The 72,089-nt window shown below is 36.4% G+C and overlaps 3 protein-coding genes across 4 annotated transcripts; 1 reads left to right on the top strand and 2 right to left on the bottom strand.

The window, feature by feature from the left end:
• The first annotated feature begins 8,113 nt into the window (after positions 1 to 8,113).
• Positions 8,114 to 9,883, top strand: LOC136218031 (mogroside IE synthase-like). Its single transcript, XM_066004756.1, has 2 exons — positions 8,114 to 8,780; positions 8,862 to 9,883. The coding sequence occupies exons 1-2, from the start codon at positions 8,160 to 8,162 to the stop codon at positions 9,579 to 9,581; spliced, it is 1,341 nt and encodes a 446-aa protein (XP_065860828.1). The 5' UTR covers positions 8,114 to 8,159; the 3' UTR covers positions 9,582 to 9,883.
• A 28-nt stretch (positions 9,884 to 9,911) lies between these two features.
• LOC136218030 (uncharacterized) lies at positions 9,912 to 21,038 on the bottom strand. Its single transcript, XM_066004755.1, has 15 exons — positions 20,740 to 21,038; positions 19,485 to 20,138; positions 19,068 to 19,380; positions 15,838 to 15,984; positions 15,653 to 15,741; positions 15,468 to 15,560; positions 14,867 to 14,993; positions 14,664 to 14,728; positions 14,370 to 14,544; positions 12,978 to 13,172; positions 12,620 to 12,667; positions 12,246 to 12,392; positions 12,048 to 12,130; positions 10,946 to 11,061; positions 9,912 to 10,207 (listed from the first exon to the last, which is right to left on the bottom strand). The coding sequence occupies exons 2-15, from the start codon at positions 20,069 to 20,071 to the stop codon at positions 10,137 to 10,139; spliced, it is 2,256 nt and encodes a 751-aa protein (XP_065860827.1). The 5' UTR covers positions 20,072 to 20,138; positions 20,740 to 21,038; the 3' UTR covers positions 9,912 to 10,136.
• A 5,042-nt stretch (positions 21,039 to 26,080) lies between these two features.
• Positions 26,081 to 32,500, bottom strand: LOC136218032 (integrin-linked protein kinase 1-like). Of its 2 annotated transcripts, XM_066004757.1 has the most exons (12): positions 31,657 to 32,499; positions 31,438 to 31,512; positions 31,209 to 31,313; positions 30,173 to 30,258; positions 29,117 to 29,237; positions 28,272 to 28,354; positions 28,022 to 28,084; positions 27,789 to 27,907; positions 27,463 to 27,548; positions 27,163 to 27,287; positions 26,609 to 26,740; positions 26,081 to 26,477 (listed from the first exon to the last, which is right to left on the bottom strand). In XM_066004757.1, the coding sequence occupies exons 1-12, from the start codon at positions 32,077 to 32,079 to the stop codon at positions 26,471 to 26,473; spliced, it is 1,425 nt and encodes a 474-aa protein (XP_065860829.1). In that variant the 5' UTR covers positions 32,080 to 32,499; the 3' UTR covers positions 26,081 to 26,470. The 2 variants fall into 2 exon arrangements, with proteins under 2 accessions (XP_065860829.1, XP_065860830.1); XM_066004758.1 differs by lacking the exon at positions 26,081 to 26,477 and having other exon boundaries at positions 26,605 to 26,740; positions 31,657 to 32,500.
• Between the last annotated feature and the right edge of the window lie 39,589 nt (positions 32,501 to 72,089).

The following is a 72,089-nucleotide window of genomic DNA, read 5'->3' on the forward strand; positions in this document are numbered from 1 at the left end:
TGATAAGTATAAGGCTGACTCAAGCGACAGCAAATACAGAAAGGACAGCTCAAAGCCCATTACATGCTTTGAGTGCCACCAAGATGGCCATATTAAGTCAAACTGCCCCACGCTGAGGAAAGACAAGAAAAGTGGGAAGAAGGCAATGGTGGCTACTTGGAGTAACAGTGATGAATCTTCATCAACAGAAACTGAGGCCACCGAGTCAGCGAAGATATGCTTCATGACTGACGAACTTGCTGAGCCATGCATTTCTGAGCATGCTGACCAATCTGATAAGTCAGACAATGAAGAGCAATCCAATGAGGTAGTCTCACTCTCTCAACTCAGAAATGAAATGGGTAATGCCCTGAGTGATCTTTACACACTTGTCAAAAAGTGTAACAAAAAGATTAAAACACTCAGCCGGCGCTGTGATGAGGTGGAAGAGGTCAAACTGAGTGACCTCAGATACCTTCTTCAAGACAACTCAGTTTTTCATGAAAATATGAAAACCATTCATGAGTCTGTAGTTGAAGTCCAGTCAGTTTCCAAGAAACTGAGGAAGGATGTCACAACCATTCAGAACCAACTAAAGGTTCCAAACAAAAATAATTTTCCTCTGAGAACTAAGTATCAAGGTACTCAGTACCAAGGTACTCAGCAGAGACGAAATCCCCAACGAAGAGTCCAGTGTGACTTTTGTGGGAAGTTAGGACACACCACTAAGGTGTGCTGGCACGCTCAGCACTGGGGTGCTGACAAGTCAGTAAAGAGTCCTAAACAGAAAGTCAGTTGTGACTTCTGTGGAAAAAGTGGCCACACTATTAATATATGTCGCCATAAAATAAAATATGATGCTTTACCTGTTGAACCTAACAAGTCAGGACCCAAAAAGAATTGGGTACCTAAAGGAAACTGATTACAATGCAGGTAAGCCTGAGATGTGCCGAGAAGTCAAAAATGTGGTATATTAACAGCGCATGCTCAAGGCATATGACGGGTGATGAAACTCAATTCATCACGTTCGAACGTAAACGAGGAGGAAGCGTAAGTTTTGGAGACAACAAGAAGGGTAAGATAGTAGGCTCAGGAACCATCGGAGGTAATCCTATAAGTGAATCTGTCTCCCTAGTCAGCGGACTCAAATATAACTTACTCAGCGTAGCTCAGCTATGTGACAATGGGAGAAAAGTTATATTTGATGCTACTGGATGTAAAATATACGAGGGTAAAACTAATGAGTTAATTTTAACTGCCCCTCGGATAGATAATGTCTTTATGCTAGACTTAGAGAAAAAGTTTTCAAAAACTGTGTGTTTAGTAACAAAGGCAGAAAATTCCTGGCTATGGCACAGGAGACTTGGTCATGTAAGCATGGACCTCCTGGCCAAACTAGCAAGAAAGCAATTGGTTGAGGGACTGCCTGAACTTAAATTCCAAAAAGATCAATTATGCCACGCTTGCCAAGCTGGAAAACAAACCAAACAATCTTTTCACAGTAAAAACATTGTCTCAACTAAACGTCCGTTAGAATTACTACACTTGGATCTCTTTGGTCCAGTCCAGCCGCTGAGTCTGGGTGGAAGAAGATTTTCCTTGGTCATTGTAGATGATTTCTCTCGGTATACGTGGGTTATCTTGCTGACCAGCAAGGATGAGACCTTTGAGACATTTTCAAATTTGGTTAGAAAAATTGAAAATGAAAAAGACCTAAAATTAGCTCATATCCGTAGTGATAACGGTGGAGAATTCAAAAACCAAAAGTTTGTTGAATTCTGTGAAGCCAGCGGCATTGACCACAATTTTTCTGCTCCTAGAACACCTCAGCAAAATGGGGTTGTAGAAAGGAAGAATAGAACTCTGGTTGAAATAGCCAGGACAATGCTGGATGAGCATAGGCTTCCAAAGTATTTTTGGGGTGAGGCTGTTAACACAGCATGCTACATTCTTAATAGGGCTCTAGTTAGACCTATACTCAAGAAAAACCCCTATGAACTTTGGAAAGGACGAAAGCCCAATATTGGATACTTTCGTGCCTTTGGCTGTAGATGTTTTATTTTAAATACCAAAGATAGCTTAGCAAAGTTTGATTCAAAAGCTGATGAAGCTATCTTTCTGGGCTACTCAACAAACAGCAAAGCATACAGAGTTTTTAATAAGCGAACTCAAGTTTTAGAAGAGTCAATACATGTAGAGTTCGATGAAACTGACCCTGCAGGTAGATACCAGCCGCTGACCGAAGATGATCCAAACTCAGTAACCATCGCTGACTCAGAACCAGCTACTGAGTCATTCACGAAAAGGCTGACCAAGAGTAAGAGTGAACCTAAGATTACTTTTACTGACCCATCTACTTCTGCAGAGATTGTTGAAACAGGAACAGCACAAGACATGAATCTACCCAAAGAAATAAGGATTCCTAAAGGGCACTCCGAAAGTGCAATCCTTGATTCTGCTGGGAATACCCTGATGACGAGGAATCAACTCAGGAAATACCTCAGCAATGTTGCTTTCGTCTCAGTACAAGAACCGAAGAATTTCGCTGAAGCTGAGTACGATGAATTCTGGATGAACGCAATGCAAGAGGAGCTCGATCAATTTCGAAGAAATGATGTATGGGAGTTAGTGCCTCATCCAAAGAGTCAAAAGACCATCGGAACAAGATGGGTCTTCAGGAACAAGATGGACGAACAAGGAAACGTAGTCAGGAACAAAGCAAGGCTTGTAGCTCAGGGCTACAGTCAGCAAGAAGGTATAGACTACGGTGAGACCTTTGCCCCAGTGGCAAGGCTGGAGGCAATTAGAATATTATGTGCATATGCATCTTACATGAATTTTAAATTATTCCAAATGGATGTCAAAAGTGCATTTCTTAATGGAGTTATAAACGAGGAGGTTTATGTAAATCAACCTCCAGGTTTTGAGGACCCTAAGTTCCCAAACCATGTTTACAAACTCAAAAAGGCTCTGTACGGCCTCAAGCAAGCACCACGTGCTTGGTACGAGAGGCTGACCAGTTTCCTGCTGACTAGAAATTACGTCAGGGGCAAAGCTGATACAACCTTATTCATTAAGAAAAAGGGTAAAGATACCCTGCTGGCCCAAATTTATGTTGATGATATAATATTTGGTGCAACTAACGAATCAATGTGCAAGGAGTTTAGCAAACAAATGCAGACTGAGTTTGAAATGTCTATGATGGGAGAACTCAACTTCTTCCTCGGTCTTCAAATTAAACAAGGAAACAATGGCATCTTCATCAGTCAAGCAAAATATGCCAAGGAGATCTTAAAGAAATATGACTTGGAAAATTGCAAGCCAATATCCACTCCTATGGGCACTGACACTGTCCTCTGCGCTGATGAGAATGGTAAGCCAGTAGACAGCAAGTTATACCGAGGTATGATTGGCTCTTTACTTTACTTAACAGCAAGTAGACCGGACATTCAGTTCTCAGTATGTTATTGTGCTAGATATCAAGCTAACCCTAAGGAATCCCATTACATAGTTGTAAAAAGGATCCTTAGATATTTGCAAAGCTCAGTAAATGCAGGTCTGTGGTATCCAAATACTCATGACTTTACACTCATCGGATACACTGACGCTGACTATGGACGAGACAAGCTGGAAAGAAAAAGCACCTCTGGAGGATGCCAATTCCTAGGAAGCTGTCTTGTATCTTGGTTCAGCAAGAAGCAGGCGTCAGTAGCCCTGTCCACAACTGAAGCTGAGTACATTGCTGCTGGAAGCTGTGTTGCTCAGGTCCTTTGGATTAAGCAACAGCTTGAAGATTATGGTGTTCAAACAAAGACAATTGAAGTCAAATGCGACAACAAAAGTGCAATTGACCTCTCAAAGAACCCAGTTCAACACAGCAGGATGAAACATGTCAGCATAAGACATCACTTCATCAGAGATCATGTACTCAAGAAAGAAATCAAGCTGACTTATGTGCCAATAGACGAGCAGCTTGCTGATATCTTTACAAAGCCTCTAGCACGAGAGCAATTTAGCATACTGAGAGAAGCAATTGGTATGTTTAATCCTCTTCAGTAAATTTATGTGCATAAATGATTATTGAATGCTGAATGAATTACATGCTGAATGATTTATTGTTTGCTGAGTATGTCATTGAAACTGACTGAATATACAATACTGAGTAATCTTGCACACTGAGTAAATTAGTTTTCGAACTTGAACTAAAAATCATCCTTAAATAATGCACTAACCACTCAGAATATCAAACGCTTGACATTCTAAATACTGAGTGATTAATCTGTTAGCATAAATGCCAAGCACGCGTATAACCTAGGATGACGTATTCGCCGTAATGTGTCATAAATGCCACGATCCTTGTCGGTACATAATCCCAAGGCAAAACTGACACATGGATTTGGTTAAGATCCACACCGTTCAACTTGTCTATAAATTATGGGCATTTTCCCATTTTTTACTCTTTACGCTTAACAAATTCTTAAGGCTAAGAAATTACTCAAATTTCTCTCTCTCAAATACATCTATTCTCTCCATCTTAAAAGAATGACTAAGCTATCCTTCAACGTCTCCGGTGCCGGCCACCAAAAGTCCAGCTCCGATGAACCTTCACGAAACCCCTCTACACCGAGCAAGGGTAAAACTGGCCAAACCTCTGGCCAAAGGAAAGCTGTTAAGATCAGGACCTACTCAAAGGTCTTCGACAATGTACGTGAATGGAAGGTAGAACCCTCTAGATGGGTTTCGGAGCACTTTGTACAGAACGAACAGCCATTTGCTGAGTGGATTTCCAAGAATGAATGGACTGGGCTGTTCTCGGTCAGGGATGAGACATATCCTGACCTAGTGAGGGAATTTTACCACAACCTCAAGGTTGCCAGTGACTCCGCCGACTACCTGAGCACTGAAGTAAAAGGGAAAACCATCTTCATCAACCCTCTGTACATAGGAAATCTCCTCCAGCTCAAAACTGAGGGAGTAAGGCTGAGAAAGTCAGGAGATCAGGACAAGACCGACTACGTCCATACCTTCTGCAAACCTGAGGGTCACTCAGGAGAGATCTCAGCATCTTCAATGGGACAGCATCAGAAGATGGCTCACTACCTGCTGAGCTATTTCATTTACCAAAAGATCAACTGCACTACATCAGCAACCAACTTTGAACAGTGCTTCATATGGCACATGCTGACGTACACCCCCATCAACATGCCAGTTTTCTTAGTTGCTGGGTTCCTACGCAGCACGGGTACAATGAGGTTGGGATCAATCATCACCAGGATCCTCATCGACCACAAGATTGACCTCGAAGGTGAGGAATCTTTTAGAGGAACTGAAATCACAGCTGCCTCGCTAAGGGCACTTAAATTTGGACAGCCCTTGAAGAAAGGAAAAGCTGCTGCTGCTGCTGGCCAAGCTGATCAGACTGAGGAGACTATTGCTGAGCCTAAGAAAGGGCGAAGAACTAAGGCCCCAGTTTCTCGCAAGAGAAAATCTGCTGAGGCACCTAATGCTGTGTCTCCAGCAAAGAGGCAGAGGTCAGCTGGAAAGTCAGCTGAGAAGAAGAAGCAGAAGTCTCAGCTGATGGGGTTGCCATTTTTGATGGCGTGAACGAAAGTGCTGACAAACTAAAAGAGCTTTCACAAGAACTTTCTCGTGCTGTCTTAACCGATGCGTTCAAGCTCCCTGACGTTGACAAAACGGGGGAGAAAGCGCAAGCTGCCAGAGCTTAGCATGAGCGACGTCAGTACGAGCGAAGTCAGTCATAGGGCAAGAAAAAGAAATAGATAGACTAGCATGCTTAACCCATTTTGTCTAGTTTACTTCTTTTGTCTATATACTTGCTGACTTCTCTCAATATATATATCATACTTTATTTCCTGATTTCAATACTGAGTTATGATATATGCTTTTATAGTACTGAGTTACTTTGTATCTTCATCAGCCATACTTAACACTTATAATATTTATTGACTAAATGATATGCTGATAACATGTTTGACATCATACTATGATCTTATGAAACATTCTGATAAAGAACTCATTGAACAATAATTTGCTCAGCGCGCTCTGTATATCTAAAACTTCCGCTTAACACTGAGTAAATAGAATATGTAACATAGCTGACCTACACCTAAAAACTGACCTTAGACTCACTCATTTAAATTCTTAAATGATGCAATTAAAACTAAGTCAGTAGTGCAACCCTTACGGGGGAGTTTGCTGAATGATATAAGGTCAACTATCATGGGGGAGCTCATACTGAATGCCTTGCTGAATAGTTTTGCCAACATCAAAATGGGGGAGTTTGTTGAAATACCTTTCCACATAATTTTGATTTGACAAAATTGTTTAAATATAAATTATAACACATATCCTAAACACACTAAGTTTAAATGCTTTGATTTATTCTACTAATGTGTTTGTTCAATGTTGAGTATAAATGTTATAAGTCATAAGGATTGGAAGGCCCAAGCCCAATACGGAAACCAAGGCCCAAGTTAAACAACTCAGTACACTCGGCCCGCGTATGTCAAGACGCTGCCGTTTTTGTTCAAAACGCAACTCAGCAATCGGAAGGATCTAGAAGACCTTCGGGAACAACTTCAAGATGAAGCCGCTGAGTAGTCTCGACAAAGCGTACAAGACAGCAGCTGGCAAAGGAAAACTTCCAGACAAAGTGTTTCCTCTTTTGGCAAAGTTCAGACGACACAGTATGCTGTCCAGTTGACTTTACCATAAAAGGAGAGACCATCTGCTGTGCTGACCGAGGACAGAAGATACACGATTATGATTGGCCGAGAGCTCTGTGCAAGTCAGGATGACAACGACATATAGCCGTTTCCCTCCAACGGTTATTTCGAAATTCGAAATGACCGAATGACCAGACGTCTCTATAAATAGTGCCATCACAAGCTTCACAACACACAGAACTTGATCAAGCCATTACGCTGTCCAAATCTCTACAAGTTCTGCAAGCAAGAAGCAAAGCAAAATTCTTACACTACATTTTCATATCTGTGTAAAAGTCTAGAGTGGTTGTTTTTCAATCATCTATGGTGTTCTAGCAATTGTTGTTTAGGACAAAAATCTTTATCATTTCTAGAAGTAGAAAGGAGAGGCTGAGTACTCGGTTTTAAGTACTCAGCGGAGAGATTAGGATTGAGTAGAAGTATAGAGCAAGGTACTCTTGTCATACTCAATTGCTGATATTGTAAAAGGTTTGAGGCTCTACCTTTAAAGAGCTCAGTAGAGGATTTGAAATCTCGGAAGTGTTCCGGGGACAGGACGTAGGCTTAGAAGAAGCCGAACCTGGATAAATCTGCTGAGTGAAGTATTTCTAAACCTTAACTCCTAATTTATATTGCTTGCTATAAATAATCAAAACTGACCAAGTAAAGAGGTCAAGTTGAGTTGTGCGCGTTGAACGTCTGAGTTCAGGAATAGACTCCAAGTGCTATCTCCTGACTCAAGCTGAGGAACTGACCTAGTCACCTGTTGACTAAGCCAGTATCTTGCTGTTTACTCAGCGCCGCTGTTCAAACCTTTTTCTTTAGAAAAAGAAGTCTGCCTAAATTGCGAAAAAAGTTTAAATAGTTCCTAACCCCCCTTGGAACTATACTTGCAACTAAACAAGGGACCAACAGTAGAGCGCTTGATGCGCCGGTTAGGAGGACCGAAGAGTGGCAAATGGATGTAGTGGTGAGGGATAGGGGAAGACCTAAGCAAACTTGGAGGAGAGTGATATGAGTTTACTGGGAATTGAGGAAAATATGGTAGTGAATAGGACGGAGTGGAGGGAGCGAATTTGTGTCGCTGACACGACTTGATTTCACGGTTTTATATGATGGTTCATGTTAGCTGACCCCGAATCATTTCGGGACTAAGGCTTTGTTGTTGTTGTACATTATACATAATAAAAAAAATTAAAAATGTAAATTTCGAACACATGAAATAAACAATACTATTGTATGAAAAAAAAAAAAAATCGTTAACTTAACATATTGAAGTAAAAGATTAATGGCTAAACCCACTCATTATTGTTATTGTTGTCATAATGGTTTTTGTCATGATTTGGCTCAGCTAAAACAAGCATAGCTATAATAATTGGAATGGGAATTGAGGTGTATATAAGGTCACTATACCGACAGCTTTTCAATATCTATCCAGATAGATAAGAGAGTGAAATGGAGAATTTAGAAAGAACAATGAACAAGAGTGATGTAATAGCAATTCCATTTCCTGTCCAAGGCCACATTAATCCACTTCTCCAATTCTGCAAACGCTTAGCATTCAAAGGACTCAAAATCACACTACTCATCTTCTCCAACAAACCCATCTATCAAACAAACTCTAATTCCTCACTGAATATACACACCATTTTTCATAATCTTGACCATAACTCTCCCCACTACCTTCAACTCATCCAAGCTCTGGTGTCAAAGGAATTGACACAACTCCTGGCTAAGCAGCAAACTCATGTAAGTTGTCTTGTATATGATTCAGTCATGCCTTGGGCTCTAGACATAGCTAGACAGTTTGGGATAGCTGGAGCTTCATTTTTCACTCAACCATGTGCAGTTTGTACAGTCTATTATCATGTCCACCAAGCCTACCTCAAGCTTCCTGTAGAGGATCAGACTGTTTTACTCCCGGGGTTGCCGCTTTTACGAGCTTCTGAACTCCCTTCATATGTCTATGACATCCTAAGTTATCCATCCCTCACAACCTTAGCGGTCAATCAGTTCTCTAACTTCAAAGATGTTGATTGGATTTTCTTTAACAGCTTCACTGCCCTGGAGGAAGAGGTACCAACACTTGACACCCTTTACAAACTGAAATAGCTACTTAGCCAGCCAATTATATGAATTGTAAATTTTCTACATCAGGTAATCAACTGGCTGACGAGCCAAGGTATGAAGATCACACTGATAGGACCGACAACTCCGTCTCTTAAACAGGTAGAGGATAACAGTGAATATGGAGTCAGCCTTTTTAGACCTGAAGTTGACAGTTGCATCAAGTGGCTAGACTCGAAGGAAAATGGATCCGTAGTTTATGTATCATTTGGAAGCTTGGCTGCTCTGAGGGAAGAGCAGATGGAAGAAATAGCTTGGGGTCTAAAGGGGAGCAACAGCTACTTCTTGTGGGTAGTAAGAGAAGAAGAAAGGGAAAAGTTGCCCAGGAACTTTGTGGAAGAGACAGCAGAGAAAGGATTGATAGTGAGTTGGTGCCGTCAGTTGGATGTTCTGGCTCACAAGTCTATTGGGTGCTTCATCACACATTGCGGGTGGAACTCAACTACAGAGGCAATTAGCTTGGGTGTGCCATTGATAGCAATTCCACAGTGGGCAGATCAGACAACCAATGCTAAGTTCATTGCTGATGTTTGGCAGATAGGGATCAGCGCAAAAACTGATGAAAAGGGTTTGGTAACAAAACAAGAAGTAGAGCTTTGTATAAATGAAATCATGGTAGGAGAAAAAAGAAGTCACATCAGAAAGAATTCAGAGAAATGGAAGAAATTGGCAATTGAAGCAGCGGTTAAAGGTGGAAGTTCTGATAAAAACATAGACAAGTTTATTACTGCAATACGCAGTTCCAGTTAGAGCAACTAAAACCCCTATAAAAGTTACCAAATAAAAACAGCTAGAAATCAGATTTGTACTCAAGATGTAACATGATATTATGGCATTAAACTTGGATTTGCAATAAAGGTGAAGGTCAAAAGATGTGACCAAGAGATTCAGGAAGTAATAACAAAACTTCAAGAGATGTGCCCTATATATTTTCTTTCAATAGCAGTAAATTCAACTAGATTCAAAAAGATTGTATGGGACAAAATTTCCATAATTACATTATATGTAAGTAGAAAGTTCGAGACAATGGCTTCAGTGTCATTGTCTGTATACATATTTTTTTTCTTGCCTATCAGAATTAATTTTTACAGCACCAGTAAAAACTGGTGCGTTATCAGTAGAATGCTAAGAGAACCTAAAGTTGAATCTATGACACTATAATAACCAAGTACTGAGACCAACATCCCAAAATTTGACAATTGGAACTCATTGGAAGAATACTTGCCAAACCATACTTCCTGTCAATCACTGATTAGGTATATATTAAATGAATGGAAGTTAAATCAGGGATCTTTAACGTTTCCCTTACTCGGCTGTATTGGTATCTTCTATCCGACTGCCCAGTCGGACAATGTCTTCAACAAGAATCTTCCCATCTGTTCATTGACATTGGGTAGAAAAATATAATGACTCATCAATCAGTGGGTTTGACAGAACAAGTATCATAAAAATAATAATAATAATAATAAACACCCAAGAAACTTGTAGTGCCAGATTATGCAAAGATTGCAAGTGTTTCAAACCCTTTGCCCTGTCAATTTCTACTTTACTTTTCCATAATCAATTATCTTTCACCATCTCATGAAAATTTTCTAGACATAATAATTAACCAGTTATTTAAATATATATATATATATATATATATATATAAAGAATGGCACTCAATACCATATCCTTTTCCGTGGAAGAAACTGACAAAATTTGCTGGTGATGGAGAAATTCTGGACCATACTTCAGTTGGGCCATAGGAATTGAAAGTTTATGTACGTAATGCAACAGGACAAAGGCAAAGATGGGAATTGATAGGATATTCTGCTATTACAGCTAGGCAGTTTGCTATGTATAGGGGTAAAAGGTAGTTATGGTCTAGTGTAGGCTGGACACTTTCTATTGCTCTGATCCTCTATTTCTGTTTCATATTTTGTTTATTCTTATCAGAAACATAGTGGCAAACTCATTAGGGAGTAACAAACTGTGGCTGTGACACAAATCACAATGAAAGACTGAAAAATTACCTTCAGAATGCAAGTGTATTCAATTCATGCCCACATATAAACATTAGCAATACATGATTAGACTTGAGTGAGAGAGAGAGCATAGACTAATTAGCTGACCTCCATCTTTGGAAAGATTGCTGATGAGTTCTTGAACACCATCCTTGCCTAACGTATCCTTCAAGTAAATAGCAGCAGCAGCAACTTCTTCAGGTGTAACTTTGCCATCATAATCCCTGCCAGCAATGAACATAAATTAATGTAAATTTGCAGATCCAGTTGCATGAAGAAAAGGGCTACAAGGGTGTATTAACCCCTGAACTTATAGTCAAACAACATAACATATAAAAATTTGCACATAACAGGCATGGCCACTTTGCATCAGTGACCTTTCAATAACAAGATCTGCAAGAATTTGGCTACAGGAATTTGGCTGCAAGAATTTCAATAACAGGCATGGCCACTACGCACATGCAAAAACATATTTATATACAAAAATAAAATAAAAATGAAACCTACAATAGTAGTACTTCTAAACATGCAAAGAGAGTCTTGTTTCTGAGGGAAGAAAAGAAAGTCTTATTTCTGAGCAAGGATTTAGTTTTGCGATGCACAGAAAAGTTAATTTTAAGAACCTACAAGAGAGGTTTAGGAGTTTCTTGAGCGTGCATTAAAACAGTATGTCTTACAGAACAAAGTAGAATTTCAGATGGTTTAAGGCTTAGCAAATAATGCCACTAGGTAATGTAAAAGAACAAAATTTAGAAAAAAAATAGAAAAGCTTCAAGGATCAACTTGACTATCAAGAAACGGACAACAACCAATGATAAAAGCTTTAGACAAGCAGCAACAGTCATTGCTAGTACAAACATACTATAAAGGCAAGCTTCAGCCATTTCAATTTTTATTTCCAAAGCCTATAACACTGTATCAAATTGCATAGCCACAATCTAGTTATGTAACAGGGCTATACACAATCGATTTTTTTGAAACACTGAAATCAATAGCAAAATGTCTCAGGGTACAAAGAGTAACCTTAAGTTCTAAAACTAGAAAAAGTATCTCTTCCAATTGATGGTTAATTATAGACCACGATACATATATAGAGAATATGTATGTGCATATCTTTTACTTCAGTAAATGATATGGAAGCATGGCAAAGTAGTACTAGAATAACAGAAGGACAATCAGAAAAGTATTATCTATGAATAGAATGATCCACCTGTCTAGTATTCGCCAGCGATCACCAATTTCAGCATCAACATGATCAATTTCCTTCTCAAGATTTTGGAGCATTGCATCAACCTGGAGTACAATCAGCGACCCATAGTATAGCAGGTAAGTGCCCAATTTGCAAATGGGAGCTTAAAGGTAAGGGAATGTTCAAGCTGAGATGGGAATAGTATATTCTAATTGTTACCCTTTCTATTAGAGCCGAAGAAACATCATTATGATCATCTACTTCAGAAGCACGATCACTGTCCTCTCGGGCAGCTCTATATGCTTTAATGGCCTCTTGTTCACCATCTGTGCCTTCCTTCTCTACCATGCTATTGTAAAGCTCTATCTGAAAACATACTTCTCCATTAGATGCCTAACAAGCTTTTCAAGACTAAAGGTACTACCTATTCCCTAAAAAACAGTTCAGATGACTTCCTGAGCAAATTAACAGTCAGTCTTAGTTTCGAAAAAAAAAAAAACAGTCAGTCTTAGCACATATGAAGGGACATTTCCTTATGGTAAGAAAAATAGAATAAAATCTGCACAGAATTGATAATTCAAGCTTCATGATACCTCCTTATTGACAAGGCTTAAAAACGCTTCACGTTCCCTGCTGACCGACTGCAAGATGCAGTAAAAAAAATAAGAATCAACTTATAGAGAATATCAAAACTATTGTTTTTAAAATTGCACAATCAACAAAGCCCCTTTATTTCTTCTTCTTTTTTTTTTTTTCTTTTTTGGTTCTACAAAACAACCTCTAACCAGAAAAACTTATTGGCTTTCGTTTGTAAACCATGGGAAGCAGGGTTTATACCACCGAAATCCCAGGTAATCAGCATGGTCAAGGAATGAAAGGCTTTGCCCAAAGCAGCCTTCAAAAATTAACAAAAAAAAATTACCATTAAAAACTTAAAATTCCAGTACTTACAGATGCTGAAGCTAAAACTGCAAGTGCACGACTAAGTTCACAGAGCTGCTCTTGTTTATCTAATGTTCTTGCTCTAGCTAGTTCTTGTGCCTCATGTGCTCCTGGTGTGGTCATCTCTTTCAATGCCACATCCTCTTCACTGCTTTTAGATTCCTTCATCTTGGCAAGCTCTTCTTCCTCTTTCTCTTCTTCCTCCTAAAAATTATCAATTTCAAACTGACTTAGCAAACGAAAAATGACAAAGTTCCTTCTGAAAGAGAGAAGTGTGTAGGTAGGGATGCAACTGGGACGGGGAATACCCGTACCCGTCGGGGCCCCGCCCCTACGGGGCGGGGATTCCCCGCCCCGTTTTTTGGCAGGGACGGGGACCAATATGGTCCCCGTAGGCGGGTACGGGAAATGGTATCCCCGCCCCGCGGGGATCCCCGTACCCGTCCCCGTAAAGCCCCGATGGGTAATCCCCGTTTATATATAAATAAATTAAAAAATAGTTCATCTTGCAGTGCCTTAAATTTATGTGCATCCCTTAAATTTAATAGTTCATCTTGCAGTGCCTTCTATTGAGTGTTCATTCCAAGAAGTTTTCTACTTAGTTTTGTTGATTAAGAAACAGGAAAAGAGGAAATGAAATTATTAGTATTCTTTATGATTGGTTTTGCAGATGTTAAGGATGAGAAATGGATTGAGCTTGCATCCAATGTGCTGACCAGAAGTTATTTAGCCTTTGTAATTTGGTCTTTGATGAAGGTAGTGAACTATTAAATACCAATGCAGCAACAAGAGCATTTCCTGAGCACGATGAAAACTCTAATGCCTGCCAGAATACTGGGATATTTTTAGGGGACAGTATTGCATAGAACTGCTCATATATTGCACATCTATTTTCTTTTGGATATGCTCTGTTAGACATCATCATTTATTAATTTTGTTTCATACTTTAAGCATTATTCAGATTGTTAAGCAAAGGATATAGAGTGGGCAATTTTGTACCAAATGGGTAAACAGGGATTCCCCGTACCCGCGGTTTTCCCGTGGGGCGGGGACGGGGACAGTTTTTGTCCCCGTTTAGCTGGTGGGGACGGGGAATCCCCGTTTAGGCGGGGACGGGGATGGGAAACCAAATCCCCGCCCCGCCCCGTTTACATCCCTATGTGTAGGTCACAACTTGATGCAAAAGGTTTCAAATTTCTTATTTAACTAAATTAAGGTTATATTGACATAATGAAATCATCACCGGTTTGTCTCACACTAATGCAACAAGATAAAAACAAAAATGTCTAACATAGACCAAAACAATCTTGAAAACTCATCACAAAGTGTATTCTCTTAAATTAAGAGAGCGGTTAAAAAGGATATCACGTTTCCAAGAACAAGAATAAAAACAATAATAACCTTGATAAGCTCTTCCTGCATCTCAAGGTACTCCAATTTCCTCCTCCTTTCAGAAATAGAATCTTCCGATGGTAAAGATGTAACACCAACAGTATCTACAACCTCATCAGGCAGAGAAGACAGTGTTGCTTGAACAGCTTCCTCTGGTTTCAACTTACCAGACACAGTAAAGGCCCTGCATAAGGTTTCAAACCAGAAGATTCACATGCAATTGAAATTTAGCATATACATGTGATGCATTTATCTGGCAGAAAAAGGAGTAAAAAAAAGGATAACTAGGGTGCTCCAGATTACCTTGAAAGGATCAAAAGAGAAGATGGAACAGAGTGATTGAGAGAGAGATCCAGCCAGTCACGAAGCTGCAGTTAAGATTCAGGAAGCTGACAAATTAACATATTGAACTTCATATTAACCAGTAATAGATCAACATTAGTAGACACCAACGTGGAAATTCATCTACAGAAGCAAAAATATACACAAAAGGCTAATCTGAGAACCTGCTGCCGCATTTCTTCAACAGATAACAAACCAAGCATGCCACGTTCCCTACAATCTTCCCGAAGCTCAGCCTCTGAAAGAGACTCCACACCCTCTGCTTGAATTAACTTATCATCATTCTTGATACTGAAAGCAAAATAGGGGAATGAATAATAGCCAATTACATGATTCCGCCCCACAAAAAATAGAGATTAGGAATTTCGTGTAAGCCTCAATTCTGATGTCTGTTGTGGTCAAATTATTTAACAAAATAGAAAGAAATCAGATCAGTGGGGAAAAGAAAAAGGAAACAAGCCTAGACAATAAGGTACCCTCACAAATGAGAAGCAGATCATACCACTTAATTGAGTGGAATTCATTCAATTATACAAATTAATTAATATTCTTTTCATCACATTGAAGACCAAGCCATTCCAAGAACCAATTAGAAATCCCACTATACTATGGAAGCGGTATGATGAAAGAAATTTGGGAGCTCTCTCCAAACAAAGATTATAGTGGGAAGTTTTATACATCCAAACGTGAAATGCCATCCCTACCATCTTAACCATACAGAATTCAAAATATCATTATGCATGCCAGATGAAAAGGCAATCTCACCTTTGGAGTCTCTTACGAAGCATAAAACGCAAGTACGCATCTGTTCCAAATTGACTTATACCCATATACTTGCACATGCTGACTAACCTAGACCTGGAAAAAAAAAATGTTGCTTAACAGACATAATAGTATTAAGAAAAGCAGTCTGCCTTTGGACAGAAAATCAAGCACAAACCTACACCAACCTGCCAATGTTATCCAAAGTTAGTTCATCATTGAACAGCTTAGCAAAGCCCAAAATCTCTTCATTAGAGACTCCAGCGCCTCTTCTAACCTGCACAAGTATTGCATCTCACATGGAGAGAAATAAAAACAAAAGTAAAAAAGATTCAGCAAATTAAAATATAAGAGTTTGAAAGCTAATTCTAACCCTGTTCAAAAACCCATCAAGGTCCTCAGCAGTTTTCTTCATTTCTCCACTCCGCGTGTTCTGGACTTCCTTGGCCATTTCTTTCACTGTATCTTGAAGGAACTTAGCATATTCTATTCTTGCATTCAACCTCCTTTTCAGTGCTTCCTACTTATTGAACAATTCACACGAAACAACAATTTATATCAACAGAGCCAAGCCAACAAAGAAAACTCCGAGCCACACGATGTATTGTGCATATTGAACACATTAACAAACAATTGAAACCAAACCAAGCAAATTTCTACATGTTTCAGCCTTGACTTGGAATTTCCAGCCCGAAGTGAGCTTGAACATGCCTTAGCTTATGTTACCAGGCTAAAAACCAACTGAAGTCGTTATTACAGGAGTGAAATACTGCCCAAAACGATTAATAAATAAATAAATAAATATAAGGCTAAAACACAAATTTCGCACCATCATACAATTAATATCCAACTCAGTAGCAAAATCCAGAAAAATAAGGAGTACAAACTTCAAGTTCCAAGTAAGAATATTTGTATTAGAAAAAATTAATGAATCAGACAAATCTGATAAATTGTGTTCAAGAATCATCTCAAGTTCATTCTTGCCTAAACAATTCTTTTTCAGATTGGATTGTTAAGCGAAAAGGTAGATATCAAACTTGAGATTATTTACCAAAATTGTCCTCACTTAAAAGATGATTTTTTTCTTTAGCACCAGTTTAAGCATACATTGTCATCAGAGACAAGCATGCATAGATAGCATTGTCCACACACCTTTTTTTTTTTAAAAATAAATGATGTCCCTGCATTGGAGGTTCCATGCACAAGGCTATATAAGAGTCATTTTTTTATGCAAGCCAGCTATAAAACAACTTGATTTTATTTTATTTTAAATAAACAACTTGATTTCATTACTGCATTGAAGTCATATAAGAAAATTTTCAGACTCAAACAAATCTATAATGTACAATATATTAATAGATAGATAGACAATTATTTGAACAGACAAGACAAGAGTAAACTCGATCATTTTAATAAATTTTACAATATTAGACTGAAGAATGCAAAATTTCATTATTTAACATAGACTGTAACCCTCTGACCTATTCCAATCATAATGTATTCTGTTCAAATACAAAGAGCATTAGTATATTACTATAATACAACAACAACAACAAAGCCTTAGTCCCGAAATGATTCGGGGTCGGCTAACATGAACCATCATATAAAACCGTGAAATCAAGTCGTGTCAGCGACACAAATTCGCTCCCTCCACTTCGTCCTATCCACTACCATATTTTCCTCAAGTCCCAGTAAACTCATATCACTCTCGATCACCCTCCTCCAAGTTTGCTTAGGTCTTCCCCTACCCCTCACCACTACATCCCTTTGCCACTCTTCGGTTCTCCTAACCGGCGCATCAAGCGCTCTACGTCTCACATGGCCAAACCACCTTAGTCGGTTTTCTCTCATTTTATTCTCAATAGATGTGACCCCTACTTTTGTCCTAATTATTTCATTACTCACCCGATCCTTTCTCGTATGACCATACATCCATCTCAACATACGCATCTCCGCCACAGACATCTTATGGATGTGGCAGTGTTTCACTGCCCAACACTCCATACCATATAACAATGCTGGTCTGATTGCCGTGCGGTAGAATTTTCCCTTCAATCTATTAGGCATGCCGGAGTCACAGAGGAAACCCGTAGCACTCTTCCACTTCGACCAACCAGCTTTAATCCTATGAGCAACATCTCCATCTACTTCTCCATCCGTTTGGATAATAGATCCTAAATACCGGAAGCAATCCGAGGCCTGAACAACTCTCCCATCTAGGGTGATTGTCCCTGCCTCCCTACTCCTATGGCCGCTAAACTTACACTTTACTTCGGCTCAACTTAAAGCCTCTAGATTCTAGAGTTTGTCTCCATAGTTCCAACTTCCTCTCCACTCCTTCTTTCGTCTCATCAACCAACACAATATCATCTGCAAACAACATGCACCATGGTATACCATCTTGAAGTGAACTTGTTAGTTCATCCATAACGATGGCAAAAAGAAATGGGCTTAGTGCGGAACCCACTCCAATCGTAATAGGAAACTCTTCAGACTTCCCAACACTAGTACGTACACTCGTGCATGCTCCCTCATACATGTCCTTTATGATGTCAATATATTTCCGCGAAATGCCTTTCCTTATCAAGGCCCACCAAAGTACTTCCCTTGGTACCTTATCATATGCTTTCTCCAAGTCAATGAAAACCATATGCAAGTCTTTCTTCTTATTTCGATATTGCTCTATTAATTGTCTCATTAGATGGATGGCTTCCATAGTTGATCTTCCCGGCATAAAGCCAAACTGGTTTTCCGAGATCTTCACCGTCCTCCTTAGCCTTTGTTCGATCACTCGCTCCCAAAGTTTCATAGTGTGACTCATTAATTTGATTCCCCGATAGTTGGCACAATTTTGGACATCGCCTTTGTTCCTATACAAAGGGATTAAGATACTTTTCCTCCATTCTGATGGCATCTTATTATTTCTCCAAATTTTGTTGAAGAACGTCGTCAACCATTCGATTCCTCTTTCTCCCAAACATCTCCAAATCTCAATAGGGATGCCATCAGGTCCTACTGCTTTCTTCAACTTCATCTTACTTAATGCCATTTTGACTTGATAAATTTATTTATGTAAATCATATTATCTAATAAAAAATATAAAATGCATAATATTGTAGGTCCAATACAAAATTGGACATAAAAACACAAATTTATTAATATTGGAATGCTACTAGTCAGTTTAAATACACACACACAACACACATAATATGCACCTAAACGTTAGAACATTAATTAATATAGTAATAAAATTTATTTCTTTATTTTTTAAAAAATAAAAAATCAATTCAATCACATAATAGAATTTTGGAGAATGGATGGGAAAATATATATATATATATATGTTGAACAGATAAAAACATAATTGCACTTAATACAAGATTAAAACTATAATTTCTAACCTTAATTTCCATATATGTTGGATACTTTGCAAGATTAGAGTTATAAATTAACATACGATTATGATAACATACTTTAATAGGTCAAGAAAACAAATGTTATGCAATGCATAAAATTACTAATAAAAGATAATTCATGATTACACAAATTAAGAACAAAAGCAACTCATGTCAAACAAAAAAAGCAACTACAATCAAAATGTACCTGCTCTTTCATTTTATCTTGAAATGTAGATGGCAACATGTTGGGGAACAATTTCAGGAATACTGGTAGCAGAAATTCCATGAATGGTACAATTAGAAAAACTGCAACAGGGACTAGCCTAAAAATGTCTGCCGTGGTTCGAGTTAGCTGTTGCCTCTCTCTTCTGGACAGACTCTTCCCACCTGCAAGTTTTAATAGCATTCTTGAACTGATCCTCACATCAGCCCACAGAAGTTTAAAACCTAACCAGTAATGTTTTAATGTTGAGACAAATTCATGCTTCCAGTGAGCAAGTTTCTTGGCCCAGTCCTCCCTGGAGAAAAAAAAAAATAGGTTGTAAATAAGCAATTCATGGGAAAGCATTGCGCTTGAAGCTTGTTATTATAACCAGAGCAGTGTAAATGTAAAGTTTTTAACTTGCTCATAGAAGCTACAGCCCTCAAAGCAGGACCAATCCCCAGAAGCATGGTCCATGTTTTTCGCAAAATGGATTTTGCAACATTTTGAGATTCATGCAACCGTTTGGCTTTTGCTTTAGCTTTTGCAGTACTTAAACCTTCAACAGCTTGATCACATTCTTCAGGAGATGCTTCTTTTCTCTTTTTAGCAACAATTTCTGCTTTGTCCTCATCATCACCGCCCAAGTCAGGTTGCCTAGCTGTAGCTGTGGATGCATAGTGCACATGAAATGGCACAAACCTCGTTGGATTGACAAACTCGGATCGAGCATGTCTGAGACCCAAACCTGCAGTGCTGTAAAATCTGTTCGCAATCTGACCTACACCTGAAGAGCCAAGTAATTCTGCTCTAGCCACTAAATTTTTTTCTGGTTCCTTCCAATTATTAAAATCTGAGGAGAATTGTTTTGTGGCATAGCTATAGCTGTCTAGATACAAATACTGAGCTCCATGCCCAAGACAACGAAAGGTCTGAATTGAACGAGTGGAGGCACTCAGATAATCGGAAATGAATCTTTTCCGTCTCAAGATTGCCCTGGAAGCCATTTTTCAGATATTTCCCTCCTCACAAGGAGATTGGCATTGACACTTCCTAAACACCTGCCCCAAAATGCTGGCAAAGAGGAGATTCACCAAAGAATTCATCAAAAACAGAAAAAAAAAATATACAGATACAAGGAACAAAACAATGGAATGGACTGTAGCTACTGAATATTTCATATAGAACCATTTTTATTTCATTATGTCGATTTCTGTATTCAAACAACACCAAGCAAATACGCAGTTTCGCCATATGTTGTTACTAACTAATTTCTCAAAATACACAATAGATACAGACAGCGTTACACCTCGCTTGATCAAATGCAGCAAGAAAATCGAAAATCAAAAATCAAAAGCAACTGCAATAGCTTCAACTCAAGGCAGATTCTTGTGAAAACAGAATTAAAGAAAAATATAGAAGCAATGAAACAACAATAAGAAAATACCATATCAGCACTAATTCGACAAAATTAGATGGGGGAAGAAAAGAAAAAGGCGAGAAAATCATATAATGACGAACAAAAAACGGACCAAGAGAGCCAGCAAATGTAAAATGACAACAAAGAAAATCTAAAACAGCAGAACTGAATTATGGATTGAAGTTAAATGGAATTGAAATGACATACTAAGAAATTGAAACCAAAAATAATAAGAAATTGAAATGACATACTTACAGTTCTAACCAGAACTGAACAATGGATTGAAGTTAAATGGAATTGGGAGATGTAAAGAATGGAATTCTTGACCGGCAGTCTACTTGGAGAAAAGAAAGAAAATACAAATGGCAATGGGTTTTAGAAGGGGACGGGGAAGAACAGGGTTTATCTGTAGTAAAGCGCGTGATAATACTCTGTTATAGACCGTCCGATAAACATAGAATTCCTCTGCTATGGAGCCCTGATGATGATGATGTGTTATAAACCGTCGTTCAGCAAATATTGTGCTATTATGGTTCTGCAAGTAGTTGCATCACCAAATTTGTGGGGTTTAAACCACTATTTACTTATTTATTTAGCCTCTCACTTTAAAGAAAAAGGTAAATAAACAATAAATAAATAAATAAATAAATATATATATTTATTTATTTATTTATTTATTTATTTATGGTTTGTCCAACTTACAAACAAAGGTGTGAAGTTTGGAGTTCAACAAATCTGCAAGTAGTCAACCAATAAATGGTTTAGGTAATTTGTAAAAACGTTCTTTTATGTGGAGTAATTTACAAATCATTTTTTTTTAATTACTACAATCCGATCCCTTTTGTAGTAAATAGTCACAATAACAATGTTTTAAAGAGTGCATGAGTTTGCAAAATGCACAAACCATATATCACTATTTGTAAACTTTTAAACTACGTGATTATCTTTTTCAAATCGATCGAACCACATGATTTATTTTTATATTTTCTTTCGAAAAATTTACATTTCTCTTTTGATAAATTATTTTGTGATATTGATCTTGACCTACTAAAAACATTTATGACCACTTAACTGTTATTTTATGACATTGACTCGTGATGTTAGAAATTATTTGGTCCAATTTAGAAAGAAATTTAGACAAAAAAAAAAAAAAAAAAACCCTTACAGATTCTAGTTAATTCAGGTAGCACTCATAATTTCATTAACATTACTATTCAATAAGAGCTTAGGGTTTACAGCAGGCTAGTGGACAAGAAGTAGTTTGCTCTATGTTTGTGAAAACTTCAATTAGGTGGTTCAAGGTTAACATTTCCTAGTTATGTCCTTAAAGGGTTGTCAAATGGTCTTAGGTGTGGAATGTTAATTACACTAGACATCACATGTAACTTTAATTCCTTGAGTATGACCTTTAAATTGGGAACTATTGAGCATTGTTTGTATGACTATCTAATACTTCAGTCACGGTCATAATAGAAAGTAATATGTTTAGAATGTTGGATTATGGTTATCAGGGCCGGTCCTGAGAATTTAGTCCTATACAAAATAAGTAATAAGAGCTTTTTAATAATAAAAAATTTATACATAATAAAATAGGTCTTTTAAATTTTTTTATCAATGGGTTTCGAAAAGAAACAAGCTCTCTTATATAATTTTATCACTATTTATATTTATAAAAATTAAATTTTATATATACATATAAAGGCTAAATTTTTTTTTTGGCCCCCTCCAATCCTGAGCCCTAGGCTGGTGCACCCCGGGCCTATGCCCAGGGCCGGCCCTGATGGTTATACTACATACCTCAAATTCAATTGGTTGCACCTCTAATTGCATACAAAACAAAACCTCATAGTGAGCTAGAACATTTGTTGGAGCAATTTGATATAACAAGATCGCAACTCTTTCCCCCTTAAAGAACACATGATCATAGAATTTCATTGTTAGAATGAACCTCCCTAGTTAATGTTAGACCATATAATTCATCTTTGCAAAAAGATATAATTGAGAAGATGGTATGAGAACTATTAGGGAATGGTACTATTCAACACAGTGTGAGTCCATATTACTTTCCAGTGGTCTTAGTTAAGAAAAAAAAGGCAATACTTGGAGGATGTGTATTAACTATATAGAGCTAATAGCAATAATGTTAAGGATAGATTTCATATCCTTAATATTGAGGAATTACTAGATGACTTGTACATTGCATCTGTTTTTACCAAAATAGACCTTACTTTAGGGTATTACCAAATCAGCATGCACCCTCTAGACATACACAAAACTACTTTTAGGACATATGGGGCATTATGAATTTATTGTGATGCCTTTTTTGTCTCACTAATGCTCCCTCAAAGTTTGTGTCTTTTTACGACCCATCACAAGAGATAAAACAAAGAAAAAACAGAACCAAGCAAAACGAAACAAGCAAAAATCAAAGGAAAACTTACTATGAAGAAAAAAGAATGTTGGAATCAAAGAAGCCTATCACTCTCAAAAATCGGAATGGCGAAAAGATAGAAATATATGAGCCTGGGAATAAAAAAGCCTTCCTACTCTCAAAGATTGAAATAGCAAAAAGACAGAAGTATAAGGGTTTAGGAATCAAAGAAGCCAATTGCTCTCAAAGATCAAAATGGCAAAAAGGCAGAGTATGAGGATCTATTAGGGGTGCACATGGTCGGTTAACCAGTCCATTAACAAAAATCATTAACCAGTCCATTTAATTCGGTTAACCATATTTCGGTTAATATAAATTTCGGTCGGTTAACCTATATTTCGGTCGGTTAACCATTAGTGACTTTTCGTAGCAAAAATCACTTTACATCTATAATTGTTCACTTTAAAGTAATATATAATTATTTAAATATTAAATAAAAATATGTAACTTCAAACTTAATCAACAAAATGGCCAAAATAAATAAGTTTTATGTTATTTTGATATTTTTCACTTCCAAATAAAATATAAATAGATTGATAATTAAATTTCTACATATATTTATACTAGTTTTATATGTATTAATACACAATCGGTTTATTTTTCGGTTTCGGTTAACCATCGGTTTTTAAATAAAAACCCGTAAACTAGTCCATCGGTTACGGTTAATCTATTTTTCGGTTTGGTTTCGGTTTCGGAAACCGGTTTTTCGGTTTTCCGGTTAGTTTTGTGCAGCCCTAGGATCTATGAACCAAAGAAGCCTCTTGCTCTCACAAGTAGAAAATGATGAAAAGATGGAAATAATGGAGAAAAAATATACATTCATAAAAACGGAAGAGGTGGAAATGACATTAGGAGACTTGAATGAAAGTAGAAGAAGTGGAAACGACAATGAGAAAATCGATAAAAGCAAGAAAATGAGAAGAGTAAATGTTGAGGTAAATTACATACGTGGTGTACAATCTTTACCAATTTTCACATTTTAGTGTATAACTTTTAATTTTGCACACTAAAAGTATACAACCTTCTGTTGACTTCGCACTAAAGTGTACAGCAGGTAAAAATGATCGGTCAACCCTATTAACCACTTGGTTAAAATGACACCTCATCAATTTTCACTACTTAAAAATTAAATGTGGTTCCTATATATTATTAAATTACTTTTATACCTTTAATAAAAAAAAAACAATTATCCGATTCTATCTTTTCAAATTTTTTACTTTTATTACTTTTATTCTCTCCTACTAATATCTCTCTCTCCTAAAACCTCTTTCTCTCCTCAATCTCTTTGACTGCCATGGAAGTTCAATCCAACCTAGCTTCAAAATCAATTCTGGCTACCATAAAACAAACAAGCCCTAATTTCAAAATCAATTCCATCTTTTGTTCAACATAAGTTGAATCCAACTTAAGATCAAGTCTCAGCATCTCCATGTATTGCTGCTTTCCCCTGCCTCCGCCGTCGCTAAGATTGCTCCCTCTTCTTCTTGTTCTTCGTGTTCAAGTCTCAAAAAATGAGTGCGGTTATGAAAACAGTGAAATTAAATAATGAAATGATAAAAAAACCCCAAAATACCCTTTATCTTCATGAAGTGATTTTGAATCTGATGGGAGAAAGTGAAGTTATTTCCAATTTTGCGCCGAACACGGAAAACTTTCGGTACCATTTGGGTCCTCGACATTTTGAAGGTCACATTCAAGGAAAACATGAAGAAGAAAATACCCATTTTGATACCTATTAATTAATAAGGAACTTGAAATGTTTATGGCTTTGAGAGAATTAAAAACCTAAATTGAAGAAATCTTTGGTTTGGGAAGCTTGAAAAGATATGGTTTCATTTGGGTGGAAGAGAGAGAGAGAAAGAAGAATGATTAAAGAGAGAGAAATGTATGAGAAAGAAGACCAAAGGTAAAAGAGAGAATTGATTAATGGTAAAAAATATTTAAATGGAATCAAAGTAATTATTAATTTGTAGGTCCCACAATTAATTATTTAGGAGTTGAAAAGTGATGATGTGGCAGTTTCACTAGCGCTGATCGGTCACAATTACCGGTTGTACACTTTAATGGAAGGTCACCTGAAGATTGTATATTTTAGTGTGCAAAATTTAAAATTGTACATTAAAGTGTAAAAATAGGTAAAAGTTGTACACCATGTATGTAATTTACCCATAAATGTTGCTAATCATTAAGAGCAACCATCATTCTAGAGAAAATACGGCCTACATAGATCCTCAGACCAGTTAAAAGGAAGACACGTTGGCAAGACGTATTGAGAAGAGCAGCCAAATTCTGAAGATTGTGTAAAATGACACATGTCCAAATAAATAAAAAAGATCCGGGACAAAGCAACTTAAGAGCCAAAAAGGTCCTTTTTTGCATCCCTCGTGTGGGGAATTTAATCCTGAAAGAATTTAGAAGTTAAAAGGGAGCATATGATATCATACATCATACGTGACATCATCACAACCCTGTACGCTATTACACCATGTGTGATGAAATAGGCTTTCAAATACACCAGGTGTGATGAAATAGGCTTTCAAAACCCTTAGAAGCTTCTGTTTTCCTATAAGAGAATGTTCGAGAATAACTAGAACTCTACATGGAAAAGGATTTTTCCTAAGACAAGACTCTTAACAGGAGAAGGAAATCCTAAGTCCGAAAGAATTTCTAGTTAACGAATGATTCAGGTTAAACCCTATACATAGACATGTATAGTTACAAATTATGGTACGTTAACTATTATCTCACAACTAGTTCATACTCTTCAACAATTCCTAAGCACTTGACTGACTTACATATCAGAGCGGATTCGACGGACTCTAGCCCTCTCCGACTTTGGTTCTATTTTACAAGTCAGCATGGAAAGAATTCAACAATTATACGGTTCAGATACATGGTTATCAAAGTATTTAATTTTTTTTTTTAGAAAGAGAGAGTATTTAATTTTGTTGATGTTATTATTAGTTAGAAAAGGACACGTGTGATTATCATCAAGATCTCAATAATAGTGCTCTCGATAATCAATGGTTCAATCATTGAGATTCTGATTTTGTTCTATTTTTAGGATATCTTTGTTAAAAGGGATTGGATAACTGAACAGTACAAACCTACTAGAATAAATAAATTCCAAAAAAAAAACTGGCAATGACAAAAATGAAAGGCTCTTCAATTATATTGGGAGTAAACAATTGACAAATTCTTAACTGTCATCAACTGTTTCCCCCATTTGAAGTAGTAATAAATTAAGAGTATCCCACATTGCATATTAATAGTACATTCCACCTATTCTCTTTCCATTTGCTATATACATGTGGAAATGAACTATACAAAAAAAAAAAAAAAAAGGCACAAGCTTGTGCACATTAATCGAGAAAAGGAACAAAAAACAAGGGATAATAAAACTCATTTTCATTTTCTTTTCAACTATTCATCCCCCAAAATAGATTTCTTTTGTTAGGAAGGTGCACGTGCGTGAAGCTCTAAATCTGCTACGCCTATGGAGATTTTCCTCCTATCTTTCTCCTATATTCATCATTCAAATGGCAATGCCTCCTCTTATAGCCTGCACAAGATCATATACAAGCTCTACTAATTCCGACCAATATTTTTGACACAAAATTCAAACTTCTTCACAAAATATAAAACGAATCAAATTGAAACTGCAATGAACAAAGTTTTGGGGAAAATGCCTACCAGGGAAGCTTAAAGGTGTCTTTCCACCATCCTTGTTTAGCACATTGCGCCACGATTCTGTCCAATCTTACGATGATCTCTGAGAAGGTTGGCCTACCAACAGCATCTGGATTCCAACATTCATCAATCAACCTGCATGTGGATCAAGGATTGCGTGCCTTAGTTCTTCTCGCTTTACTCAGTTTCATTAAGAAAAAAAAAGTACCAAAAGAATAACTATATGATTTAAGAAATCTAATAAATAGACGGCCATAAAACTAATACATTCTTCTAAGAAGGACATGTGTTGTCAAAAAACCACCAATGTCATTGACTCTATAAAATATATAACAAACTAGTTGTGATGCTCACCACCCTATTTCTAGTTAAGGAGCAGCAACAAACTCAAAAATAAAAAACAAACACAAACAATATCTGACATAAACCGGAGAAATAATAATACTAGAAACATTACTAGCCTCTGCAATACAAAACAATTTTGTAATCCTACAAACATCTATCCAATCTGATGGAAAAAAAGATTCGTACTGAAATGCTGATTGACTCAAACTTACTCTTTTAGATCTGGAGGGTAGCTTCTTAATTTGGACTTAAAATGCGGTCTCTTTTGTTCCACACACATCATATTCATGGCATCTTCAGGAGACTTCAGATGGAAAGGCTGTATTCCTTCAACCATCTAGGGTGAAACCAAAAAACAAATGCTTAACACTAAAAAGAAAGTATAATGTCTGCAGAATAGATCAGGACACAATATATTACTCCAAGTTAGAATTTGTTAAGCCAATTTAACTTGGTACATCTGAACCCTGTCACTAATCCCGTATAAAAGATATTTTAGAAAAGAAATTTACCTCATATAGAATAACACCAAAAGAGTATATGTCCACAGTCCTATCAAATATTTCACCTTTAAAAACTTCGGGTGCCAAATATATATCTACAAATCAATAAAGCAACACTATTACTTCTATTCAAGTCAAGAAAATAAGTGATTTTCTCTTCTTTTTTAAATAACAACTCAATATGCTTAAGTTTGGATGCGTAGAAGGTTTCCTAACTAATCAAAACTGCAGTAAGTATGTTAGATGTGCTTTTAAATTTATAAATATTTTGATGTTATGGTCCAAGGTACAAGAAAAATCCAGTAAAATTATAGATAGAACTAGCAAGAACTTACTTAAAGGGTCGATGAGAGCACCAGGTACAACTTTGGCTTTGTCATGCGAGATCTTTGACAACTTTATCAAACCAAACCCAGAAACCTTCAACTGACCACCACTATCCAGCAAAATATTTCTGGCACCTTACAAAAATTTCAAAAATTAAAGAACCGTACACCAAATAGGTAACATCAAAGTTGATTTGCAATAGATTTTGCTTTTCATTAATTTCTGCATCTCTTTGCCTTACTTTGGCTTTAAATCGCAATGGATGATTGGATCTGGTTTGCATTCATGGAGATAGTTCATGCCCCTGATAAAAAAGATATGAAGCTATCTTAAAAATTGCAACCTGGAAAATTATACGAGATAAAACGGACTGAACAATTTTATGGCATCCTTAGTTGTTCTGTGTGCGGGTTGCGTACATTACCTAGATTAATCTGAATTCAATAATTCAGAAAAGCATCATTTATTTTATTCCAAAAAGTTGCACGCACCTAGCAATATCAATAGAAAATCTCAAGGCTTTTGATGGAGATAGACGCCTCCCCTTCTTCTGAAGATAATATCCCAAGTCACCCTGAAATATGCAAATTTTACATTTAAATTTCTGGTTTGAAATCCACTGAACCAAAGTAATATACTGTTCTTCCTACAGAATTATCCCTCACATGAAGGTTCCAAAAGTACACAACTCCTAACATAAAAACAGCCATTAAAAAGAATTCCTGATTTAATTACAGATATTAAAATTGGAATACCAAACATATCTCTTATGCCATTGGTTTCTTAAGAACATGTTCCATTGTGGTGATTGATTCCAGCAAATTGCAACACCCAACTTAGTTCTATACTATTACTCAGATGAAGACACCAGAAGTTATAGTACGAGAATGCTTCAATTTTCATAACGAATTATCAAATAGAGTTTAAGAATTCAAATTTATAGGACTATACAACGCAATTATGAAATAAAAAACATACATCTCAAAAATATAATACAAGAATTACATTTCTACTGAGGTTACCAAAAAATATTGATTTGGTTCACTTTTGGATGACATCAAGTTTTATAACGGTTCTGAATTCCATTTTCCATTAACGTTAAGTAACTATATGCACATCAATGTCAGAAATCATGTACTAAGTTTGATAGGGATATATTGGCTGTTTAGTGCTTTCAATTTGGAGCATTTAGTTCTTTACAGTATTATAGTCATATCTGTTATTTTCTCTTTTTTCCTGGAAAACCTGGGCATGCAATGAGATTACCTTCTATATTGCTAGCAATACACGACATTATAGAACAATAATGTGTTGAAAGATAGTGCATGTGTCTTACTTTTGGATGATACTCTGAAACAATCATCATGGGTACATTTTGGGTAACGGCTCCAACAAACTGAACCACATTCGGATGCCTGACCTTCTCTAATAAGGTTAGCTCATGTTTGAAAGAATTTCTGTCATATAAGAATAAAAAAGTAAATTAAAAAAAGATGGAAAAGAAGAAAATATAAGAGACAAGTAGGAGACAGATGGAGAATAATGAGATCAGATATATAATGTTGGAATCATGAACAATGAATTCTACAACTTTAAACAGAATATCTGAATTAAGAGGCTGCATAGAAACTCTGGGAAGAGCAACATTGAATAAGGCAGCAACATAGATAAATTGAAATGATTTCAACTGCTGACAAGTCATCTGGAAATATTTTCTTTAGAGATATAAATATAAAAACTGAGCTCCATTTCTCTAAGAATGTAACCCGGTAAATCCACATCTACCAGTAAGCATAATCATTAGGATCAATAAGTAGTAGAATCTTTAGAAAAGCCAAAAAAATAACTCGGTGTGCTAGTTAAGCTGAAAAAAAGAGTCTAGAATGAATTTCCCACTACGTTGTAAAGAAAGAAGTACAAATAAAACTCCAAAATTGTGAAAATATAGATAATCAAGTTGTTGATCATGTGGAGCAACTAAGGAACACAACACTGGGCATCATTTAGTGGATATATAAATATGTGGATTGTGAAAAGGAAAAAATTATGCGGATGTTTAATAGAATACTAGCACACAAATGATGATAATGATAAATATGCTAATAACGGAAGAAATTAACAAAATTGAATCATGACATCTACATACATGAAACAGAGCCTAGAATGAAGGCCTTTCAACAGAACAAAAATGATTCATAGGTCTGCTTTTGACAAAAATAAGATATAAATGCGTTGGGATCTGAACAACTAGGATCTAGGCAAAACAACAAAAGAAGTAGAAAGACTCAGATAAACTTAACTAATTTCAGAAATGACAAGCTCACATGGTTATTCAAACCTAATAAAAATTATTGCGGATAATTTTATTTTTTTTCAATTTTTTGCTACATACATGCTTTCTGGGTCTGCATAGGTATCCTTATCAAGAATCTTCACGGTCACCTTGGTGCCATTCCATTTGGCCACTTGATATGAACCCTGCTATGGAAAATATCCATTAATAAATAATAATTCTGATAGGGTAGCATGAAAAATAACAAAGCCAATACCAGCTACAACAAATTCCATTTATGATGTGTTCTTGGGACTTAAGAATTGTTCTAAAATGGCTGAAACACCAGATAGCTTCCATTCTCCTATGCTAACAAAATAGATCGTGGCTTTAAGAAAACAAAATAATAAGTACTAAGTTGATTGGTTTTACTCTAACTGTAACAATTAAAGCACAGCCAGGAAATAAAATGGTCAAATGCATAATAAAAAATGACAAGGAACAGCAGGCAATATGAAAAAGATTAGCAGTAGAAAACTGCAGAATTTTAAGAAAATGTGATCCCGCATTTCCATAAAAATTAATTACAAAACTGGGAATCCTAGAACAAGTTTCTAAAGCACAGCTTAATCCTAGAAGTTCATGCTGCACGGCTAGTATAAGTTTCAAAGAAAAGAAAGAATACCACAGATTCAGTGGAAAATAAGTACACAGTAACTCTTTTCCAAAAAGTATACAATAACTATAAATTTGAACGTATAGCAGAATGGACTAGTCACTGTAATCTCAATTTTACCAAGCCTAACAGCAAAAAACTAGATATCCTTTAAATCAGTATAAAGCTATTGAGAGCCAATTTTCAAGAGCCCAAGATGGCGTGTGAAAATATATAGCATATCAAAGCTAATGTTAAACAGAAAAAAGAGTAATGTCTGACGGAGGAAAGACGAACAAACAACCCTCATCTGTAACTACGAGTCCTGGAAACAAAAAGTCGTATTCATTACAATGTCATTGTTCTAGAAGCTTTCTGCCTCCCGGAAAGAGCATTAGCTAATAGATCAAAAATAAAGACAACTTGATATTATTCTATTATGAATTGAAGCGAAAGGATGTGTCAGTGAAATCAAAATTGAGGGGAATATTAGGAGCCTGCCTTTGAGATGCCGTCGCATTTTCGAACTTGCAGCTCCAATGGATTAAGCTCATATTCTGGGACTTCTCGAGGATTCGTAACAACCATTGGAGTCTTCCTGGTTTTCTAAAATAACGGAAAAAAAGTACGTAAATTTCAACAATCTTCTTGCCTTCAACCAAAAAGGGAAAGAGTCAAGAAAGCAATTAATGCTACAAACGAAGAAAGACAAGAAAATTTCATTATGTACCGGTACTCTTGCTCCTCGCGCCTTCAAAATATTGTAAACTTCTATATTTCCGTAGTACTTAGCGTCAGCACATGCCTGATCAAAAGAGGCATGGAGTTATGAATTGCAGGAATTGGCTCTTGATTTATGTATGGAAATGGATCTCAGTTAATTATTAGGAAGAAAAAGACAGAAAGGAATCAATAATTTCCTCGTATTTCAAAAGGGAAAGTAAATTACCGTACTTCCCCAGCGATCACGAGCATCCATATTAGCTCTTCTACTCAACAATAATTTGACGACGTCCACGTGCCCTTCACAAGCTGCAATATGCAACGCAGTCCTTCCATCCAAATCAATACTATTAACATCAATTCCTTCATTTAACAAATCATCAACGCCTTTAACTTCGCCAGTACTCGCCATAAACAAAAGCTGCATCGTGCAATCAAGATTATCCGGCACCATGGATTGTTCCCCCTGTATGGGGCTCCTCCGAATAGGATCGAGCGAAGATTGCCTGCCGAAGCTGAATCTGAGATTATTCCTCCTTGGATCGAGAGATGACTGCCTTGAGAATTGCTTGCTCAAGGTTCTCCTCAACGAACCTGTGGAGAATTGGCGAGAAATTCCTCGCTTCAACTGCGACGTGATTCCGTCCATTTCCCTTGTTTAGCTTATAAAAAAATATTAAAAATTCTTGTTAATGTTACGATCGATCTTCTTCCTTTCTGCTGGAGGAAGCACCGAATTGTCGTTTTTGTTTAGAATTGTGGTGCATTAGACGGAGAAATCTATTGTTGAATGAGAGTAATTTTGATAACAAAGATTCTCCAATCTCTCTCCCTCCACCTTGGCTCGAGGGATCGAGAGGCTACAGAGTGGAAAACTGAGCTCTCGATTTCGAGCGATGGAAAGAGAGAAGGAGGGAAAGGAAAGGGAAAGAAAAGAGAAAACGGAGATACAAAAATAGAAAGAGAATGAATGGATGGATGGGTTTTTAGATCCGAGCGAATCGCATGCCAAAAAATGGTGAGACACAAACTGAAAGACAGGAATGCGAGAAAAAGCCGTTATGTTTTAAATTTTATTTTTGTTTTTTATTTTCTATACGGTTCGCTATTCTGCAGTAGATGAATGAGTTTATTTCTGAAGAGTCAAAGTCAACTAAATAATACAAATGCAAGTTGTCAAAAAAAAAATAATAATAATACAAATGCAAGTTGTATTTTTATAAATTAACATTAAACACTTGCTAGTTGCTACACTGTCTGTAGTATAAGATATTTACGGATTTCCATCCATTATATACCTCAAATTTAGCAATTAATTAAGTTTGGACTTAAGTATAAAATTTCTAAGCTAATTAGAGTTGAATTTAATTTCTGGTACATATATAAACTTTTAATTGATAGAGTTGCTAAAAGATAGTAGCTTTTTTTCTCAAAAAAAAAAAAAATTATGCAGTAACAAAAAAACATGCAATGTCAAACCCATTAAAATCTTACACAATCTCAACTAACATATGGTATGAAAGGGATTTTTTTTTTTTTATTGAATCAAACATAAAATAAGATTATTTTTTTTTTTGGGTTAAGGTGCAAAAATACCCCTAACGTTTTGGATCAGGAGCAATTTTACCCTTAACGTCTAAAATAGTGCAATTTTACCCCTAACGTTGGAAACCAAGAGCAATTTCACCCCTAACGTTGATAAATTTGGTCAATTTCAGACAGTATTATAAAACACAGATATTTTTGTTCATTATTCTGCACCAATTGCATAACAATTCGTTCTAAAAAAAGATTTCATGTTTTTTATAATTTAATAATAGAATTTGAGATTAATATTTATAAATTCGGTGGATTTTTTGAATTTTTTTTGTCTAATCCGTACAAAAAGATAGTATATTTTTTTTTTCACATCTCAACGAATGTTTGTGATTTGTTACTGATAAAATAACACACGTATGAATTGTAGATAACAAGATTCATGACCGAGAAGACAGTTTGATGAATTATTTCTTAAATTGACCCAATTTATTAACGTTAGGGGTAAAATTGCTCTTATCTTCCAACGTTAGGGGTAAAATTGCACCATTTTAGACGTTAGGGGTAAAATTGCTTCTAGCCCAAAACGTTAGGGGTATTTTTGCACCTTAACCCTTTTTTTTTACTAAAATGCAAGATATAAATAATTTATTAGTTTTTTATTTTTACATATTATATTAGTCGGTTTTTATGTTTTTAAAAGTAATTAAATAATTTTTATTTTAAAAAAATAATTAAATAATTTTTAAATTTTTTATTTGTTTAACTATTGATTCTTTTGTTAGATTCAATAATCAAACTGGACTAAATAATTTTTTTAATAAAATTAAATAAACTTTAAAATAATATATTTTTATAATAATAAATCATTTATTTTTTATTTTAAATTTTTATTTTTATTTTATTTCCTATATAATCTAATCTATAATTGATTTATTAACTTTTATATAATTATAGAAATTTTAGTCTATCGACATAGAAGTTATTTCACTAAAAAATAAATAAAAACTATATCGACCAAGTTGTCTGCGCGGCTTCTAGTCAATTCTCGACCAAGTTGTTTCATGATTGGCTCGGACCAGATCTGTTAAAGCCGGATTGGTGCCGTATGGTTTGGAAACAGTATATTTTACCATCGCACTCTTTAATTTGTTGGAAGGAGATTATGGGAGCCTTACCAACTCATGACAGGCTGATAAGGAAAGGTTGTCAAATTGTTTCGAGATGTTGTTTCTGTGCGGAGGATTCTGAAACCGCTGAGCACCTTTTCATCACTTGCAGGTACTCAGTCCAGTTCTGGAGAGGAGTGGGCAACCTGTTTGGTCGAACGGTTTACACTGACGGTACTGTGACGGATCTGATACTAGAGACGGCTTAACAGAAGTTTAGTCCGCAAATCTCTGCGCTGTGGAACTCTGCAATCGTTAATGGTGTTTGGGTTCTTTTGTATACACGGAACCAAATCATCTTTGAGGGAGAAAAGCCAAACATCACGTTAGTTTTCCGTCGGCTTTGGAGCCTGGTTCGTGAGTTGGGAGGGTTGTCGAATGGCTCAATGTGGAACTCCACAGTTGAATGCAAAATCCTAAACGAGCTTGGTCTCAAGAGGAACCCTCACCGCGCGCAGAGAATTATACCGGTTCGTTGGCACGACCCTCCTTCGGGGTGGTGGAAAGTTAACACCGACGCGTTAGTAGCCGGTTCTCCAATTACAGCCGGTTGCGGGGGAGTTTTCAGAACCCAGCACGGGGACTTTGCTGGAGCCTTTGCTTTTCAATTGGACTGTCACCACTCCTATATTGTGGAACTGTCTGCTGCAATTACTGCTATTAACATGGCTTTTGCGCGAGGTTGGAACAATCTCTGGGTGGAGAGCGACTCGAGCTATGTGGTGCAAACTTTAAAATCTCAGTCTTTAATGGTGTCGTGGATGCTCAAGCAAGATTGACTGCAATACCTATAAAATATGGCTTCCATGACGATCGCTTTTTCCCATATATGTTGTAGACATTCTTGCAAATTATGGTAGACTTTCGGCTAAAGATGAATGGTGGAACGAGCTTCCTCACTTTTGCAATTCGGCTTTCCTTAGCAATTTAGGAGGCCGCACTGTTTTTCGCTTTCGATAAACGTTCTAGTTTTCATTCTTGTACTTTTATTCTTTATTCTTTTAATAAATTGGGCTTCGGAGTTGAAGCGGTGGACAGGGATGCCAACATAGTTGGGATGTCTGTGCAAAGCTCTTTCGTTGTTCCTGCTCTTTAATAAAAATAAATAAAAACTATATCGAAAGTTATAAAAATCAGCATTTAACTATATAACATTGTATTCTTCAAAAAAAAATTACTAACATTGTAAACATTAACTTCTTTTTTATCTTTAATAAATTTTATAAATAAAAATTAAAAAATACAATAGTTATTGATATTCATATTAATGTTTAAGTATTAATTTGAAAATATTATATTAAATAAAAAGTGAGAATAAAATTTAAGAGAATAAATAACAAGAATATTTTCACAAGTATAAATATTGATGTATATATATTATAAATTGTTTTATAAATATATTGATTAAATTTAAAAACTAAAAAGATACTTTTTTATTTATATAGTTAATTACAATTTATTACTTTTGCATGTAAGAATGTACTAGAAGGATTAAAAAATTTAATTAAGACCAAACTTAATAATTTTAAAATATATTTGTGAACTAATAAATTGTTTTTTTTTTTTTTGAACCAATAAATTGTTTAATCATACATCTAAAATATCAAATCGAAAAAGATATTTCCAAAGTATCAACAAAGTATCAAAAAATACAAGATTACACCCATGAGACAAAATAAATCAAACACTTCAATTTCTAAAAGAATAATCCAGTGCCACGTTGATCAGCATGTTTATTTTCATACAATTGGCTGTATATTTTCAATTTCAATCCACGCTAAGGTTTTGAATTATGTGAAATATTTTAAAACTTTTTATATTTATATATTGAGTATTTCTGATTTTTATTTTAAATTATCTTATACATTTTTATTTTGTTACCATACTATTTTAAAATGTTGAACTTGTATATCATCTATTGTTTAAATGAACTGCATGCATCTTTCAAGTAAACAAAAATTATTGAACTTTTGATAAACTTTTTTAATGATTTTAAAAGGCAAAAGGCATTTTGTGGCTATTAATCTTTTGTCTTTTGGTTCAATAAATCATTAGTTTTTTATTTTTACATATCACAATTACGTATCCTTTCCAATCAATGGTGAATACATGATTGTTGGTTTGGGGGGCAATTTTACACGTGGTGTGTAATTTTTTTTTTTCTAAATTGAACTTGTTTAAATTTTTTTCGTATATATACGTGTTATAATCAGAGTGGTCATGAACTAATTTTTAAGTAAAGTAAAACTTTTCAAAATTAAGATAAATTGTGTTTAAGATTTTTAACATGTAAAAAAATTGTGTCTAATAAAAAAGTTGGATTTAGAGACAGCCTAATAGGGTAAAAAAATTAGAAATTTTGATTTAAAAATGGTCTAACATGAAAAAAAAAATTAGTAATTTGGATTCAAAGAGGGTATAATAGACCAAAAAATTAGAATTTTGGATTTAAAAATAAAAATTGGAATTTTGGATTTAGAGATGGTCTAACAAGACTTGATTTTGGGGTGTTAATGCAACACTCGATTATTATTTCTTGAAAACAGGGAGCCGAATAAGCAGAGACTTAAACCTTTGTTTCTGGTTCAGAGGACGGACCGAGTGAGAGAGATGAAGCAGACTTCTTCGACCTTCTATTGAGTGAGAGAGTTAATTAGAAAGCATATTTGGGGAATTTGAAATTCAGGAATTTAGGGCCATGTATTCCTAAACCATGTCGAAAGCTAAAGAAGCATCTTTGTATTGAGCGGTAGAAAGACTAAATAAGATATTTGTTTTAATTTTTATTTATTTCTAATTAACAAAACGACGTCGTTCAACTTAAATGGAACGATGTTGTTTTGTTAAGTAGGGATCGGAAAAAAAACTCAATTACTTTGCATCATCTTCAACCATTCGACAACAGCTTGCAGGAACCCTAAAAAAACCTTCAACAGCCGCAACAATGGAGGATTGATGGGGGCAAACTCAAAAATTATATATTGAGTTTTACACATTTGTAGATCTTAGTGGGGGCAAGTGCTCCCATTGCCTCCACTGTGGATCCGTCCCTAGAGACAGGGGGTCGAAACTACTCGTGGTCATGGTGGTTTCTGTGACCGGAGGGGCCCGAACTCCCTCATGTCTCTGCCCTATCTCCAATGTTCAAGTTAGTAAGTTACTTAAAGAAAGTAGTGATACTTGAAAGCAAAGTGTTTGGTGAATAGCTACGTACCTTATGATATCTCAAGATGAGCTATTTATAGACAGCCGAAATATACATGTTAATGAATAACCTTTCCACATAAAGTAAATGATTGATTTATGTATCACGAACTTTTATTTTTCATATTTTACGGCGCAACGCCAATATAAGTGTCCAATTAATTAATTATGCTTCATGTCTTAGGCATAAGATGGTAAGCCCTTATTCTATACTATATATCACAATGCATTTAAATTTTAATTATATTTGAGGAGGATAAATTTTGCAGGTATTCATAGCCACTTATAATTAAATTAAAATGGAAAATGTTTGAAAACTTAAAATGGAAAATGTTTGAAAACTTTTTTGGAATTTTTTTCGGAAAACTTATATATAAGCCTTAAGGTGAAAAAAAGTTTTCCTCAAAAAGGTGAAAAAAAGTTGAGTAAAAATATTTGAATGATAAAATCATTTACGTGTAAGCTTCCAATTGGGTCAAAATATAATATTTATATACGAAAATTAGGCCATGCAACCAACGCCAGTAGTGCATATGATATAATAAATATGGACAACTGGAAATTTAAGAGGATATGATAGTGCCCCACGCATCAGCAAGGCAATTGCCACACTTCATTTATCATATATGGATGAATATTTAACAATAATAGTGGAGTATAAAAAGTACTAATAGCAAACCGACATAATTAAATATATTAGTAAATTTATTATAGCAAGACCGACATAATTATAATTACTGTTCTTGTTAGTAAAAAATTGTTGTATAATTTATTTAATGCATGACTTGATTCAATAATACTGATTAAGTTAATTAATTCACAGCTTAAACTTATCTGTTTAGAAGTACAAAATAAGCAAGTAGTACTATTTATTTAGTCTCAACTCAAGAGCAAAAAAAAAAGTAGTTTGTATTTGTATGCATGAATAAATAAATATACAGACCTTTAAAAAAAAATATATATATAGGTCGTTTTAAACATTTTTGTGGCCCTGTGCTAAATGAAAAAAAATGGACCATATTCATTAAAAAAAAATTAATACTTTCATATAATAATAATGTTTCTACAAAATGAAACACCAAAATACTTTTAACTTGATTTTTAGCATTATAAATATAATTAAATTAGATAATATATAATAACAATAAAAAAAATTAGGCCCTTCAAACTCTTAGAGCGTTAAATTTCTAGATAAATTAACATTCACTTAATTTTTCACATAATAATTAATAGCAATAATTTATTTGGATTTGTATAATAAAATAATTGGACTCCCCTTAAATATGAAGCCATGTGCGAAAGAGCTTCTTGTACACCCTTCTCCTACTCCCCTGTATATATATATATAGACAACACGTAGACTAAAGTTTTGCATTCCACTCTACCATTACAATATATTTTTTTTAAATACAAACCACTACCCTTATTTATTTGCAAGTATTACTATTATATGCCGCACTAGTATACAGTGGCTCTTCCCGTTTTCAGGAAAACAAATATTTTGTATTTTTGTATTTTTTTCCTATTCCGGATAAGATTTACAGTATAAGCAGTAATCAATCTAATCATTAATAATTAATTAGTGGATTATGCTGTATTGTTTTAATTAAGGGTCAATGTCTAATTATTTGAAAGAACTATTAATAAGCTCATTTGTGCGAACCAGTTTTAGATCAATGTTCGTATGCACTTTAATGACCAAATAAATTTGGTCATTCACCATTAGAAATGAGTTTATTAAATCTAAACTTTAGAATGCTTTGAAACTCCACTTTATGATTCTAATAAGCTTAGATTTAACGGTGAATGACCAAATTCTACATGATCATTAAGGTGTATGTAATCAAAACCGGTAATTGTATATGCTACTGTTTCAACCATATTTTAATTTGGACCAATTTCATAATTAATATACTTAATTTGGCCCAAATTGGTAAAATTAATGGGATTGGAGGCAATTGGGAAATTTGACTATTTAATTTGGCTTGGATTCGGAATTATCTCACCAATTGTGTATTTCTCGTCAAAATATGCGAGAAATTAGAAGTATTTGACTGATTTGATAATTTACCAATTATTCTGGCTGAATTGAGTAATTAGCTAATTAAACCAATGATGGAGCTGCAACAAATTCGTGGAAGTTGACATAAGAGATAATGAGGAGATAATGAAGCTGAAACATGAGTTAGTGGGGAGAGCAGTTATGGAACTTCCTTGATGGACAGTTACAAATCTTCCTTACAAAAACGTAGATTTTCCTTGCTGAAACGTGAAACTTTCTTGTTGGGCAGTTTCCAACATATTTTTTTTTACAAGAAAAATAGTTAGTGGAGGAAAGCAGTTACAGAACTTATTGGAACTTCCTTGCTGAAACGTGGAACTTGTTGGTCCAGTGTAACATAGTATGATTAGTTCCAAGGGGGGGTTAGGAACTAATGTAACTTTTTCGCTTAATAATGTTGACTTAATTAAATGTTTGACAATTTAACTCAACTTTAGGTCAGCAAGGCTAAGTGAGATGTGAGACAGCTTTAATCAGATACTGACTAGAGCTGTTTCGATTGTGAGTTGAGAAGTAACACTTTAGGTCAGCTTCCAACTCGGCACTCTGATTACTCAGTGTTGGCTTATACAATTTATTTTCTGAGCAATTTAAGCAAGCAACACATACATACATATATATATATATATATATATATATATCAAGAGAAAGGATTAGAGATTACTCAGCAGACTTATCCTGGTTCGGCCTCACCGCCTACGTCCAGTCCCCAAAATCCCTCCGGGCTTTTTCAATCCACTACTGAGCTCTTTAAAGGTAGAGCACAAACCGTTTACAATAGCAACTAAGTATGCAAGAGTACCGTCCTCTATTCGTCTACTCAATCCTATCAGCCACTGAACACTATAACCGAGTATTCAGATTTTCTCTACCACTGAGTACTATAACCGAGTACTCAGCTTCACTTTTCTAACCTTTACAATTGACACAAAATTGTTCTCACAAAATGAAGAACACTTTAGATGAATACAATTCACTCTAGACTTTTACACAATGATTGGAATTGGGTGTAAGAACTTGCTTTTTCTATTCAGACAGCTTCTCTTTTGGATTTTTGACTTAATGAAGATTCTGATTGTCTGTTTTTCTCGTATGTGTTCGGCAATGATCCAAGTGATGAACTTGTCCATTTATAGTGAATTCTGAAGCTTCAATGATTTGAAAATCCGACATAGCCGTTGAGAAGAGCAGTCTTCTTCGTCATCATGTGGTCAGCTTTCAGAATCGCAGGCCAATCCTGTCTTCTGATTTGCGCAGGAGGCAGGCTTTCTAGTTTCATCTTCTTGCGCCAGGTTCGTCTTCTAGCGCCAGGTTTGTCTTCTTGTCAAACGCCAGATGGTCCATACGTCTCGAAAAGGTCCTTGAAACGGATTTTCAAGGCTTCTGTAATGTGTCAGACTTTGTCTCACAAGTTGACGGATAATTGGACGCTGACTTGATTATCACTCAGCTTGACTTAGCGGCGTTCTTGAATCTTGCTCATCTTGACTTCGTAGCTTCGCCTTCAAGCTTTCCTGAAGAAGACATTTCTTTCGTAAGGCTGAGTTGCATTTTACTCAGCTCTGCTGTGTGACTTGCTCATGCTGACTTTGTTCTGTCTTTCTTTTAGAGACTTTAAGTTCATGTTCTTGTTAGTTAATATACTCAACATTGAACAAAGACATTAGTACAATTAAATCAAAGCACTTAAATTTAATTGTTTTAATCATGGGATTATCTTAAATAATTTTGTCAAATCAAAATCATGTGGAAAGGTGTTTCAACAAACTCCCCCATTTTGATGTTGGCAAAAGTATTTAATTAATGAACTCAGTGTTGAGCATCCCTCATGATTTTTGACCTTTTTATTCTTCTGAGATTACTCCCCCGTAAGGGTTGCATCTGTTGACTTAGTTCAACTCTAAACCTTCTAAGATCTAATTGAGTGAATCTAAGACTTAAGTCATTGACTTAGTTCGATTCTAAACCTTCTAAGATTTAATCGAAAAGAGCCTAAGGTCAGCTTTCGAAGAAGGTCAATACTTGGAACATTTAGACATTTACTCAGTTTTGATACTCAGTTTCATTCGGTATTAGAGTTGGGTTCTGGTACCAGAGTTAGATTTAAATATCAGAGCTGGGTATACTGAGTGTATTTTACCTTGATAAATTTTTATGTTCACAAGTTTTAAGTTATTGTTCAATGAGTTTGAATGAGACAGATCAGCATATAAACACAGCAAGTAAGCATCGCATATATAAAGACAGTTTGGATAAAAGATGCTTATATATTGAATTACCCAGCTCAACAAGAACATGCCATAAAACATAAGTTACAAGCAAAGGCTATAGACTATTGCTAGTTCTATTTCTTGATATTGGCTTGAACTTGATTTGACTTAGGTTTGGTTTCGGCTATTCGTTGTTGCTGAGTGTGGGTGCTCGGGACAACAGAAGTTGAGCCAGGAGGCTTCTGCTGAGTTCCGGTAGTTGGCTGTTTAGCTTTACCTTTCTCCCCCGGCTTCTGCTGAGTTCCAGCAGCTTGCTTAGCTTGATCTTTCTCCCCCATTTTGCCAGCATCATTTGATTGAAAGGGAGGAGCAAGGAACTGCCCTTGTTGAACAGCACAAGTCAGTATGGATGAATAGTGTTGCATATGACCCGTACTCTCCCTAAGACCTTTAAAGACTTGCACACCATCGGCCATACTCGAAGCAGGGATTTTAATGTTTGCGCTAAGCATACTGAGTAGATACTCAAGAGATTTCCCAATCCAAGTAATAGAGTTTGTCATACGTGCATAGGATTGATGGTACATCCTGAGCATCGCAGTATCATACGACTGACATTGAGCATTGATGTGCCGGACATGCGCAAGTGTTGACCTGGTGCAGTGCAAAATGTCATTAGTCTTTACTTGGTCAGTATCTATTTCTTCTTTGCTCAAGTTGAGTAGGCGAATGGCTTCACCAATCTGTTCAATGGAGCACTGAGAAGAGGAGGAGATAAGTTCACGAGCCCTAGTTAGCTCGGCAGTCAGCTGGGTAAAATGCTGAGTGACCTCAGCAGAAGTTGCGGATGATGAGGTCGCAGCAGTTAGGGCATTGATTTTCCCTTCCATTGAGTTCATATGATTGACCATCATCAGCTGAAGTTCGGCCAGCTTGACCATGAATTCCTGTTTGGGCTGTTGAGAGACTAGAGAAGTCATGACACTCATCAGCTCCTTGAGACTTTTGAGTTCGGTCAGAAGTTGCGTGACGGAGGAAAATTGAGTTGGCTCAGCAGGAATGGACCCAGTAGCATCGGCTTGAAACTGTTGAATCTCTTGAAGTAGAGTTTGAGCAGAGTGGATGATTCATCGTCCTGACTCAGACGCATCCAGATAAGTATAAGAGTCATCAGTGTTGTGCTCAGAGGCCGTTTTCTGGTTAACAACATGTGGTGGAGAATTTTGGTGCTGTCTAGAAGTAGAAGTGCCAACTTTGTCAGTAGCTGCACTTTTATTGGTAAGGTCAGCATCAGGAGCTGACTGATTGATGAGCTGCTCAGTGAAGGATGGAAGTGGTTGCTCGGCAGTCTTATTTACCTGCTCAGGGTCAGTCTGAAGTTGAGTAGAACTTTGAGGTGGAGGCAACTCAACACTGTCTTTAGCAGGTGGAGTTTCCTTTGCTAACTCTTTATGTTGAGCAGTAGGAACTTCGAGCACTTGTTCAGTGGAAGGTTGAGCAGAGGTGTCGGTAGAAATAGGACCCTTAGTGGCTTGTTCCTCAACTTGAGAAATAGAGGCTTGTTTTTCCTTTACTTGGTCCGGAGTTGACTCAGTGATGGTGGCGAAGAATTGGAACTGGAGCCCAGTCAAGTCTGTGATTGGGTCCCTTAGTGGTGATTCATCCAACAGATCGATGATGTTGGGTTTCTGAGCTTTGCGTTTGAAATGCTTGTCCGCACTGCCCTTTTGAGTTTTGGTTGGAGGAGACGGGTCAGCGGCAGGAGAGTCTGGTGACTCAGAAGTGAAGTTGAGTCCTAAGTCAACGTAAAGGTTCTCTTCAACCTTGTCCTTTACTGGAGACTTAACTCCTTGCTCATCATTCTGCTCAGTAGCAGCTGTTTTACTCGGCTCAGTAGAATGTACCTTGTCAGCTCGAGCTAGTTCCTCAGTACAACCTTGTTCTTCCTCCTGATCACAAGGTGTCTTTTCCAGGTCGATCTCCTGAGCTCGCAGAAAGTGAGATTCTTTGGGAATGACGAAGTCAATGGGGTTGGCTTCCAACGGTGTCATCCCAGAGGTCTTCTTTCTCTTTAGGGGTTGCTCAAGAGTCTCCTCACTTTCCTCAGGATCAGCTCTCTTCTGTTTCTTCTCAGCTGACTCTGGCTTTTCTTGCGCTGGCTCAACAGGAGCAGCTTTCTTTCCACCAACTACCACCCTGATTTTCTTGGCAGTCTTATTAATATCCCTAGCCAGTGGGGTTGAGGATTGGTCAGCTTTTCTTTTTCTTTCCTGCCTAGTTCGCTCAGCAGGTGTTGTGTCAATCACAACTTTCTTTCCTTTCTTTGACAACTCAGCAGTTGTCTCTTCAACCACATCTTCCTCAGCAGGAGCTTCTTCGACCAAGGGTCCCTTACCCTTCTTAGGTTTGATGGGAAGGCTGTGAGCTAAGCCAAATAGAATCGCTGAGGTGATCTCGGTTCCCTCGATGTCAATTTCTCCTTTGAAGCTGACCTGATGATCCTGAAGAATTTTGGTGATGAGAGAACCCATCCGAAGGATCCCGGTGCTGTGTAGAAAAGCCCCAATAAGAATGACGGGCATATTGAGCGGCTTGTAGTTCAGCATGTGCCAAATGAAGCACTGCTCAAAGTTGGAAGCTAAGGAGGAGGAGTTGACCTTAGGAAACAAGAAATTGGTCAGGATATAGTGGGCTTGTTTCTGAGGCTGACCCATACTAGTACTGGCAATCTCTCCTTTGTGGTTCTTGGGTTTACAGAACTCAACAACGTATTTAACCCGCTTATAATCATTCGTGCATCGCAACTCAGCACCTTCTGCTTTAAGCTTTAGCAGGATAGCAAGGTAAGAGGGGGTGATGGTGATTTCCTTATTCTTGACCCTGGTGACCAAATAGTCATCATCGTCCTCAGCGACCGTTAGATTTGCGTAGAACTCCTTCACCAGTTACAGGTAAGTAGTTGTAGGTAGAGAAAAGAGGTCGGTCCACCCATTCTTAGAAATCCAGTCACAGAAGGGTTTTTCTTCATTGATGAAGCTCCCGGAAAACCATCGGGAATGATACACGTTTAGGCCTTTTATGCTATTGAAGACTTGGAAAAACTTCCTTTCTTTAGTGTTGAGCGATTTCCGCAAGTGCACGGTATACGCTTGTAGTAATAAAAGATATCGAACCCACAGGGAACGCTTTTTAACTAAAAACTTATTTAATTCAGTTTTATTCACGTCTTTAGGTTTAACAAAAGAAAATCGTTTAATTGATTGTATTGGTTCGGATAAATTAGGATTAGATAGAAGTATTATATCGAGTTTAGAGAACAGTTCTGTCTTGGGATTTTGATTACAAGACAGATACTACCGTAATTGGAATAAATAATAGGTATAAAAATTATTTTCATAAAGCAAAGAAAGCAACTTTAACTTTGTAAAGATTATAGACATGTAATAATATAAGGATTTATTCAATTAAATGGCTTTGAACCGTAGAAATCCCCCTGATGTTGAGGTGATTCCTACCTTAATCAAACTAGTATTTTATGTCTGATAAGCCGCGATCAGCGATCATGTCATCCATAAAAACTGAATCCGTCAAGTGTTCAACAAAGTTCTTATATAAATAAGATGGAATAGAACGTTTTAATAAAAACACCAGTTTATCATTTTGAAAATCATTTTGTCAGAACAATATCAAAATAATCAACAGTAAGAATATATTGAATAAATAGGTATATCATTAATGAAATGTGAATTTTCACAAGTTAACAGAGAAGTAGAAACTTGGATAGCATTGCAACGAAAACTTTGAGATCCGGGTCGTCAATCTTTCTCTCAAACTCCGTAGGTGCGTCAAACCTCATGCGCTTCAGCCGTCAATTCTTCTCGCTGGATCTTCGGAATAGAGACTGATCTCGTCCACTACCAGAATGAAAACTAAACTAATACTGTTTTTATAACTAATCTAATAACAATTCGTGTACAACACGATTGTTTACAGAAATGTAATCTAACTTTCTGACTCATTTCTGAGTCAGAAACTCAACATAACAACTTTCTTCTCTAATTTCTCTAACTTTTTCCAACCTTGATTTCTTGAAATGGATCACTTATTTATAGTTGTTGAAGGGTTGTAAATGACGGTTCGTGTCCGCTGGTGAAGGGTTGCTTTTATCCGAACGAACAGACGCGTTTTTCCGATTTAAACATGTGTTTTGTGTGCAGAAGGGTTCGCTGTCGCGACTGAGATTCTGAAAATCTCAGTCGCGACAGGGGGTACAGGGGCGAGTGAAAACTTCGTTTTTCTCCCGAGCTGGCCTCCGCAAGTCGCGACTGAGATTCTCAAAATCTCAGTCGCGACAGAGAGATGTTTCCCTGTCTCTCGATTGATTTTCGTCCTCCTTGAGCGTTCTTCTGACTGATATGCATTTTTGGTACGTTTTTTAGGTTTTTCCTCCATTTTAGCTCTGTTTTAGCTTCGTTTTCGCTCCTATTTGGATTTAACCAAATAATTAAGTACCTTGCATCAAAGAAGTAAATAAAGACGTAAAAGTATTCCAAATGAATATAATTAGCACGATTTCAATGTAAATTTAATGTATTTATGTATGATATTTTAGGTATATTTTGGGATTAACAAATTCCCACACTTAAGCTTTTGCTAGTCCCGAGCAAAATTTCACTGAATTTATTCTTTAATCAATCTCTTTATAAATAAAACATATATCCATATATTGCTCTTTGAATTAGTTAAACCAAAAGATAAACTTTTCATGGTAAATTTATACGCAAAGTATCAAACTAGCTAGTGTAAAAGAGATATATTACTCGTCTTGTATTTCAATTTTTATATTGAAGTATTCGGGATGGTGTAAGCACGCATGTTTACGAATCTTTCGTCTCAAGGTATTTCTAAGCACAAAATTTCCTTTCCCAAACCTAAACTATTACAAATATAGATTTATTAAGGACTTAGGTTTAATATATTTGCTTAGTTACGCCCAAGATAAGGGTGGTCTCGATCGTAACTTTATACGCATTTTATTTGCTTTCGTGTTCGTTTAAGAGGTACCGACCATGCCATGGGTGGACGCAATCGTTACTTAAAACTTTAAACACGTTTAATTTTGCTTTAATTTCTAACGTTCCTTTCATACCTCGACCGTGATAAGAGTGGTCGCAATCGTGGCCAAAAGTAAACGGTACTTTATGTTCTTCCCTTTCATACCTCGATTGTGATAAGGTTGGTCTCAATCGTGGCCAAAAGTTAAGAATACGAGTTATAAAATAAAAATTATAAATTGGGAAAGAAAAATAGCACATTCATCCTATATTGACTTGAAATTCAACATGTATTATGGCTAAAGTTTCCTTAAAAACTTCAATTGGTTTTTAATGTAAGACGAAAAATCATATCGAGCTAAAAAGCTAAAGTTGTTAGTTTGATTTATGCCTATAAACCTAATTGAAAATTGAAAATAAGATTTATATTTATCATGAATTCATGATATAAAGTAGAGATTTGAAACTAAAGAAATTTTACTTATATACATTTACTCGAGACGTTTTTGATAAAATCGTATCGGAGATTTGTAAAAATATTTGTAAAAAATATTGCCCGTATAGAAATATTATTTCTATCAATAATGATAACCTTAAAATATGCTTAACATTATTTTGAAAGTTAAAGTGTTTGAAAACATATGAAATATATACTTAACGAAAAAAATTTACGTTTATGAAAAATTGCCATTATTTTTAAAAGTGTTGCATTTATTATAAAAATGTTGCATTTGGTTTTGAAAATGTTGCATATTATACTTTACTTAAAATGAATAACAACATGCATTTATACTTAAATATAGCATTCATTCTCATTCGTTGCATTTATTCGTACTTAAAAAATAAAATGAATATGAAATATCTCCTCCCACACTTAATTTGGACCATGTACTCATTGGTGCAAAAAGCGATAAAACACGAAAAATAGTACGAAATAAACCATACGAATTAGAAATGAAAAATATAGTACAATAACATTCAAACATAATAATAATAAAGAAAATTGTACCAAACATAATTTTAAATATTGTACCAAATTGAACAAGACATAATAAGAAGAATGGAAATGAGTTAAAGATAGAAAAGATAAAACCTATCAAGGTGAAGATGGTGGAGAAGGCGTGGTCTCAACTCCTTGGCGTCGGAAGAAAGAGAGCAACCGGCGACGAGTAGATTTGTGCTCACGACTCAACGTAGTGATCCTTGAACTCATTTCAGTATTGTTGGCAACGACTTCATCTAACCGCAAATTCATGTGACGGTTATGCTCGTTCATTTGTGTCAAAACATGTTGCCATCCAACTTGTTCATCAACATTCGGTATTACATTTGCTTGCTCGTTGGCATTAACATTCTCCTCCTCTTCGTCATCAAACTCCTCTTCATCTTCCTCATCATCATCTTGGGCACCTAAACCTTGAGAACCCGAGGCTTCACTACTCATGGTAGCAAAAACACGTCTTGTGCGATCTGCATAAGATATAAAGGTGGGGGGTCCCATTTTCTTCAATAAATTGGCCCTTTGAAGTGCCGTGAGATCCAAGAAAGGTAAACCAACATGAGGCATATTTTGATAATCCGCTAATTCACCTCGAGCACCCAAAACAATGCAGGTAATTAAATTACCCATAGGCACTTGCTTATTACGGGACTTGGAAGCTCGAACTAAATTAGTAAATATCATCTCGATACTATTAATGGTCAAACCTTTAAAAATAGCATCTAACACAACCAAATCACGAACTTGCACTTTTGAACTCTCAACCCGACCAAATAAGGAGAATGATAAAAACTTGTGAAAGAAGAAGATACAATCATCCTTAAGTAGCTTACTAGATATATTCTTTGGATTAAAAACATCTAAACCGGTTAAAGATTTCCAAACCGTGTGTGAATTAAAAGGCTTTGGCTTGGAATAAAAATTCCGAGTAGGAAAACCAAACCAACGGTTCATGGCCGCATACCCAACCTCAAAACGAACTCCATCATTCCGAAAAGAGATAACTCCTTTCTTTTTGTCATAGGTTAAAGTAACCAAAAACTCAATAATATGCGATTTAAGACTATGAAAACGCATACTAGCAAATCGTTTCCAACCAAGAACGGTAAGAAATTCATCAATACGCTCGGTAAAAGAAAGTGTGTTTACCGTGTCGGTGTCAAGAAAAAGCATGTCGACGAAATCTATTTGGACATTAGAAAATCGGCGATATTTGCGTCCTTCGCCCTCCGTCGCAATATCGAATGGTGGCCTTAGCTTTGTTAGCAACGGTCTTTTGTCTAGGCATTTTGGTGAATGGGGTAAAGAAAATATGAAAGGATGAAAGGAAGAGTAAAAGATAATGGTGGTGAATTAGGGAAGAAGAAGATGAATAGGGTAAAGATTTATGGGGAAGATGAGTGAATCTTGGTATTGGGAAGAGAAAAGATGATTGATTGGTGTAAAAAGAGGTGATTTAAATAGGTGTAAGTAATAGGTATTGATTAGGATAGATGAATAGGTAAGTAATTAGTGTAGGAATAGGAAAAGAACCAAAATTTCGCCCAAATCCCGTGACTGTAAGGCGCAAGTCGCGACTAAGATTTTCAAAATCTCAGTCACGACAGCAAGTATGTAGGGGGTCAAATTTTTTGCTGAAAGTGGTCCTCTTGCTGTCTCAACTGAGCATTCAGAATCTCAACTGAGATTCTGGAATTTCTGGGTAAAAATGGGACTGTTTTTTACAATTTTAACATGACGAACCCAATTCCTCTTATAATTAAGTGACATTAATGTGAATATTAATTCCTGAAACTGAGATAAATAAAACGGAAACATTAAATTAAAGCAAAACCAAGGGTTGTTCTTTAAATAAAAGAAATAAACTAAAGAATTAATGCACCTTTATTTATTATAATCTAAAATAGAAACAATACCATATTATATATTACATAAAAAACATCTTACTCATATAAACACAAAAATATAAACACTCATATATATAATAAAACAAAACAGAAACTCAAATTATATCCCTAAGTAGTTGACAAACGACGTGCGTTGGCCCTGTTAATTTTCGTTTGAATGAAGATTTGCCTCTCTGGTGCAGAAAGGAATGTTGGACCAGAACGAAAAACTCGTTTGACAAGCCCCTCGTTCTCCAAGAACTCGTAGTCTAGAATAGGGAATGGTTCTGTATCAGTCCAAGGGACAGAAATTGTTCCCTTGGCTCCTAATATGATTCCACAAATGATGTTGGCGAACCCAATCTTCTGTTTCTTCGAACGGGAAGCGGCAACTAACCCCTCCATTAGAATCTTCGAGGAGTTCACTGAGTTGCCTTGGAAAATGTCGCCCAACACATAGAGATCAGTATCTTTCACAACATTGCTACTGACTCGACCAAAAAGGCTATGACAGAGGAATTTGTGTAGATATAGCATGGAATTAGAATTGATGGATTTGTTGAAGGCAAGACGTGGATTGAATCGCCAAAATCCTGTTAACATCCTCCATATATCTCTAGAAGTCATATCTCTGCCAGGATGATATGGAGTGGTGTCCCGTGGTGGAAAACCAAACCAAGTATGAAGTTCAGGATATCCAAAAGTGAATATCTTCCCTTCACAACGAAAACTGAGACGAACACGCCTCTTATTGACGAAACGAATAGTAGACAAAAACTCTAATACCCAGTTTCCAATAATAGGAAACTTCATTGATGCAAACTTGGCCCATCCTAAGTTTGTCAGATAGCGATTCATGTCATCGCTTATCCCGAGTTCTTCGTTCAGGAACTCATATACAACATTCCACAAAACTGTGCATATCTAAACTATAAATAACGTTTCCCCTCATCATGATTGTAAATTGGAAACCATGCTCCATAGCGTGAAGAAATGTCAACACGCTTGCTATGAGCAGAAGTGTGTTTTCGAATATTTTTCAAAGACTTAGTCATGTCTGTGAGAGAGAAGAAAATGATGTCTGTAGGATTGAGAATTTCAGAAAGAAATTCAGGAAGATGAAATGAAATGGAATAAGTCTGATCCTACAGGAATATATAAGACATTTAAGTGAAAGGTTGTGTCTGTTAAAAAGAAAAGATGCAAAAAGTGATACCTCTTCGAATCAACTGACAGAAATTTTAAAAATCAGATGGCTGTAATCCCTTACAGTTATTTCAATTGTAAAAAGACAGAAAATCTCAACCGAGATTTTCGGAATCTCAACTGAGATTTCCAAATCCTGAAACATGGAAAATCTCAACTGAGATTTTTGCATTTTGTAATTCCTCAAGATCACTTAACACTTAATGAAATCATTTTCAAAACATGACTAGATTAAAATTTTAATGTTGACAAACTTAGTTGTACACAAAATAAAAATGAAAATAGAAACAAAAATAAAAATATATAAATTAAAAAGAAAAATAAAAATCATGAACATAAGATAAGATAAGAAAAACTAAAGATTAAAAATATGAAAACTAAATAAATTAATTTTCATAGAACAAAAGATATCTTATTGAAAATTATGCGTGTCATGGTCGAGAAATTAGAATATCGATCGCGACACATCTTGCCCATTGGCAAGGAATGCTTTGCATTGGTCCTCCCTAGTTCTATAGAGAATTTTAAAATCTCAATTGAGAATTAAAAATTCTCAGTAAGTTCAGAATTTTATAAAAACGTCAAATAAAAATCACTGTAGAGATTTGTTTAAAAATCTCTATACAATCAGAAACTTAAATTATGTGTGATTTTAATTCAATTGAGATTTCTTTAAATCTAAAGATACCTTCCTCATAAATTACAAATATTTAAGATACATAGCATATTTTCAATATCTTTCAACGAAATTTTTTTATTTCTAATCTAATCATTATTACTAAACTAAAAATGAATATATAACTTTAACTAAAAATGAAAATGTAAAGATTAAAATACAAAAACTAAAAAGAACTAAAAAAAATGTGATAAACCTTAAGAATTCTCAAGGAGAATCAAAATTATGGACAAAATTAATTACCTGGACCGATTTAAAATAATGGTCCTGTCCATTCTAACTTACCTGGGAATAGATGTGTGTTTTTTTTTTTTTTACTTTTTCTCAATTTAAGGATCTACTGATTTGCGGTTGAATGCCCAAACTTCTAGTTTTGTGCACGAACTGGAACTACGCACATGAACCGAAACTTTCAAAACTATATTAAAAGTATACAATTCCTTCCTGGCGGATAAGGTAATTTCATTGACTGTATTCCCCATTCCTACTTTCTGATATATCTGTCTGAGAAGAGTTAATCGGCCGTTTCTTAGAGAGATAAATGTAGGTGTTTAAGGAAATGATATGATAAAAGAAGAAATTATTTAGATGTAATGTAGGATTTGAATAATTTGTTTACAAAGAGAAATGATGTTTTGGTGAAGGGATAGTGTATAGAAAAGAGGTAAATATGTTTTGGAAAGAGGTAAATTTTCTGGAAAAATCATCTGTCACGTCTGACATCCTGTTTCATAATATTTTCTTTTCCTTCTGATGTATCTGTCGGCCAAATTTCTTTTCTGTAGACTCCTTCTGTGAATTTATATTGATGATCAAATCTCCAGTTTATCTTTTGAGAAAACTTGAATTTTTTTATCTGCAAACATCTAATTGCAAACGTTAAATAACAACGAGGATTTAGTCCTAGTGACCATCCTAAAAAAAACAAAAAAAAACTATAAAGATAAATAAATATATTGTTATAAACCAAGATTCGGAATAAAACACGAAAAATATAAATTTTTGTTAAAAATTTGGCGTTCCCCGACAACGGCGCCAAAAACTTGTTGAGCAATTTCTGCAAGTGCACGGTATACGCTTGTAGTAATAAAAGATATCGAACCCACAGGGAACGCTTTTTAACTAAAAACTTATTTAATTCAGTTTTATTCACGTCTTTAGGTTTAACAAAAAGAAAATCGTTTAATTGATTGTATTGGTTCGGATAAATTAGGATTAGATAGAAGTATTATATCGAGTTTAGAGAACAGTTCTGTCTTGGGATTTTGATTACAAGACAGATACTACCGTAATTGGAATAAATAATAGGTATAAAACTTATTTTCATAAAGCAAAGAAAGCAACTTTAACTTTGTAAAGATTATAGACATGTAATAATATAAGGATTTATTCAATTAAATGGCTTTGAACCGTAGAAATCCCCCTGATGTTGAGGTGATTCCTACCTTAATCAAACTAGTATTTTATGTCTGATAAGCCGCGATCAGCGATCATGTCATCCATAAAAACTGAATCTGTCAAGTGTTCAACAAAGTTCTTATATAAATAAGATGGAATAGAACGTTTTAATAAAAACACCAGTTTATCATTTTGAAAATCATTTTGTCAGAACAATATCAAAATAATCAACAGTAAGAATATATTGAATAAATAGGTATATCATTAATGAAATGTGAATTTTCACAAGTTAACAGAGAAGTAGAAACTTGGATAGCATTGCAACGAAAACTTTGAGATCCGGGTCGTCAATCTTTCTCTCAAACTCCGTAGGTGCGTCAAACCTCATGCGCTTCAGCCGTCAATTCTTCTCGCTGGATCTTCGGAATAGAGACTGATCTCGTCCACTACCAGAATGAAAACTAAACTAATACTATTTTTATAACTAATCTAAGAACAATTCGTGTACAACACGATTGTTTACAGAAATGTAATCTAACTTTCTGACTCATTTCTGAGTCAGAAACTCAACATAACAACTTTCTTCTCTAATTTCTCTAACTTTTTCCAACCTTGATTTCTTGAAATGGATCACTTATTTATAGTTGTTGAAGGGTTGTAAATGACGGGTCGTGTCCGCTGGTGAAGGGTTGCTTTTATCCGAACGAACAGACGCATTTTTCCGATTTAAACATGTGTTTTGTGTGCAGAAGGGTTCGCTGTCGCGACTGAGATTCTGAAAATCTCAGTCGCGACATGGGGTACAGGGGCGAGTGAAAACTTCATTTTTCTCCCGAGCTGGCCTCCGCAAGTCGCGACTGAGATTCTCAAAATCTCAGTCGCGACAGAGAGATGTTTCCCTGTCTCTCGACTGCTTTTCGTCCTCCTTGAGCGTTCTTCTGACTGATATGCATTCTTGGTATGTTTTTTAGGTTTTTCCTCCATTTTAGCTCTGTTTTAGCTTCGTTTTCGCTCCTATTTGGATTTAACCAAATAATTAAGTACCTTGCATCAAAGAAATAAATAAAGACGTAAAAGTATTCCAAATGAATATAATTAGCACGATTTCAATGTAAATTTAATGTATTTATGTATGATATTTTAGGTATATTTTAGGCTTAACATTTAGGTTTCTTGTTTTTCTTCTTCTTCTTCGAAGGAGTCGTTTGGTCAGTGTGAGGGTTTTCACCGAGGATGCTGACCTCGGGCATAGCTTGGTCATGCTGACCATGCAACTGTTCTTGAGACTCTGAAGGCATCTCGTTATATTCCTGCTCAACAAGAGAGGCTGGGTTAATGTCTGAGCGGTTGTCATCATAGTTTTCGCTGGAGTTGTTCTGGGAATCGCTCGACATGATGTTCTTGAGGATTTGAGAAATGTAGAAGATTAGGGAATTAAGAGAGAGAGAGAGAGAGAGAGAGAGATCGAGTGCGATAAGATTCAAGCGTAAAGAGAAGTTAGTGGGAATTCATCCACTATTTATAGTCGGAGCGCATCGATCTGATAGGTCAGAATGGCGGTTTGGTTTTGAATCGTTTAACGACTTTAAATTCTGACATTTATGACAAGTTCGGCGCATGGGTTTCTAATCATTATGCTTATGTCATCCTAGGTAGCTACTTAAATACGCATGCAAGCATTAACTACGCAAGTTGTTCTACTCTGCATCTAGGATACTAAACGTTTGGTGTTCTGAATGCTCAATTTAGCGTAGAAGGGATACATAGTATATGGAGTAACTCAGCATTTAGCAATCATTCAATGTATATAGCAACTCAGCATACAGTGATTTTATAGCATTTAGTTTTGCTCAGCATATGATAGTTACTCAACATGTAATGATCACTCGGCATATTATAATCACTCAATATTCATTTAGCTCAGATATTTATTGGAGAGGATTAGACATACCGATAGCTTCCCTTAGTATGCTGAACTGTTCACGAGCCAATGGCTTCGTGAAGATATCTGCAAGCTGTTCACCTGTTGGAACATAGGTCAGCTTGATCTCACCCTTGAGTACATGATCTCTGATGAAGTGATGCCTTATGCTGACATGCTTCATCCTGCTGTGTTGGATTGGATTTTTAGATAAGTCAATGACACTTTTGTTGTCACATTTGACTTCAATCGTTTTGGTTTCAACTCCATAATCATCCAGCTATTGCTTGATCCATAGGATTTGTGCAACACAGCTTCCAGCAGCAATGTACTCAGCTTCAGTTGTTGACAGGGCAACTGATGACTGCTTCTTACTGAACCAAGACACTAGACAGCTTCCAAGGAATTGACATCCTCCTGAAGTGCTTTTCTGCTCAAGCTTGTCTCGTCTATAGTCAGTGTCAGTGTATCCAATGAGTGTGAAATCATTTGTGTTTGGATACCATAAACCTACATTCACTGAGCTTTGCAAATATCTAAGGATTCTTTTTACAGCTATGTAATGAGATTCCTTAGGGTCAGCTTGATATCTTGCGCAGTAACATACTGAGTACTGAATATCTGGCCTACTTGCCGTTAGATAGAGTAGAGAACCGATCATACCTCGATACAATTTGCTATCTACTGACTTACCTTTTTCATCAGCACAGAGCACCGTGTCAGTACCCATTGGGGTAGATATTGGCTTACTATTTTCCATATCAAATTTCTTCAATATCTCCTTAGCATACTTAGTTTGACTAATGAAGATGCCATTCTTGCCTTGTTTGATTTGAAGTCCAAGGAAGAAGTTGAGTTCTCCCATCATTGACATTTCAAACTCGGTTTGCATCTGTTTGTTAAATTCCTTGCACATAGATTCATTAGTAGCACCAAAGATAATATCATCTACATATATTTGTGCCAACAGGGTATCTTTACCCTTTTTCTTAATGAATAAGGTTTGTGTCAGCTTTTCCTCTGACATAGTTTCTGGTCAGTAGAAAACTGGTCAGCCTTTCATACCAAGCACGTGGTGCTTGCTTTAGGCCGTACAGAGCCTTTTGAGTTTATAAACGTGGTTTGGAAATTTTGGATCCTCAAACCCTGGAGGCTGACTAACATAAACCTTTTCATTTATAACTCCATTAAGAAATGCACTTTTAACATCCATTTGGAACAATTTAAAGTTCATGAAACTAGCATATGCACACAAGATTCTTATTGCTTCTAATCTAGCTACGGGTGCAAAGGTCTCACCATAGTTAATACCTTCCTGCTGACTGTAACCTTGAGCTACAAGTCTGGCTTTGTTCCTGACTATGTTTCCCTGTTCATCTAGCTTGTTCCGGAATACCCATTTTGTTCCTATGGTCTTTTGATTCTTCGGTTTAGGCACTAAATCCCATACTTCGTTTCTCTTGAATTGATCAAGTTCCTCTTGCATAGTATTAATCCAGAATTCATCGTGCTCAACTTCTGAGAAGTTTCTCGGTTCATGAACTGAGACGAACGCAACATTACTGAGATATCTCCTGAGTTGATTTCTGGTCATCAGGGTGTTCTCAGCAGCATCAAGAATGGACTTCTCTGAGTTTCCTCTTGGAATCTTGATCTCTTTTGGCAGTGTTGAGTTTTCAGGAGTCGGTGTTTCAACAATCTCTGCAGGATTATATTGGTCAGCAAAGATAATTCCAGGTTCGTTTTTACCTTTGGTCAGCCCTTGAGGTTGTGACTCAGTGGCTCCATTTTGGTCAACGGAAGCTGAGCATGGGTCATCTTCGGCAAGCTGACTTATCTTCCCTGCAGGGTCAGTTTCATCGAACTCAATATGTACAGACTCTTTTACGACCTGAGTTCGTTTATTAAACACCCTATATGCTTTGCTGTTTGTTGAGTACCCTAAGAAGATAGCTTCATCAGCTTTAGAATCAAACTTAGCAAGGTTGTCTTTAGTATTTAAAATAAAGCACTTGCAACCAAAGGCACAGAAATATCCAATGTTGAGTTTTCATCCTTTCCAAAGTTCATAGGGGGTTTTCTTAAGTATAGGTCTAACTAAAGCCCTATTGAGTATATAACAAGCTGTGTTGACAGCTTCACCCCAGAAATACTTTGGAAGCGTATTCTCACTCAGCATTGTCCTAGCTATCTCAACTCAAGTTCTGTTCTTCCTTTCAACTACCCCATTTTGTTGAGGAGTTCTAGGAGCAGAAAAATTGTGGTCAATGCCGCTGACTTCACAGAATTCATCGAACTGTTGGTTTTTGAATTCTCCGTCGTTATCACTTCGGATGTGAGCTAATTTTAGGTCTTTGTCATTTTCAAGTTTTCTAATCAGTGTTGAGAACATCTCAAAAGCTTCATCCTTGCTACTCAGCAAGATGACCCAAGTATACCGAGAAAAGTCATCTACAATGACCAAGGAAAATTTCTTACCACCCAAGCTCAACGGATGGACTGATCCGAAAAGATCCAAGTGTAGTAACTCTAATGGGCGCTTGGTTGAGACTACATTTTTACTTTGAAAAGACTTTTTAGTTTGTTTACCTTGCTGACAAGCATTGCATAATTGATCCTTCTCAAATCTAAGTTTGGGCAAACCCTCAACTAATTGCTTTCTTGCTAGTTTGGCTAGGAGGTCCCATGACCAAGTCTCCTATGCCATAGCCAGGAATTATCTTCCTTTGACACTAAGCATATATTCTTTGAAAACTTCTTTTCCAGGTTAAGCATAAAAACGTTTTCAACACGAGGGGTAGTTAAAATCAATTTATTTGTTTTTCCCTCGAGTATCCTACACTCAGTGGCATCAAATACAACCTTTCTACCGCTGTCACACAGCTGAGCTACACTCAATAGGTTATATTTAAGACCGCTAACTAGGGAGACTGACTCAATAGTAGGATTACCACCAATGGGACCCTACTATCTTACCCTTTTTGTTGTCTCCAAAGCTTACATTTCCTCCTCGTTTATGCACAAGTGTGATGAACTGAGTTTCATCACCAGTCATATGCCTCGAGCATGCGCTGTCAATGTACCATAGCTTTGACTTCTTCGCGCACCTCAGGCTCAGCTGCAATGTAACTAGTTATCGTTAGGTACCCAATTCTTTTTGGGTCCTCGTTTATTAGAGTCAGCAAGTGATGCATCATATTTGATTTTGTGACGGCATACATTTATGGTGTGGCCATCTTTCCCACAAAAGTCACAACAAACTACCCTTTGAGGGTATTTTCATTTTTGGTCAGCACGATTGTGCTGAGCATGCCAGTATACCTTTGTGGTATGTCCTTTCTTTCCGCAGAAGTCACATTGGACATTCCGCTGAGTATTCCACCTTTGCTGACTGGTACCTGAGTACACAGCTTTTGAATGGAACCTCTTCTTAGCCGATGTATTCAGCAGATTCTGTATTGATGTGATGTCCTTCCTCAGTTTCTTGGAATCTGATCGGACTTTAGAGACAAACCTATGCATGATTTTTAGATTCTCATCTTGCCTAGTGTTGTCCTGAAAGAGATGTCGAAGGTTACTGAGTTTGACCTCCTCAATCTCATCACATTGCCTGCTGAGTGCTCTTACTTTTTTATTAACTTTTTGATCAGTGTATAGAGATCACTCAGGGCATTAATCATTTCATTTCTAAGCATGGGTAGAGATGTTACCTCAGTTGTATGTTCCTCATGATCAGACTCGTCAGAGAGGTCAGCTTGCTCAGAATGGCATAGGTCAGCAGATTCATCAGCCATGAAACAGATGTTTGTTGACTTGGTGGCATAAGCTTTTGACGAGGTTGACTCATCACTATCACTCTATGTGGCCACCATTGCCTTTCTGCTTGTCCTTCTTGTATCTGCTGTTGCTAGACTCAGCCTTATGTTTATCACTTCTTTTGAATGGCTTTTTGCTGTATTTGTCATTTTTCTTAAACAGCTTCTTCATCTTTCTTGAACATGGCCATCTCCTCATCATCTGATGAGTCAGCTTTCATGACAAGAGATTTTTGCTTCTTGTCCTCAGTCTTTTCTTTGGCCTTAAATTTTTTCATGGAGATCTCATGGGTCAGCAGAGATCCGATGAGCTCATCATATTTGTACGTGGTTAGGTCCTGAGCTTCTTCCACAGCTGTCTTCTTAGCTTGCCAGCTCTTGGGGAGACTTCTCAAGATTTTCTTCACCTGTTCTTCTTCTGTGAAGTTCTTGCCGAGTCTCTTAAGCTCATTTATGATGTTAGTGAATCTTGCATTCATCTCGGAGATGTCTTCATTATCATTCATCTCGAACAGCTCGTATAGCCGCATATGCTGATTCACTTTGGACTCCTTGACCTTGCTAGTTCCTTCATAGGTCACCTCTAGCTTCTTCCAGATTTCTTGTGCTGGCTCGCAACCTGAAATCTTATTATATTCTGCAGCATCTAACTCACAGTGAAGCATATTGATAGCCGAAGCATTATTTTGTAATTTTTTAAGGTCATCATCTGACCATTTATCCTCACTTTTGACGGACTTTACACCATCAATAGTTTCATAGGGAACAAACGGGCCTTGGACTATAGCTAGCCATGCACTCATGTTTGTTGCCTGAATAAAGTTTTTCATCCTGTTCTTCCAGAATGTATAATTTGACCCGAAGAACAGTGGAGGCCGACTAATAGATAATCCCTCGGGGAGTATCTGTGTTGTTTGATTTCCTAGAAGGAAACGAGTGCTGTTCTCAGCCATTACAGGGATCAGCTCAAGATAGTTTTATCATGAATAGTGAGCTATTGAGTTCTGATACCACTTGTTGGTCCCGTGTAACGTAGTATGATTAGTTCCAGGGGGGTTAGGAACTAATGTAACTTTTTCGCTTAATAATGCTCACTTAATTAAATGTTTGACAATTTAACTCAACTTTAGGTCAGCAAGGCTGAGTGAGATGTGAGACAGCTTTAATCAGATACTGACTAGAGCTGTTTCGATTGTGAGTTGGGAAGTAACACTTTAGGTCAGCTTCCAACTCAGCACTCTGATTACTCAGTGTCGGCTTATACAATTTATTTCCTGAGCAATTTAAGCAAGCAACACATACATATACATACATATATATATATATATATATATATATATATATATCTCAAGCGAAAGGGTTAGAGATTACTCAGCAGACTTATCCTGGTTCGGCCTCACCGCCTACGTCCAGTCCCCAGAATCCCTCCGGGCTTTTTCAATCCACTACTGAGCTCTTTAAAGGTAGAGCAAAAACCGTTTACAATAGCAACTGAGTATGCAAGAGTACCGTTCTCTATTCGTCTACTCAATCTTATCAGCCACTAAACACTATAACCGAGTATTCAGATTTTCTCTACCACTGAGTACTATAACCGAGTACTCAACTTCACTCTTCTAACCTTTACAATTGATACAAAATTGTTCTCACAAAACAAAGAACACTTTAGATGAATACAATGCACTCTAGACTTTTACACAATGATTGGAATTGGGTGTAAGAACTTGTTTTTTCTATTCAGACAGCTTCTCTTTTGGATTTTTGACTTAGTGAAGATTATGCTTGTCTGTTTTTCTCGTATGTGTTCGACAATGATCCAAGTGATGAACTTGTCCATTTATAGTGAATTCTGAAGCTTCAATGATTTGAAAATCCGACATAGCCGTTGAGAAGAACGGTCTTCTTCGTCATCATGTGGTCAGCTTCCAGAATCGCATGCCAATCATGTCTTTTGATATGCACAGGAGGAAGGCTTGCCAGTTTCGTCTTCTTGCGCCAGGTTCGTCTTCTAACGCCAGGTTTGTCTTCTTGCCAAACACCAGATGGTCCATACGTCTCGAAAAGGTCCTTGAAACGGATTTCCAAGGCTTCTATAATGTGTCAGACTTTGTCTCACAAGTTGACGGATAATTGGACGCTGACTTGATTATCACTCAGCTTGACTTAGCGGCGTTCTTGAATCTTGCTCAGCTTGACTTCGTAGCTTCGCCTTCAAGCTTTCCTGAAGAAGACATTTCTTTCGTAAGGCTGAGGTGCATTCTACTCAGCTCTGCTGTGTGACTCGCTCATGCTGACTTTGTTTTGTCTTTCTTTTAGAGACTTTAAGTTCATGTTCTTGTTAGTTAATATACTCAACATTGAACAAACACATTAGTATAATTAAATCAAAGCACTTAAATTTAATTTTTTTTAATCATGGGATTATCTTAAATAATTTTGTCAAATCAAAATCATGTGGAAAGATGTTTCAACAGAACTTACTTGCTGGACAGTTACTTACTTATTTTTGTAGCATAAATACAAGTTTTGGCAGCAGTAACAACCCCAACAAACCAACAACAAATCTCAACAATATTCAACAATCTTAGAAAAATCTCTACAACAATTAGACTCAATTTCTTTCAATTTTCAATTCTTAGTTCTACACTTTCTTTCAATTTCAAGTTCTTTCAATTCAATTCATATATCTGTAAATCCTTTCAATTTCAGAATCTCAATTTCGATTATTCAAGCATTTTTATTCTCAATTTCAATTTCGGCATCGTTTCCTTCAATTAATCTCAATCCCGTAGATATAATTGTGAACCTTTAAGCTTTTTTTCATGTCCTTTAAGTTTTCAACAATCTTTTGATTTAGAATTCAGATTTTCCATTTTTGTAAGTTTTCAACAAACTTTCTAGCACGCTCGCATTCCGATTCAAAAAAAGCGTTAAACAAAATGGCATGTCCAGTGGGACTAAATTACGATGCCAACACTCAATCATGGATTCAATGGTGAATCTCAGTTTTAATGTGTCTCAGGATGCAGAAAAAGCGCCAGTTAACACAGGGAAAATCTTTCTAGTCAAGGCCATGGCGGACAATGCCATGAATTCGACACAAATGGAACTTTGAGGAGATTATAAGCAAGATGTCAGATTGCTTTAAACATGATTTGGAGGGTTGGGATGGCTTTAACCTAAGCCTGAAACGATTCAGAATTGTGTTAGAAGAATATGTACATCTACTAGCGCTTAACCCACCACAACAAAGGAAAAAGGCTACAAAAATTTATAGCAGTTCCTCATTGAAACGTTATCCCACTCCTTTACCAAAGAAAGAGCCAGACAATGTAGACACAAGCAGCATGGGAGAAAGCAGGCTTGGGGTGTCAGTCCTGGTGTAAAAAATTGAAGAGAAATTATCCACAAAAAATCTCCCTAAGAAGAAGCAGAAAGATCCCATTAAAAAGAAGCCTAAGGATTTAATCTATTCGGGGGAATTCTTGAACCATTTGAACAGAGGTGCATATTTTTGGTTCTAAGGTGCTGCATTTAGATTTCTGCTTATGATTCTGTATCGATTTGGACTAGGCAAAGACCAACATTTATTTTATTATTTAAGGAGATCACTTAAAAGCATATTGGAGTAGAAAGAAATAAAGGGCTAATAGTAGCCCTCTGTTAGTTCTGTTAGCCCTATGTTTTTATTTCTTTGTTTTTCTATTTCCCTAAACCAAAAAAAAGTTATAGAAAAGAGAGGAGAATTGAAATGAAGATGAAGATTGATGAGATTTAATGGAGATTGCTTTGGGTGGAAAAGAAGCAGAAAGTAAAAAAGAAGAAGAAGAAATGGCGTATGATTGTGTGTTTGAGCCATTTTATGGCCAAAATGCTAATCAGCCACTTAAGGTTCTATTTTTTTGCATTTGATCAACATTTGTTTATTAATTTCATTAACGAAACACATGGGGGGCAATTGTTTCTCCCATATTTTAATTTGGGCCAATTTCATAATTAATCTACTTAATTTGGCCCAAATTGATAAAATTAATGGGATTGGGGGAAATTAGAAAATTGTACTATTTAATTTGGCTTGGAGTCGGAATTATCTCACCAATTATGCATTTCTCATCAAAATATGCGAGAAATTAGAAATATTGGGCCGATTTAATAATTTACCAATTATTCTGACTGAATTGCGTAATCAGCCAATTAAATCAATGATGGAGCTGCAACAAATTCGTGGAAGTTGGCATAGGAGATAATGAGGAGATAGTGGAGCTGAAACATGGGTTAGTGAGGCAGAGAAGTTACCTTGTTGGGCAATTACAGAGCTTCTTTTCTGAAACGTGTATCTTCCTTGCTGAAACGTGGAACTTTCTTGCTTGACAGTTTCCAACATAGTTTTTACAGCAGAAAAACATAATTCAGCAGAAAAAATAGTTAGTGGAGGAAAGCAGTTACAGAACTTATTGGAACTTCCTTGGTGAAACATGGAACTTACTTGTTGGACAGTTACTTATTTTTGCAGCATAAATACAAGTTTTGGTAGCAGCAACAAACCCAACAACAAACTCAACAAGATTCAACAATCTTAGAAAAATCTCTACAACAATTAGACTCAATTTCTTTCAATTTTCGATTCTTAGTTCTACACTTTATTTCAATTTTTAATTCCAAGTTCTTTCAATTCAATTCTTATATCTGTAATCCTTTCAATTTCAGAATCTCAATTTCGATTATTCAAGCATTTTTATTCTCAATTTTAATTTCGACATCGTTTCCTTCAATTAATCTCAATTCCGTAGATATAATTGCGAATCTTTAAACATTTTTTCATGTCCTTTCAGCTTTTTGATTTAGATGTGAGATTTCTCATTTTTGTAAGTTTTCAATAAACTTTCTGGCACGCTCACATTCCGATTAAAAAAAGGCATTAAACATCTACTAAATGCTAGTCTTTAAAAAAAATGCTAGTAACCGATTAGTCTATAATTGATTAGGACCCAATTAGCAATTAAGAATATTTTTGGTATAATGAATTAAGCTAACTAAATCAATTAATTATATTTTTTATTATTTTTTTATTTAATTAATTTAATTAATAAAAAATAATTAATTTAATTAACGGATAACGTACATGCCGGTTTTGTAAGGCAACAAATTTGGATGTAGATAATATATTTGTTGCAAAGAGAACGCGTTTGATTTTAGAACGTGGGTAAAGGAGTTGCTATTTATTAGAAACAATGTTCGGTTGTTTCCATTTTTTGAAACCGCTTTTTAACTTTTAAGTAAGAAATAAAAAGTGTTCAATAAAATTTCGAAACATCTACTTTTGACAGAACAATCAACTAATATCTATTATCTATCACCAACAACAAAAAGATATAAGAATAAGTAAACTAAACAGGCCCACCATATATGTGGCTTGGTTAGGGATGGCAACGGGTAAGATACACACGGATAGTATTAATCCCAAATCCTTATTCGTTTGTTTCTTAATTACCCTAACGGGTATACTTTTTGCATCTCATACCCGTCCCATTTAATTCGCAGGTACCCTTACCCATTAAGAATCAATAAATAAAACAAAAAATATTACAAATTTAACAAAGTACAAATTTAATAAACCATCCATCTAAAAATTGAATCTTAATCAATAAGAATAAAATAGTTTAATTGTATTACTCAATGGTTGAAGAATAAAAAGTTGGGGTTCAAATCTCACAAATTTCTTATATGTTAAGTTTTCATTCTTAGTTTTTCATTTAGATAACTCTTAGCTTCTTTTAGGAACTTTCTTCCTTTACAATTTTCATGAAATCCTGTAATTTCAATTTTCTAAACTTTTAAGCTTCCAAATCCAATTTCAATTTCGAATCTATTCGACATCATTTCTTTTAATATAGTCATATATTTTACAATATTAATTAAAAATTTAGTTTTTTTTTAAGAGATTTTACAATTGTTTGACAGTTGGGTTAAACATGTTTACTTTTGTAAAACTACATACAAAATTACTGACAATTCCTCATAGGTAAGAAACAATTCAATCCGAATAGGTAAGAAACAATTCCGCATACTCAGTGGGGCCTTGAACTAACAACATCAAAGAAAAAAAGATACAAGGAAGAAGGAAACTTTATTGTGTAGCAAGATGCAAATAATGTGCCTCTTAACACATGCCAAGTTGTTACATCATGGAAATGATGCACAATGCCATGGATATGACATGGAGAGATATCTTATATGAAATTAGACGTGATTTGAGAAAGGTGATAAAGTTCATTAGCTTGCGTTAAAGGTGATAAAGTTCATTAGCTTGCGTTAAAAGAAAAGAAAACGCTACTAAAGCTAGCTAATCATAAGAAGAAAAAGATGTTGGAGAAATCCATAGTCCTTCATCGTTGGAATGTTATCCTATTTCTTTGCCAAAAAATGAGTTGATTAATGGAAACACATGCCACATGGGAGTAAGCAGGTTTGGGGTGTCAATCCAAGTGTAAATCGGACAAATTTCTCACAAGTGATCTCTCCAAGGAGAAGTAAGATGATCTCACTAAGAAGAAGCCAACATATTCATTTGACTCGAAGGGAGCATCCTTAAGTGCGAGTTACCGGTTAAATAAAACTACACCATATAACATTTAAAACCTTATTTATGATATTTTATCGATTTATACTAGACAAATACTAATGAATATCATGTTGTATGAAAAATTTAGTGAGTAGTTTATTGAGAGAAAAATAAAGGGTTAATTGTATCTTATTGTTAGTTTTAGTTTTTTTTTTCAAAAAGAAAAAATGACATGGAAAACAAGGATGGGTGAGTACGGTTCGATACAATTCAAGGATTTAAGAATCTCTAAAATTGTATCTATCAAAGTCAATGGTATAATTCGGTTTGTTCATAAAGAAAAAGTCAATGATTCAATCCGGTTCTGGATTTTTTTTTCCGAATATTCTGTCCTGCTCCAGAATCTCAAACATATTTATAGTAATATTAGAAATTTGAAAACCTCCAGAATTGTACCTAATTCAGTCAATGATACATTTCAGTTTGTATCTAAAGAAAAAGTCAACGGTTTAATCCATTATGGATCTTTTTATTCAAATATTTGGTTCGGTTCAAAAAAAAGTTCAAAATCCACACTTAGCGCCAAGGCGTCTTAGAGCATCTCTAGTGGTTATTGGTAGGGACCAATTTGTAATTTCTAAAAATTGTAAAAGACCTGCTACCCACTAGAGGATATCCATTTGAAGTCTCTAAACTCTAGCGAGTCGCCAATACTGGCGACTTGCTTGGCTTCAGCTTGGTTTAAGTAAAAGACACACCATTAGGAGCGTGTGTGATTCACTTTTGGGAAGAAAGACATTAATAAAAGGTTGCGTGAGTGGAGAAGCCATTTAAGGCGCGTGTGAATTCCATCATATGAAGATTTGTTGAGTTTTTAAATGAGACCACACCTCAATTGCCTTTTGAACTACAATTTTCTTTTTTTCTTTCATACCTTAATTAATTACAAATAAATATATAAACAGACAAAATAAGAAACTTTGATGTAAAAGTGTAAATAATTTACTATTTTTTATATTATATCTCAATTTTTTTTATGATACCTCAATTTAATTGGATAAATATTAATGATACCTCAATTGGTTTTTGAATTGCAATTTTTTTAATACCCGAATTGAAGTATCATTAATATTTATTTAATTAATAATAAACTAATAATCAATATTTTTTATTTAATTAGTATTTATTTTTTAATCAACTATTTTCTAAATACAAAAAATATTAACTGAATAAAAATAAAGAAAATAAAAAAATTTATAACATGTGGGGCTCATTAAATAGTGATGACTAACCATTAGAGATGATTTTTGATAGAGTTGTTTTGGAGAGGGAGTTGTTAGAAATGGGTGAGGTGAAATGGTTGGAGGGTGTGCAACCCTCCAACCATTAGAGTTGATCTTATACATTTTTGGAGCACTATGCTAAATGAAAAATAGTTGGGTCCTATTCATTAAAAAAAATTAATACTTTCATATGATGATGATGATGATGATGATGATGATGATAATAATAATAATAATAATAATAATAATGTTTCTACAAAATGAAACACCAAAATACTTTTAGCTTGATTTTTAATATAATAAATATAATAAAAATAATTAAATTAGATATCATATAATAATAAAAAAGATTTGTCCCCCAAGACTTTTAGAGTGTTAATTTTGTGGATAAGTTGACATTCATTTAATTTTTCACATATAATTAATAACAATAATTTTGATGTAGATTAAATCGATCTGAGAGTTTTAATCGTAAACTCACAAAGATTACAAACTTCTCTAGCTAAACTAGAAGGTAGCAAACATTACAAAATGGAGAGAATATATACTCCTCTCAAATAAAAGATAAAGACTAAAGGCCCCCCCTAGGGTTACTAACAACTAAGGAACCATGGGGGTAAGGTAGGAATTACATAAAGATAGATAATAGGGTAATTAAGTTAAATGGCAAGGTGGTAAATACTTGAGTGGCAAAACAATAAATAGAAGGTGGCAAATATTGTTCCTAACAAGAAGAACTTGGGGAGGAAGTATTCCTCAACCTTGGTACGCCCTGTGTACCCCTTTTTCACGCCCCGCGTGGTTGAGTCTCTGGACTTAGTGGCTCTCGTTGGGCATTCATACGCGTGGTGTCCCCGGCATTACGCCCCACGTTCTTGACCTCCTGGACTAAACTCTCCTCGAAATCATGTTCCACGCTCCGCGCCTCAGAGGGTACACCCCGCGTATACGATCCGCTGGACTGTTTCCCCGATAGTGGATCCTTCACGCTCCACGCCCCCTTACGTACGCCCCGCGTACTCGGCTTCTCGTGCTTGATTTCGTCTTCCTTGGTTAATTCTCTCAGGGTCTCGTCTTTAGGTCCCCGGTCCACCTCCGGAGGACGGATGCCCTCATCATACTCTCCTTCTTTTAAAGAGTTGGACCCCAACTCAATGATAGAACAAGGATGACTCACTCCCAAGGTTGATGTTCCGCTCACCCCATTAGCAATACTCTTCTCTTGGCTCGGGTTACCCGTTACTAGCAATCCGACGGGCTGCCCAACGCTTGTATCTTCTGGCGGCGTTGGTTCTCGGCTAGGGCACACAATCAATGCGGCTTTCTTTTCTCCCTTAGTAGGGCCCGCCAATGGTGTGAGAATGTACTTGGCCCCATCTTTGAATACGGTGTACGTGTTGTCCCTTCCCGCATGTGAGGCGTCACGGTCGAATTGCCAAGGCCTCCTGATACAGCGTGGATTTCATTGAAATCGTGACGTGTTAGTTTTAATCGTAAACTAACAAAGATGTTCTTCTCTAGCTAAACTAGAAGGAGTGAATCCCAATTTCATGGACTAAATCCATAGGAATAATAAAATCCCTATTGTTGAAGGTAGAACCCTAACAAGCTTCTTGAAGAAGATTTTAATTAGATTGATAAAAAGTTAACTATTACAATGAGAAAGAGATGAATTTATATCATCTCAAAAACCCTAATTGCCTAATTACATAAAGGGTAAATTACATAGCCAATTAAAACATAAAGATAAGGGGTAAATGGGTGAAATATAAAGGGGTGGCATGGATGGTAAATAGGGAGTGGCATGGTTGTAATAAGGGAGTGGCAAAGGTGTAAATAGGGAGTGGAAGGATTGTAAATAAGGAGGAAGCTGGAGTAAGGAGCAAGTTCCTTAAGCTGAAGGCACGCGGGGTGTGCCTAATTCCACGCGGGGCGTGGGTTGGCTGTTGAGCTCTTCTACAGTGACTGGATATCCAAGAACGAATGGACCAAACTATTCTCCTTAAATGGGCTGACCTACCCAAGGCTTGTAACTGAGTTCTACTCCAACCTGCTGGTTGCCACGGACGATATTGATTTTATGGTCGCGTACGTCAACAAGAAGTAAATCATCATCAACCGTTCATATCTAGCCATCCTTTTAAACTTGAAGGACGAGGGAGCTGAGCTGAGAAGAACAAATGACTACAAAAAGATTAAGTACACCGCTACTTTTTGTAAACCTGAAGGGCATGTAGGGGAAGTCTCTTGCACTTCGCTTACTCAGCATCAGAGGCATGCCCACTACCTACTGACCAACTACATCTATCCAAAGGTCAACTCCACATCCTCTGCCTCCAACTTCAAGCAATGCTTCTTATGGAACATGCTCAACTACAAACCCCTGAACATGCCTGTGTTCCTGATCGGAGCTATGCAACGAAGCACTAGAGCACTTCAAATAGGCTCACTCATTACCGAAATTCTTAGGGATCACAAAATCAGCTTTAAGAATGAGGAAAGCATATTAGGTACGGAAATCACCATTGAAGATCTCACTAAACTTGCACACAGTCTTCCCTTTAAATCAAAGAAAGGAAAGGATGCGGTGATTGAAGCTGAAGAGGAAGCTGAGCTGACCGGTAAAGGAAAGAAGAGAAAGGCAGAACCCACACTCCAAACTGTCAAATGCCTAAAAGTTGTTATGGCTAGCTCATCTCCCGCTGAGTCAATCAAAAAGAAACCTCAACCTACCAAAGCTGCCCAAAAACGACCTGCCATTGTTCAAGAAACTGAGGATGAACAAGAGAAAACTGAGTCACCCCTAAAGAGGAAGAGGGTTTCTGGAGTTACACCATTGGATGCAATTCCTCTGGGTGTATCCGTTCCAAAGGATTCCTTCTTTCTGCGAACTCAGGAATCTGCTGAAAGAACTCAACCTTCAAACAATCAACAAAAACAATCTGTCTCCGCTGAGCAGATAAAGAATCCAGCTACTGAGCCAAGAGATGAGTCAACTGTTGACACCACTACCACAGAAACTGAGCAAGCTCAGCCTGAGTCATCTGACCTACTTCCATCTTCAAACCCTTCTAAAGACGGCAGTGACAAACGATATAAGAAGAAGGCAAACAAACCTCCAGTGTTTGATATACTGGATGACTCACCTCTCCATGAACCTATCGTAAATTTGACTGACTTGGACTTCAACTTTTTCTCTAAGCCTATTACCAAGCCCTCGCCAGTCAAGGAAAATCAAGCCTATGTTCCTCATGGTCAGGAACATGCCAAGTCTGCCGACACCGCTGCTACCAGCTCATCAAAGCAAGTGATCGATGAACCCGCTGTTCAAGAGAATGAACATACACTAGAGAAATCTCCTGCTCAGGACAATCTCGAGCTGACTCCTCCTCAAGACAATGTTCAGCTCCCGACTGACACTGAGCAGGTAGACAATGCTACGGCACCGCTCAACTCTCTTCCAAAACAGTCAGACAATATATCAATTCCTGCAGCGGATCACACCATTCAGTTTGCAACTCAAGTTGCTCAAATCTCACCTGATCCAAAGGGCAATTCTAATTCTGGTGTGCATTCAAATGAACAACCACCTGCCGCCAACCAAAACTCAGTTCCTGAAACTTCTCAAACTGATCCTCTGCAGTTCTTGACTTCTTCCCAGTCTAGGAAACGAATCTTACAAGCTGCCCAAGAACTCATCGCAGAAATTCAAAGCACTCATGGAACTGAAACTGAGCGCAGTTCAGCGGAGCCTACACAACTGAGCACCATCACTCAACTACTCTCTGAACTGAAAGGCCTCAAGGAGCTCTTATGTGTGTTGACTGAAATGGTAGCTCAACAGCCAAAGCAAGAGTTCGCTACCAAAATGGCAAACCTTCACTTGCACATGGTGCAACATATGGACACAATTGAAGGGAAACTCAACGCCTTAACTGCCGCCAACTCTGATGTGGCTAAGTCAGCTCAACTTACTCCAGTCTTAACTGAGTTGACCACAACTCGAGAATTAGTTGCCTCTTCCTCTCAATGCACAAACGAGCAAATTGCTGAATCCCTTCGCATGCTAAATTTGTCAAGAGAAGAGATGCAAACTGAACAGGCCAAGACATCTGAGATTTTTCAACTTGCCAAGGCCACTTATGACCATGTCACACATCAATCTAACCAGCGCCACCATTATGACGCTGGCCTGCTCAAAATGTACCATCAGTCTTACGCCATGACCGACACCATGAGCTGGATGGGCAAGTCCCTTCAATTTATACTCAGCGTCATCAGTTCTCATATGAACATTCCGGCGTCCAACATGGCTGGTGGGATCAAGGTCTTTGACGGGCTCAAGCACAGTACGGCTCAAATCCAGCAGTATTCCGCCCTACTGACTCGTGCTGTTAAACAAGGGAAGTTTTATGCAGCTGTCCCTCAGCCCGTTGATGCTGGCAAAAAGGGGGAGAAAGATAAACATCCAGCTGGAACTCAACAAAAGAAACAACATCTTGGTTCCACTTCTTCAGTTGTCCCTCCTAGCACTCTAACCAAGTGTCTGTCAACATTAGGCGATAGATATTTGTAACCTTGTGTACTTGCTTGTGTTATGTTCTGTGCTTAATATAATTGTATCTTCATTAAATCATCTGTGTTATCTATTTGTCACTTAATGCCTATCTGTTGTGTTGATCTAAATTCATGACTTGTCTCATATGTCTTCTTATTTGAATTGAACAAAGTAACTAAAGCTTGACAACATTGAATTAAGCTAACTCCAATATTTAAACTTAATCTTCCGCTTAACTTTATAACTGAGTGAAATAAGCCTGGTCCAAGAACTGACCTAACTCTGAACACTGACTTTAGACTTACTTGATTAAACCTTAAAATGTTTAAAGTAAAACTAAGTCAGCGGCTCAACCCTTACGGGGGAGAATCTTAAGAAGTTAAGAATAGGTCAATCATCATGTGGGAGCTCAACACTGAGTTCCTTATTGAATATTTTTGCCAACATCAAAATGGGGGAGTTTGTTGAAACACCTTTCCACATGATTTTGATTTGACAAAATTATTTATGTGAATGATAAAAATATTCCAACACATTAAATTTAAATGCTTTGATTTATTCATACTAATGTGTTTGTTCAATGTTGAGTTATTTGATTAATAAGCCAATTAGCTAAATGGACCCAAGGCCCATAAAAGAGAGTCAAAGCCTCACGGCCCAAGTAGACTCAAAACGCCGTCATACTGAGTAAGACATAAGCCCAGCAACAAGAAGGATCGAGAAGCCTTCTACCAATAGCTTCAAGATGAAGCTGCTGAGTTGAACGACAAGAAGTACAAGTCAGCGGCAGAACAGAATAAACTTGGAGACAAAGTATTTCTATTTTGGGTAAAGCTCAGAAGGCGCAGGAAGCTGTCTGGAAGACTTTGCCATAAATATGGGAACATTCTGTTTCATCTGACGAAAAGCTGCTGAGTACTGGCGAAGATAGAAGATACAAGAATGTGATTGGTCGAGGACGCTGAGCACGTACTGAGTGAAAGCGACAGGAAGCCGTTTTACTCCAACGGTTATTTCGAAATTCGAAATCACCGGTGCCTCAAGTGTCACTATAGATAGGCCACTCAAATGCTTCATTCGATGCAGATCTTCAATTAAGTCGAAACGCTGACCAAATTG

Source organism: Euphorbia lathyris, chromosome 2, assembly GCF_963576675.1.
Source record: "Euphorbia lathyris chromosome 2, ddEupLath1.1, whole genome shotgun sequence".
Taxonomy (NCBI): Eukaryota; Viridiplantae; Streptophyta; class Magnoliopsida; order Malpighiales; family Euphorbiaceae; genus Euphorbia; species Euphorbia lathyris.

Coding starts and splice junctions, on each gene's coding strand:
- LOC136218031 (XM_066004756.1), top strand. CDS start 8,160: ATGGAGAATTTAGAAAGAACAATGAACAAGAGTGATGTAATAGCAATT. Junction 8,781..8,861: donor TCACTGCCCTGGAGGAAGAG/GTACCAACACTT, acceptor TTTCTACATCAG/GTAATCAACTGGCTGACGAG.
- LOC136218030 (XM_066004755.1), bottom strand. CDS start 20,071: ATGGCTTCCAGGGCAATCTTGAGACGGAAAAGATTCATTTCCGATTAT. Junction 15,561..15,652: donor ACTTTGGATAACATTGGCAG/GTTGGTGTAGGT, acceptor TTTTTTTTCCAG/GTCTAGGTTAGTCAGCATGT. Junction 10,208..10,945: donor CAATCTTTCCAAAGATGGAG/GTCAGCTAATTA, acceptor GTCAATGAACAG/ATGGGAAGATTCTTGTTGAA.
- LOC136218032 (XM_066004757.1), bottom strand. CDS start 32,079: ATGGACGGAATCACGTCGCAGTTGAAGCGAGGAATTTCTCGCCAATTC. Junction 31,314..31,437: donor CGCGAGGAGCAAGAGTACCG/GTACATAATGAA, acceptor CCGTTATTTTAG/AAAACCAGGAAGACTCCAAT. Junction 26,741..27,162: donor TACCCTCCAGATCTAAAAGA/GTAAGTTTGAGT, acceptor ATCCACATGCAG/GTTGATTGATGAATGTTGGA.